The following is a 72,089-nucleotide window of genomic DNA, read 5'->3' on the forward strand; positions in this document are numbered from 1 at the left end:
ATATGCACACGCAGAGTTATGGATTCTTTGGATTTATGCATTCAATCTAACCTAAGGAATAAATTGACATAATTACTGAAATCAACTGCACAGCTAACCAAAATAATTAAATCAAAAGGGTTAATTTTACCAAATAAAATAAAGCAACTGATAATATATGTATGAATGTATTTTGATAATCAAGCTATAAGCAATAGATTAGCAAATTTATATGAAACTGAAGTTGTTTTCTTAAACATGGCATTTTTAATTGCAATTCAGACTAGAAATTTAGAAACAATGGTATGTGAGAAAATGAATTTTATTGTTAAACAAAGAATTCATTCGTAGATGTTGAGATTTATAAAGTTCACAGAAGACTCAACCAAAAGTTTTGGGGAATTAATTTTTTATTTATTTATTATTTATTATTATTATTTTTTCCCTAGAGAAAGAGAGTAAATAACGAGAAGAAAAGACAGAAATAGAGATAGAGTTATATTGTAGCTGAAGAAGGATATGATTTTATTGAATATATAGTTACAAATATATCAATGCCCATATAATGATAAGGTACAATTGTGAAAGGAGATGCAGAGAAACAAGACAAGACAGTTAGGATGAAAGGAATTAAATTTTTTAACGGGTTAATGACCTAACTGTATCGGCCTTTACTTTTTAAAAGATGGTCAAAAATTTGAATTTCAGTAAAAACATATGTGTGTGAGTACTAACCAAGAAAAAAAAAATGAACCAAGTTTGAGTGAGATGCATGTTTGGAGCAATAGGGTTTGGAGTAGATCAATGATGCTGTAGGATACAACTGGAACTTTATTCTTTTACTTTGAATTGGACTTATGAGGGATATGCTTGGCAATATAAAAAGTTTATTGAAACCCTAAAACAGCTTCCTGCATTATTTCCTACAGAAGCTGGTCCTCCCGGTTTCTTCTAAAAGCTCTTCTGGGTCCGAAGCTCTTCTTCCAAAATCATTAAAACACTAAAAAGAAAAATTGAATTCTTTGGCTCTAAAAGCCAAAAGCGGCCTTTCAAAAGTTAATTCAAACACGGTCTTTTTATTTTTATTTCAGTCACTGATATATTATTTTAACAAAGTAATTATATTAATTTATCATATAACGTTTAAGGTATATTAGTTATGTCTCATGAGATATAAAACTATTAACTTTCTTATTAATTGAGGGATTAAGTGCAAAAAAAACCCTCAAGATGTGCAAGAACTATTTCTGAGTTTTCATTGACAAGATTTGATCTTAAAGAAAGGAGGGAGTAACCCTTAAATGAGATTGCCTAAAATGGAAAATGAAGCTACTGAAAATGAGATTGAAGGGACAAATTAGTCATTGTTTAATTATATTTGTTTTGCAGATTTTTATTTATTATTATTATTATTATTGAACTATTAAAATAAATGGGTTGAGAGTTTTGAGCAATGGGATGTCATGCATTTTTTTTTTTTTTTTTTTAGGTTTGTTTGATACACATGCCATATCAATTGGATTTTGTGAATTCAGACTTTTAAGCCATAAACTTGATCATTCAACTATTTAATTGTTTTCTGCGTATGAAATCCAGCGCATCTCTCGGATTTCTTTAAGTCTTGGGCCACTGGAGGATATCCAAATATGGGATGTTGAAGCTTCAAGACGGTTCAGTGTTAACTGTTAAGTCAGCATACAAATTGGCCGTGTCTCTATATCCTAATCCGAATTTGCGGACCTGGAGAAGGGAGGATGGTCCAAGGGTGTCTGTCAGTTATGGGGTAAGCTGTGGAGTTTTTCTATATATACCTTCCAAAGTCAAAGCACTTGCTTTGGAAGTGCTGTTATGGTGTGATCCCAACAAGGTCTGTGTTGGTTCGACGATGATACTTAGAGGATCCAGTGTGCCAGCGGTGTGGGTTGGAGGTCGAGGATATTAATCATCTTTTTTTCCGCTGTTCTCACTCCATTCATGTATCGAAGTTAACCCCTCTTCGCTCGGACTTTTTTTCTCAATCCTCCTTTATCTTTTGTTGAATGGTGGGATAGACTTTCGAGTGTAGCAGTCCGTTCTAAGGAAAATGAGTGTTTAATGGTGGGTTTGACTGCCTTTTGTGTGTGGACGATTTGGAAGGCTAGAAATAAAATGGTTTTTGAGAAGGTTTTGTGGAATCCTTCCATGGTGGCTACTCTAGCTATAACCCATTTCTGGGAATTTACGAATGTGCAGAAAAAATGTCAACAACTTGGCTCTCCTTTGCACCAGATTGTTTCCTCTTCCCGTTGGATTCTTCCGTTGCATGATTTTGTTAAATGTAATGTGGACGCTAGTTTTTCAAGGCATTATCTATTGGGGGGTGGAGGTGCGGTGTTTCGGTAATCAGATGAATCTGTTATTCAAGTAGTGATTTTTAAGGCATTTTTCGCCTCATCGGTGCTTGAGGCTGAGACTTTTGCTTTTCGTCATGCTGTTTATTGGGTCAAAGTTTTTAATTTTCAGGTTGTCTGTTTTGAGTCGGATGCTAAAGTGGTGGTGGAAGCTATAGCGGGATTTTGATATGGAGATGGTGTTTATAATTCTATGTTGTCTGATTATCCGAAGGGAGCTTCAAGCTTTTTCTCAGTTTTCAATTTCGCATGTTAGGCAGGATGGTAATCGGGTGGCGCATGCTCCTATTGCGTGATGATTTGGAAGAAGATTTGGTGCTTTAATTGCTGCCCTCACCGATTGTTCATCTTTTAGATGCAGATGTTGCTATTTCTGTGTGATGGTTTGGCTCCTTTTTTGTGTTGTTGTCGCTAGGAAAAAAATAAATAAATAAAAACTTTTCTCCTAGATTTTATTTAATTTGTATGACCTGCCAAGAATTAATCTAAAATTGGCACACATTTCAAAAACATGTTTAATAATTTAATTTTATTATATTATTACTTCAAAATGAGTGGAGTGTTTAAATTGAACGTTAGAGTAAGTATGATATTATTTTATTTTAAAAATAAGATAAAATGTTAAATAATATGAATATTTAGCAATATTATTCTGTCTTTTTGTTTAAAAATTGTTGTTCAAAATATATGGTCTAAATATACCATATACTATAGTATTTTTTATTTAAATATAATGCAAAAATATAATGTGTGTATATATATAATTTCTTATAAAATATAGCTATATATAAGAAATAAAATAAAACTATAAAAATAAAAGAACCTGATTATAAGTCGAGATTAGAATTTGATTCTGTCCTTAAGATAGATTCGCCCTATTATGGTGCTAACGGGCTCAGTGGCGTCTATCTTCCATGATACAACGACTTTTCTTCCTTCGGTAGTAGGACTGCAAATCGAAGAAATGGGCGAATCGGCTCGGTTTAGTACTCTCTCTCTAAAGTAGACTCGAACTCACAAACTAAAACTCGAACCCACAGACTAAAGTCTATGTATGCAAGAAGAGAGAAGGAAAAAGAGAATTCAGAAATGGAGAAGAAGATTTCTGAATGGCATGTTTTGCAAATGAACCCAAGGGGGGTTTATATGGGCAACAAGGTGCCTTTTCGAGTGGGTGCAACCATGGGTCATGATGGTTCAGAACCAGGTGCAACCCTTTGGAAAAAACAAAAAAAAGTGGTTTTTTAATTTATATTCAAATACTAGAAATTGGTTTTTAATTTAAATTCAATTGCACTGGTTCAGATTCAGGTGCACTGGTTCGGACAACCCATTTATGAAACCCATAAGCCCAGCAAAAAAAAAAAAAAAAATTAAATTAAGTCCAACAACACAAGCCCAATTTTGTTTAATTAAAAATTAACCAGACTTTACAATCAAGCCCAAGCCTGGATAAGGTCGGGTTGGGCGCGCACGTGTGTGGTAGTTGGTTTGGACCCAAGCTTGCCTAGGTTCTCCCCTCTTAAAAACTTGGTGCCCTTGCCAAAACCCAAATCCTAAACTTGGGCTTATTTAAACTTCAAATGGTTTTACATTTTTTCCATGTGGAACAAGTACTTCCCAAATTTTGCATACCCATGTAGGATTATCAAACACCTCACTTTGGAGCTAATTTCTCATTCACCGGAAACAGATTTGAGAAAGTAGATATACCACGTTCATCTCCTTGCGGAGAGGAACGTGTTCGTCTATACATCCGCAAAAAATTCTTAGCCAAATCTGCTCCAAATTTCATCCAAAGTTTCTATTTTATATGCCCTATTTCCAACAATCCTCCATGATGAGCGCTGAATATTGCATATTCGAGCCCCTAAATATGCATATGTTAAGACCTAAAATGATACTTCTATCTATTGTTAGATTGATTTTTGTGTATTTCGTGTTTTTAGGTACTTTTCCAAGGAAAAGGTTAAAACCGGGCTTTTATGATGAAAAGAATGATAAAAAAGTTTATCGAGTCGTTGCTGGTCATTCAAAGCAAGCTGAGAGTCAAAATGGTGAATTTTGGAGAGTTTCAAGTTTAGAAGCTCGAGCCTTAGTTCTATGGCTCAAGCTTAGCAGAAAAAGACAAGAAATCCAAAGGCAAGAAAGCTCGAGCCAAACCACAGGGTGCTCGAGCCTTTGCCTAACAGCTCGAGCACATGATGTGTCAAAATTGAAAAGTTGATCTAAGCTCCCAGGACCTCGTGCCAAGCTTCAAGGCTCGAGCACTAACACCTAGAGCTCGAGCCCACAACCCTAGAGCTCGAGCCCAACACCTTGGGATCGAGCACTATGAAGGAAGGATCGAGTACCATCAATAAAAAGACTTTTTGGACAAATTTTGATCACAGAGCTCGAGCCCAAGCTTCAAAGCTCGAGCCCAACTCAGAAAGCTCGAGCACAACCACTTAGGGCTCGAGCATTGCTAAAAACTCTGGACCTACTTCTGTATTTTGGGCATAACTTTTGACTCGAAACTCCAAATTGAGCTAACTTAGCGACTCTAGAAAGAAAACTCGAAGCCCAATGTTTTTTTCTCTAATACCCATCTCGAGATTCATACTTTAAATATTTCTTTAAATATGAATTAAACTAATGTTATTGAGTTTAATTCCATTTGATACATAATTATTGAAATCCCAAGGTTGAACAGTTAACCATAGTATGAGGTTCGTGGTAAAGTTAATCCCTAAATATTTCTTCTCTTGATCTCAATCCTTTTATTCCGTTTATTTTCTTTTATATTATTGAATTGCTTCACAACACAACACAACAAATCAAATAAAATCTTCATTCTAAATTAAAATAGTATTAATTAAAAACTCGATAAACCACCACAATACTGGAGGTTCGACACCCTCAACATAACCCTATTCTACAAGGATTCGTTCTATTGCGTGTGGTATTTTATTATTGATAAATAAAAACACACATCACCTCACATGAATGAAAATTTGTGTCAAATGCAAATGATGAAAATGTTGGAGAGTACTATTGGAAAGTTACTACATTAAGTTAGATAATTTTTGGCTTTGAACCTTCCCTAGTGTATTACTATCAGATTTACTAGTTAACCAGTGAACATGATGTCTTGAACTATTCAACTGTTGATGTAAACCAAGACAATAGCAAATACATATTTCCCTTCCACACAAAGTCGGTTCTCACGGTTGTGTTTATATGGCCCCGAATAACTCCTGGTATTTCATGAATGCTCTAGAAAACTTAGCCTTCAAAGTTCTCATAGAAACGACCCCACTTTACACTTATATAGGTGACCTCTTATTAAGAGTATCTTACCATACCCCACTTGAATTTTTAAGATATAAGAGTCATTAAAAGTATAACTTATCCTAATCATTGCTATAGGCAGCACTGTCTCATCATAAAAACGGGTAGAAGATTAGATCTTCCCAGTGCTTCTAACGGGTCATTCAGAATTTATATTGTCCCTTTGAACCTAGATCTTGGGATCTCCAGTCAACTAGGTTGGATTTTTATTAAGATGACTCGTTAGCTTTCGGATTTAATCCCATTCCCCTCGACGAACTATACACTTACTCTCTTGTCAAACCTTTTGTAAATGGATCCGCTAAATTATCTTTTGAACTGATATAATCTATTGAGATTATCACTCTTGAGAGCAATTGTCTAACGGTATTTTGTCTTCGACGTATATGTCAAAACTTACCGTTATACATATTACTTTATGCCCTTCCAATTGCTGATTGACCATCACAATGCATACATATAGCGGGCACATGTTTAGGCCAATTTGGAATATCTTCTAAGAAATTAAGAAGCCACTCAGCTTCTTCTCCAGCTTTATCTAAAGCAATAAATTTAGATTCCATAGTGGATCTAGCAATACAAGTTTGTTTTGAAGATTTCCAAGATATGACACCCTCTCCAATAGTAAAGACATAGCCACTTGTGGATTTAGAATCCTTCGTATGATATCCAATTAGCATCACTATATCCTTTAAGTATCACTGGATATCTTGAATAATGCAATCCATATCTTATGGTATATCTTACATATCTTAGAACCCTATTTATTGCAATCCAATGGTTCTTTCCTGGATTGCTTGTATATCTACTCAATTTATTAAATAAGTATGCTATTTGCAGTCATGTTCAATTCATCAAATACATTAAGCTTTCTATAATGCGAGAATACTCAAGTTGTGATATGCGAGGATCAGTGTTTTTCGATAAATGAAGATTTACATCAACAGGAGTCTTTATAAGACTACTATCTTCTTTATTAAACTTTTCTAATATTTTCTCAATATAGTGAGATTGAGATAATACTAGACCATTTGATGTTTTAGAAATCTCGCTTCGTAGTATGACATCAGCTATGCCTAAATCTTTAATATCAAAATTTTTGGTCAACATCTTTTTAGTAGTTTTGATTATAACATTATCAGTACCCATTATTAGCATATCATCTACATATAGGCACACAATGACATATCCATTTTGAGTGTTGTTCTCATAAACACATTTATCATACTCACTGATTTTAAAACTATTTGACAACATCACTTTGTCAAATTTTTCATGCCATTGTTTAGGTGCTTGTTTTAATCCATATAAGGATTTTACAAGCTTGCACACCTTCTTTTCTTTCACTGGAACTATAAAACCTTCAAGTTGTTTCATATAAATTTCCTTCTCTAATTCACCATTCAAGAATGTAGTCTTAACATCCATTTGATGTATTTCTAAATTTTGCAACGCTGCAATAGTGAGTAATAATATAACGGATGTTATTCTTGTTACTGGTAAATATGAATCAAATAATCTAAGCCTTCCTTTTGCTTGTATCCCTTAGCAACAAGCCTGACTTTGTATTTATCAATTGAACCATCAGGCTTCATCTTCCTCTTGAAAATTTATTTATACCCTAAAAGTTTAGTACCAAGCTGAAGATCCACCAGCTCCCAAGTATGATTTTGAATGATGGATTCAATTTCACTATTAATAGTTTCTTTCCATTAAGGAGCTTCAGGAGAAGACTTAACTTCCTTATAGCTTTGTGGTTCATTCTCTAATATATATGTTAAAAAATCAGGACCAAATGACTTAGACATTCTAGCTCTTTTACTACGTCTAAGTTCATCCTTATTTCAATCATTTATAGACCCTTGGGTAGAAGCCCATTTTTATATAGAGCCCATTTATACATAGTAGTGTTATTGCAAGATGTGCATAGGCTTTGCTTTGGTCCTTTGCTCTTTATGTCTTATTTCAATATCATGTTATGAATTAACCGTGGTGGTTTTAGGTTTTGGACTCCCAAGTCCCGTGTCAAGGTTTCAAGACTATTTCGATAAATGAAAAAAGTTTTACGAACAAGTTTACCATTAGCAAACCATAACTACTTCATTTGATGATCTACATTGATGATCTACCAAATTAATTTCATTAAAAACAGATTTCCGTTGCTCGGACAAAGACAGAGCTTGTGTTTAACTGTTATGTATTAAACTTTTCCACATAATTAAAGTAGTTAAAATACTACCATAACACGGATTTACCTAATCTCTTTGATCATTTTTGTTGCACAGCTTGATGCATTCAAGCTTCTGGATAAGACTCTTTTAGTGTTATTTATATATACTTAATATTGTTCCCCGAGACTTTGGCATCAACGCCTTGGTCATCTATTAAATAAGACCTTTCGTTTGCTTTCTCATTTAACTACAAATACCAAATTTTGTAATATTTCTGATTGTTTAATTTGCCCATTAGCTAAACAAACTCGTTCTCCATTTACATTAAATTCTATTCGCACTAAAACACCTTTTGAATTAATTTATATTGATATATGGGGAAGGTACCATGTTCCTTCTATTACTGGGGCATGATATTTTCTCACCATCGTTGATGATTATACTCGTTGCACATGGGTTTATTTGATGCATTATAAATCAGATACTACTACATATCTCACTACATTCATTAATTTTGTTGAAACACAATTTTCCTTGAAGGTAAAAATTCGTCGAAGTGATAATGGACCTGAATTTATAATGAAATTTTTTTATTTAGATAAAGGTATCATTCATTAAACAAGTTGTGTCTCCACTCCAAAACAAAATGGAGTAGCAAAGAGAAAACACCGTCACCTCCTCAACGTAGACCGAGCCTTATTATTCCAAGCTAACCTTGCCAAGAAATTTTGGGAAGACGCCATATTGACTGCTACCTACCTTATCAACCGAACTCCCACACCTCTCCTGCAAGGGAAAACACCTTTCGAAATGCTTTTTCACAAGTAACCTGCATATGATCACTTGTAAGTGTTTTGCCTATGCTTTGCCTCAACACATCACCATCGTCCCACCAAATTTGATGCCAGGGCCACCCGATGTCTTTTCTTGGGTTATCCATATGCTAAAAAAGGATACAGGGTTTATGATCTCTCACATGGTATAATTTTCAATTCACGTGATGTCATTTTTCGTGAAGATATTTTTCCTTTGCCATCTTCCTGTAACGACCCGAACTCGTGGGTCCAAATCGCTAACTGGGTCCTTACCCGAACCCGAAAATACCCAAGGGTAAAATGGTCGACTAAGGTGTGAAAATAAATAATATAACTCTAAATGAGTCTAAATAGGTCAACATAAGTCATAAGGGTCATTTGAACTGATGACGCAAGGTCCTAAACATAAGAATGAGAATTTCACATAATTGCCCCCTTCGTTTTCAAAGAATTCCGAAGCAGTCAACACTAAAAATGTTATAAATCTCTCTATGATTGGAATTTTTGAGTGAAATTAATTTCATTGGAAATTTAACTCAAAATCCTTGAAATTAGACTCAAGAATGACCCCATTTGGATGTAAAACAAGGGAGATATGACAATTTGAAGTTTGGGATAAGAAAAGGCTCAAATCAGCAAGGGAACCGGCTCCCATTCTGATGGAGCCACCTCCTTTTGCTGAGGGAGTCGGCTCCCATTCTGATGTAGTCGGCTCCATGCTGAATTTTTGGGCGAAAAAGGCCACTGGACAAAAAAGAGCCGGCTCCCAAAGAGGAAAAGCCGGCTCCTAACCTAGGAGGTCTGAAAATGGCTAATACAAGTGCATAGGACCTTGGAGACCTTATTGGCATCTACGGCGCTCCTTCTAGGTCAAGCTAGCCTCGGACTCGTGAAATCCGGTTCATTTAAAAAAAAAAAAAAAAAATCCCTTCTTTAAAAAGAAATTTTACTTTCTAAAAATAACTTTCTTTTCAAATTTCCTCCTGTCCCTCCCTTATGCCATGATATGCAATGTGATGACTTTTATCTACGAAAATCTCCATTTCATCATTATGTCAAAAACAACATCATCATGGTATTATGATAGTCAACTAAGATCATGGCATACTTTGGAAATTCAACACACAAAGATATTGGTATCTCAAGTAAGATACATATACACAAAAGTTTCCACAAGTATACTCAACTTAGAATTATATACACAATGTCATGCTATCAATTTCACCTTAATATAACTTCTCATATAAACAAAACCAAGCAAGCCTTTGACATATAATTGAAACAATTCATGCTACAACACTTAAAACATCTCTAAATCCACAATTTCATGCCAAAGTTTACAACTCTAAACATATAACACAAGGAAATAGGAATTACTCAATAAAAGTCAAAACTTAGAGCATTAGGGAGACCCCTACCTCTTTTGTGTGGAACCAAACAAGTCTTTAAGCCTAGTCAAATTCGAAATTCTCTAAACCCTTGCACCATTGGTCTCAAATGAAAGCCTTTGTCGAGTAGAACAACTTCTCTTTCTCGTCTCTCTTACGAATCTCATTCTAAACCTCCTAAATATGGCTTCCAAGCATTGAGTATATAAATGTATATAGATATAGAGAGAGAAACGAAAACTTTAGAGAGAGAAAGGGATTCTACCGAAAATGGAAGAGAAGGAAGGTGATGGTATGGTTAATATTTGACCTTGTGGTCATTGGCTTGCCATTTGTCACATTTTGGGTGGATGACATTTTTTGGTTAGTTACTCTTTTGGCCATTGCCTTCTATTGCAATACCATCCAAGTCCCTAAAATATCTCCCACCAAAATAGATACACATAAATATATATGCTGGTGAAAAGTCTATAATGCCCTCACCTAAAATAGCAAAACGGGGAGAGGTTCCCGAGCTCTGAAAACGTCCCGACTTCCGAAAATTCTAAAATCCAACCCATCACTTATAAATGACTAAAAAAAATTAAAATTACATTTCTAAAATTCTCGATTTAGGAAAATTGTAACGACCTAAATCCACTGGATCCGGATCATTAAACGGGCCCTTACGCGACCCAAAATCATCCGAGGGTATAATGGACCTTTCACGTTAAATTAATATATTAAAATCCAACAAGGACAAGATAGTCATTCGTCACAATACTATTATTTTGAGACTCCAGGTGTATAATAGTCTTTTACTTAGATAAAGTCTGGGCAATTTAGTTCTTTTCGTGATTAAAATATAATTATAGAGTCTTATTGGGTCATAAAATAAATACTTGTAACTTTTAATAGGTGACAAGAGGGATAATTTAGGAAACTAAACAAAAAAATGTATGGAACAGGAAAACCGGTCGACGTATAGATATCCATACGTCGACTGGTTTGGGTCACGCATATAGGCTGACTCACTGCCAAGATACCAGTCGACGTGTGGGATGTACACGTCGACTGGTTTGAGAAGTGTACAGTGACAAACTCTCTGCTAGGATACCGGTCGATTGGTTCACACTATACGTCGACTGGTTCACGCTACACGTCCACTGATTTTGGGTTATATACACTCAGTTGCTTACTGTCCAAGGGAGACCAATATACATCTACACTCAATAACCAACCACTAACGCCACTACTCTCACATACAAATTTATATACATTTCAAAACCTAATGCAACACCAACCACCACGTTGTTAACGTAATTTGCCGCACGTTACTTAAAATACACACAAACTGATTTTGAGTGAGTAAAACATAATTTCATTTTCCAAGGGCCATATACAAAATGAATCCAATCATTTAACATGTTGCAAAAATAATACATATTGATAACAAAATTTTTGTAGGATACATAACACGTTCCAATACATCATTCAAAGACCGAATTACATAAGTCTCATTTTATACAAAATTCAAAGGAATTAAATACAGGAGTAAGGCGTCTATGACCAAAATTTACATAGCTTTGGTATAAATAAAAGTGAAGTCCTATCTACATTGATATCCATGGATGTATATTATTCACCGGCTCATCTTCAATCTCTAAAAAATGATAATAAGTAGAGGAGTGAGCACAAGGCTCAGTAGAGAATACCTAAGTGGTATCTCCTCAAACACGGTAAATAATTACATGCCTTACAAGCAATGAATAGGAAAAAGAGACGGGGATCATGCGAGGGATTCACATACGACACCTCAATTTTTTTAATAATTCACACACCATCATATTCAATGCTATGCACAAGATGCCAATGCAACCACACATCACACTCTACCCTCGCATAATCACACATTCCGTCTATACCATCGTATGTCCACGCATCACTTCCACACTCCTACACATCCACACATTTCATTCACCCCTCCACACATCCACACATCCACACATCACATTCACACCCTCACCTCTCTTATACCCATCAATACCCTCATGACATGCATATGAAATATTTTGATTTCAACCATTCAAATTCTCATCATGCTTTCATTATCCAATAAGCAATTTCACAACCATAACAAGATAATCCAACACTTAAACATGCTTCTACATACATCAAAATGACTATACAAAGAGTAATAGAGATAATCCACCATATAGTAACTTCATAAAATGTCAATTGAAATTCATACACAAAATAAACAATTAATTTCCATCAAACACATTAATTAGACAAAGCTTATGCATCAACCAAAACCCTAAAATCTTCATTATTTAATTAACATCAAATTGGCATGTCAAAGGAGGGAAAGTCATCTAATTAACTACCAATTCCAAGGAAATCGACAATTAGATAAACTCTACCTCAAATAGAAGAAAAACCCCAATTTTTTTCGAAATCCTCCAAGCCCTTTCACCTTTGGTCTCTAATGAAAGCTCATGCCAAGCTCTCCAACATCCCTTCTTGATCACCTCCAAAACCTCACTCTAAACACCTCAAATCAAGCTTGCAACAATGGATAAATATGAGTATATAGATGTATAGATATATAGAGAGAAGAAAAGGAAAAACTAAGGAGAGAGAGAGGTGGTCTCGGCTGAATGAAGAGAAGGAGGAAATTAGGTTAATTTTTCACTTTGCTTCCGAGGCCAATAATGTGCCACTTGTCCAATTCTTGTGGATTACTAATTTTGAGCAAAGTTACCTCCTAGTCCATGGTCTTCCATTGTAATAACATGCCTACCCCCAAAATATCCTCTCAAAGAATACATATAAATACACACACACACATGTGAAATGCCAATAACGCCCCTCACTTATGATGAGAAAACCAAGGAAAGTTCCCGAGTCCGGAAATCGTCCCGACTTTTGAAAAAATTTAAAAATGAAACCATTACTTTTAATTGACTTAAAATGATTGAAAATACACTTCTAAAACCCTCGGCTCAACAATTGACCAAAACGCCCCTCTAGGCCAGCGTGGCACGCAAAACGAGGCAAGGATTAAAATAATCCAGAAAAGTCAAATAAATTCCTAAAAAAAATTGGAAAATAGGAAAAATCGGTAATGTTACAAAAATGACTAAAACGGACCTTGGGACCCGTGTGGCATGCAAAACGAGATACAAAAAATTCAAAAAAAAAAATCAAAAAAAAAATCTGGAACATTACACTTCGGCTGTAAACTCACCTCCAATGCTTCTTCATTCATCAATATATGATGATGACAACTCCATTCCATACTTTCCTTCCAACAGTGATGTAACGACTCAAACCGAGGGTCCATATCGCTAACCGGGTCCTTATCTAGACCCGAGGACACATTAGGGGTAAAATAGTTATTTTACGTTATGAGAGGTTAATCCATCCTTAAACTAGTCAAATGAGGTTTAAAACAACTATTCTAGTCATTCCATGAAGCTCAGTGAGGTTCTACGATCACCGGATATGAATTCCCAAAAACGCCCTTATCGGTTCAAGGCAAATTCTGACACTGTTCCACTAAAATAACCATAACTCTAAAGATGAGGGGAATTTAGAGATGATTTTGATCTCTTTGGAAAGCTAACTCAAAATCCTTGAGAATGGGCTCAAGAATGACCCTATTTGGGTTCAGAACGAAGAAGTTATGACCATTCGAAGTCGAGTGTTCAAAACTGATAAGCTAACAAAGCAAGTTGTGCTCAGTGGAGGACTTGAACTGGTTCAAGGACCCTGAACCAGTTCAAGATGGGAAGTAAGCCCACACGAGAACCATGACACCCCCTTGAACGGGTTCAATTAGGGCTGAACCGGTTCAAAACACCTAGAACCTTGAAAATGCCCTAGAAAGCTTAAAATCTTGGATTTTTACATATTTGCACTACTTTGGTCCTTATGTAACCTTATTCAAAGCTCAAACCTGCCCCAAATCTTTCATTTGACAGTATAAAAACATAATTAAACTCTCGTTCATTCAAGTAAACCGAATACAAGCCCAATACATCATTTAAAGACCAAATTACATAAGTATCATTTTATATAATTTCCAAAGAATTAAATACAAGAATGAGGCCTCCATGGGCAAAATTTACATAGTTTTAATATATATAAAATGAAATGAATTCTAGTTACACCAATGTCCATGGATGCACATCATTTACTGGCTCGTCTCCGCATTCCTGAAAAATGTTAATAATGATAGGGTGAGCTCAAGAGCTCAGTAGAGTAAGCCTAAAGTACATTCCTAAAAATCCCGTGAGTCGCAACCAAAGAAAGAGAATTAATAGGGATCATGGGATTATGAGGCATATCAACCATATATGAATTTCACCAATTCACAAACCATACCAGCAAACATGAAATGCAATTGCTCCTCTCTTCCTTTCCAACCTAACCTCACTAAAACTTTCCTAACCATCACCTTCGCTTACCACACTAACCACCATCTCATCTTCTAACCTTCTTTTCCATATCAACCTTCATCCTCTCAACTCACCCCCATGCTAAGAATATGCATGCCTTACAACCATTCATCAATACACAAGTCATAATTTACATCATAGTTATCATATCAAACATCCAAACATAAAAATTGATCACATAAATCACATTTTCACATTTTCTCATAGAAAAATAGCATGCTTGGCTCAAATACAAGAAAAACCATCATTTTCTAAACTCAAGTAATTAGATTAAAATTATCTCATGTTTAACATCATAACCAAAATTTCACAACTAAGCATGCTTCATAATATCAAGATATGCATGTAAGAAAATTCATAGAACTTACTAAAATCATAGGAATTTATACTTTAAACTTCCCCTACCTCAATGAAGCAAGCCAAACAAGGCCTTAGCAAGTTCTAGCTCCAAGCCCCAAACTCAAATCCCACCAAAAGCTTGCAATACCGGTACCAAAACGTAGCCCTTGCAATGATCTTCAATTTGCTAACTCTAGATTAAACAAAATATTCTTCTAACATGAAGAAATTTTAGAGAGAAGGGAGAACAATATAGAGAGAGAAAGAAAATAGAGAAAGAGAGCTTGTGGTGGGTGGTCTGAAAATGAGGGAAAAAGAAAAGGAATGGGCCAAATGGAGACACTCTTTTGGTCTCTAGAATTTTCTAGGCTACTCCATGAAGCTAAAATGACGAAAATGACACTTGAACTTCTTTATAACTTCAACCTTGTCATAAAATACCACCCTCCATATAATACCACTAACACAACATACATACATACACATAAATATACACACACATGTGAAATGTCAATAACGCCCCTCACTTAAGATAAGAAAACTGGAAGAAGTTCCCGAGTCCGAAAATCGTCCCGACTTCCAGAAATTCTAAAAATGATACCGTCGCTTCTAATTGACTTAAAATGACTAAAAATACACTTCTAAAACACTCGGCTAAAAAAAAAATGACCAAAACGCCCCTCGGGGCCCGTATGCCCGTAAAACGAGGCAAGGATTAAAATAATCGATAACATTACAAGTGAAATGTCTCCACCTGACCATCTCCCTCAAGAAGAACTTCCTCCCCATTCCAATAACGACACTTCTTCCCAAGCCATTCCTTCACTTGTAGCTTCTTCATCCATTGATCAACCTACTCCAATCTTGTCTGCAGATCCACAAATTCCTCCATCGCAGCCGATATGTACAACAACAACACCTGGTTATCTCTGTGAGTATCATGTTGGTATTTCTCTTCCTTTACAAATTATCAGCATCTAACTCGACCTTGGTTGAAGCTACATGTGTAACGACCCGAACCCATGGGTTCGAATCGCTAACCGGGTCTTTACCCGAACCCGAGAACATCCAAGGGTAAAACAGTCAACTAAGGTGTGGTAATAAATAATATAACTCTAAATGAGTCTAAATAGGTCAACATAAGTCATAAGGGTCATTTAAACCCATGACACATGGTCTTGGACATAAGAATGAGGATTTCACACAATTGCCCCCTTCGTTTTCAAAGAATTCTGGAGCAGTCTACACTAAAAAGGTCATAACTCTCTCTACGATTAGAATTTTTGAGTGAAATTAATTTCATTGGAAAGTTGACTTAAAATCCTTGAAGGTAGACTCAAATTTGACCCAATTTGGAGTTAAAATGAGTGAGATATGATCATTTGAAGTTAGGGTTTAAATGCTGTCTCAGTTTCATTTCGGCAGACATGTGTGCACTATACCGGTCGACCGAAATGACCCATCGGTCGACCGAAATGACTCACTGGTCAACCGGTTGTGACTTTGAAGTTTCCTAAGCTACTGGTTTTGATCCCAAATGATACCGGTCAACCAAAATGGCTTACCGGTCGATCGAAATGGCCTAGAAATGCAAGTTTCTCACTGTTTAAGCACCTAAGCAACTTGATAACATATGGTTAACACTTGAAATCTTTAATACGATCAAAACCTGCCCCGTAACATCCATAAACATGTATATAATGATTAAACAACATTTATACATCTTAGTACGATCAAATTACATCCTTACATAATGAGATAAATTCATTTATATTGAAATTGAATACATGAGACAATAAAGATAAACTTCCTAACTACGTCTAAATATGTGAAGGTGTTTCATCCACTTTGCCGCTTCAAAACCCTAAAAAATAATAAGGCAGGGGTGAACACTAGGCTCAGTAGAAGTCGCCTATGGCGTTAAGTTTAGACTCCATTGAGCCACATACACATAATGAGGATAAAAGTGAAGTCGGGGTCATGCTTTAGGGAATTCAAGTCATACTATAGTATAAACAAACATTTGCATCAACCATATACTACATTTCAACAACTACGTGCATGATGTTAAGTGTAATGCACCCTGTCCCCTGCTTGGTCTGTATCGACCTAACTTTTACTTTTCGAAAACCCGCTAACTGACTTTACCAATACGAGATTGATAACTATCCCCGGTTCCAATTATGGCAAGGCCTGGCAACTGTTAAAGGGCCTAGTATCAACTTTTTCATGCCTTACACCGAGCCACGCTCCCTTTAGGTCAAGTTAGCACCGGACTAGCGAAATCTGGTTCATTTTATAAAACCTCTCATTCACAGAAAAACATTTCCTTTCAGAAAACTTTCTTTTTCAAATCCCTTTCAAATTCCCTCTTTCTTGTCATGCCATGCCATGCAATGTACCATTTTCATTCATGAAACAAGATTAATATTTAAACATGGCATACTTCATAATTCTAATACAACATAGCATTTCCAACCCAATGAATATAAACAAAGCCTTCTATGGAAATTTAATACAATCATAACATTTTTCTCTATGCAATTTCAAACAAGGCATTTTCACATGAATCAACCATGAGTACACTTAATGTAAAATCATATACAATCCAACACCATGCTTTTAACACATATACAAGCAAATCATGCTTTTAAACACTTAGTCATAATATCAACATTCATATAATAGCAATTTTATTTCATGGCTTTCAAATCACAAAATTTTAAGGAAGAAAAAGTAGATTTACTCAACAAAAGCTAAAGTTTGAAGCATTAGGGAACCCCTACCTTATTGAAGCTAGCCAAACAAGCCCTAAGGCCTCCCAATAAGGTAGGGCTAGCCAAATTCTTCCAAACCTTAGCAACCATGGTCTCAAAATTTGGCCCTTGACATGCTCTCCAACTTTCCCTTCTTGATCATCACCAAAATCATAGCTTAAACCTTCCAAAAATGGCTTAGAAGCATTATGCAATATAGATACATATAGATATAGAAAGAGAAAATAAAAACTAGAGAGAGAAAGAAGAAGCTTCTGTTGAATAAAGAGGAAGAGAGTTGGGTTGATTTTTATGAAATTGATTCCATGGCTCTAAGAGTGTCACTTGTCAAGTTTTGAGTGAAACCAACTTTTGGTCAATTTACCACCTTGTCCCTCACTTAAACAATTCCTTCCACTTAAATCCCATAAATATCTCAATGAATGATTACATCTATATATATATATATGTGTGTGTGTGTGTGTGTGTGTGCGTGTGAAATTTCCATAATGCCCTTCACTTAAATGAGAAAATCAGGGAAGCTCCCGAACCCACAAATCGTTCCGACTTTCCGAAAATTTTTAAAATCAATCCCTTGGCTTCTAAGTGACTTAAAATGATTAAAAATAAATTTCTAAAACCCTTGGCTGGAAAAATGACCGAAACGGCCCTCAGGGCCGGCGTGGCATGCAAAACGAGGCACAAAAAAATTTTAAAAAAAATTAAAAAAAAAAATTTAGAAAAATCCGGAACATTACAACAAGTATCACCTACCCCTTATCTAATGTTCTTTCACATGATAGATTATCACCCAAACACCGTGCCTTCACCATTTCTCTTTCAGTCCAAAAAGAACCATCCTCCTTTGCACAAGCAGTTTGTGATCCTAAATGGCGTCTCTCTATGCAACAAGAACTTGATGCCCTCAAAGCTCATGACACATGGTCTCTACAACCATTACCTCCTGGGAAGAAGCCGGTTAGGTGCAAATGGGTATACAAGATCAAAATCCACTCCAATGGCACTATGGAATGCTATAAAGCCAGATTGGTAGTAAAAGGTTACAATCAAATCGAAGGCCTAGACTACCGAGAGACTTTTGCTCCCGTTGCAAAGCTTATGACAGTTTGTTTTCTCCTTGCCGTAAGTTCAACTCAACACTGGCATCTTCACCAACTCAATGTCTATAATGCATTCTTACATGGAGATCTTAATGAAGATGTTTATATGTCTTTACCTCCTGGTATCGGACGAAAGGGGGAGACACGAGTTTTCAAACTTCGCCAATCATTGTACGGCCTTAAACAAGCTTCGCATCAATGGTTCATTAAACTCTCTACTGTTCTCAAGCAAGTCAACTACAAGCAATCAAAGCCTGATTTTTCCTAGTTCGTCTGATCCCAGAACGGTAAATTCACTGCTCTCCTTATTTATGTAGATGATGTTATCCTAGCAGGAAACAATCTACAAGATATTGAAGACACCTATTCATTCTTAAAGGATCAATTCAAATTGAAGGATCTTGGACAATTGAAGTATTTTCTAGGTATAGAGGTTGCAGCGTCTAACAAAGGCATTGCTCTTTCACAACGAAAATATGCTCTCAAGATTCTTGAAGATGTTGGATATCTTGGTGTGAAATCAACTTCTTTTCCCCTAGAACAAAACTTATCTCTCAGTAAGTTTGAAGGTGACTATTTAGGGGGAAAAAAAAAAGGTTTGAAGGTGACTATATTAGTGATCCATCTCCATACCGAAGGCTCGTTGGGCGGTTAATTTATTTAACTATCACACGACCCGACTTGGCATATGCAGTCCATGCATGTTTTAAGTCAATTTATGGACAAGCCACGAGTACCACATTTAGAAGCAACCCACCGTGTCTTACGATATGTGAAACGAACAACAGGACAAGGAATATTTCTTTCTACAGAAAGTTCAATTAATCCAACTGAATGCCTTCCGTGATGCAGATTGGGCGAAGTGTCGTGACACTCGACGGTTAGTTACTGGGTATTGCATACTTCTTGGCAGTTCATTAATTTCCTGGAAAACCAAGAAGCAAACGACAGTATCACGGTCCAGCGCAGAAGCCGGATACCGATCTATGGCTGCAACCTGTTGTGAAATTACCTGGTTAAGAACAATTCTACAAAATTTGGGCATCAAAAATTCACATCAAGTTAATCTGTATTGTGATAACCAGGCAGCGCTCCATATTGCTTTAAACCCAATCTACCATGAACGAACAAAGCATATAGAAATTGATTGTCACCTTATACGAGAAAAAAGTTTGAGATGGAATGATCAAGATGACTCATTAACCCTCATCAAACCAGCCAGCTGACATTTTTACAAAACCATTGAGTTCTTCACAATTCTCGACTCTACTCAGCAAGTTAGGAATTATCAACATACATTCCAAACTTAAGAGGGAGTGATAAGGAATATAAAGTCAACTAAATCTGGGATTGCACAAGAACTGGGATTGCTTCCTTATTCCTTACGTAAAGGAATGTAAAGTCAACTAAATCTGGGATTGCACAAGAACTGAGATTGCTTCCTGATTCGTTTCCATTTTCGTAAATAGGCATTTATAGTGTACATGCACGGATCTAAAATACTTATTGTATTGTATATATATTCCCATATTATTCATGAACAGAAATAGAGAAATTCATTCCTTTTACATCAACCAAAATGTGGTAATGAGTCGGCAACCAAAATGTAGAAGAGCCCCATAACTCCTGTATGCCTTTTAGCACTGCTATAATTTGATACCAGAACTAGAGTCTCCCCATGAGATATCTTGACAGAGCCGGGTTGAGGATAACAAGTGGACATTCCAACAATATAACCAGCCTCGTTTCCTGCTTTCTTTCCTTTTCCATAAGTCGGTGTTGAATGGCATATTATCCGTCCATCCTAATTCAATATTAGTCGATTGTCAATAATCACATCAAGGTAAAGATATCACAGAAGGACAATTAGTTGCATGCTTTAGCAAAGAAATTTACTAAAGGAATTTGTAATCTGTATCTCAGAAAGAAATGCAGTTCCATGAGGGGATAGCCACTTTTTCATTCTTACAATAATACTCTTTTGTGGTAAATTTTTATGGATAAATGATCGCCAAAGAAATGCAGTTCCATGAGGGGATAGCCACTTTTTCATTCTTACAATAATACTCTTTTGTGGTAAATTTTTATGGATAAATGATCGCCATTTTGTCATGATTTTATCCAAGATAATTAAGCATTCATGTTGTTGCTCACCATGTAAAGATAGAAAAGAAAAAGAAAAAAAGAAGAAGAAGCTAACAGCATGTTCCATCTTCTACAATTTATATTGAGAAATTAAAGAAATCATCAAATCCTCACGTGGGAATGGAAGATTACTCTAGCATCAAGCCTCAGAAGTTTCATCGTTACAGGCAAAAAAAAAAAAAATCTAATTCGTGGTGAGACCTATCATTTGATGATACATCTCGGTAGAAAAAAAACAACTAATATCATCAATGAGGGCAGTTAAGGATGCTAAGTCTGATAACATACCATGAAAAAACAATATCAGACCAATCTAGTTGATGAGAGTAAAAGAAGACATGGGACACAAATAGGAAATAAGGAGTTAGAAAATCACCTCTCCATAAAGAGTCGAACCAATTCCCCCTCTATGCTGGTGTGCAACACCGTAGATGACATTACCGCCAGTTGGCATAGGGATGCTTACCCTTTTGGTGTCAATGCAAGCATCATGAGCCCCATCAGTGGCAGTGCAAGCAGTAACTTCATACTCCACCTAATATAAAAAAGACAAAGAAACAAACAAGTTAACATTAATTTCCCCCCTTTCTTTTTTTTTTTTTTTTCTTTTTTTTTTTTTTTTTTTTTTTTTTTTTTTGTTGCTTGCAAATAATGATAAATGGAGTAATCTCCCAATTCATTCTCTTACAAGCTAATTTAACAAGTATCGTCACAGCTCTACAATCAACATAATCTCTATGTATGCAATCAAGACCTTACATTGTAAAATCTACCTTTATACACTTATGCGGAACATCTGCTCTGATAAAGATGCTAATTGTACTTGCACTTAAAGAAAAAAGGAATTCAGGGCTTGTAAATCTGTTCTGATACAAGACGATCTTTTAGTGTCATATTTTCAAAAACTGATGTCAGCATAATTTTAGAAGCCTTTCTATTGATATATAGATGCATAATTTAGACCAAAGTTAATGACTTCAAGCCATAGAAGAAAAGTTCACTCACCTGGCAATGATGTTCTATAACTCCGTCATCTAACTTCTTCCACATGTCGGTTACATCAAATATATATATTTTAATGGGCAAAATGAGCTTATTCCAGTCAACCCACTTCACTGTATATCTCATGTATAGACCACTCTTGGCACCCCCAAAGCCTTGTCTCACCCTGCATTGTGTATGATCATAGCAACAACTCAAGCCTCCCATATAACCTGGCGTCAAAGGTTTACCATTTTCATCCTTTGTAACATTATAAAGATCACACCTGCATTCGGTGCATCCCACCCTATCCTCCACACCCCGCGTATCAATTGCATGGACATTCATCAACCATTTCTCCTCATATCCATTAGGAATTTTTGCTGGATTACCAACTTCTATTCCATAGGGATCTGGCACATGTGTGGCTGTTCTTCGTGTTTCAGATCCAAGGCCAAAATACTGCCCAAGAGTAGTACCACATACACCAGCATTGCTCACGAAAATAAAATCAGATTCATTGTTTGGAACTTCTACACTTTTAGGCTGATAGTATCTCACAAGAAGCCAGTGATGGAGATAAGTTTCGTAAAGGGGAATGGGATTTCCTGCCTCATCAACTACTTCAGCATTGAAACTCTTGATGGCAATATGACCTCTTGGAAAGTCAATGTCATAGTAGTACTTGTTTACCACTGATCCTGGTTCCAGTACAAACTTAGGAGATAGGAAGACCGACGATTTTACGCCATTTTTAGTACTTATTCGAGCTTGTGAAATTTGAACACTTAAACCCAATAGGAGAATTAGTAAGGAAAGCAACCAATCTCCAGAACAATGTGCCATATTTTCTGCGAATGTCAATAATCTCTGGTTAGACAATAAAATTGCTTAAACACAAGTATAGCTCTAAAGGTGAGGAGGACTGAAATAAATACATATTTAGAAATTTTCTTCCATAATGTCAATATAAATACGTAGAAATGGCAAAATTTTGGCCGGGAAGAGTGAGAATGCTATGAGGGCAGTCACTTCGTACGAAAACTGCCAAAGGTAATAAACACCCTTAGAGGGTCCACAGTGGATATATAGCGAAAGATGGCCCAAAAACAAAAAAAAAAAAAAAAAAAAGCCCATTTCCTCATAAACCAAGCAAATCTATAGGGGAGGAAGACCGAAATAAATAAATATATAGAATTTTTAAAGGAAAAAAATGTTGCACAATTTTATGTATGTCCATAATGTTTCCAACATTGTCGTGTCATTTGTTTATTTATATAAGATGGAAGAGTGTAGGACGTGTTAGAAGAGTGTCTGGAATGTGTTGACTAAGTATTTGAGATATATCAACCAAGGATCTGAAATAATAAAAATTCTTTTTACAAAATGGACACGGCCATGAAATGTTAGACACATATCGGAGTGTCCACGACATCTTCATAGAAGCATCATGCTTCTTAGAAGATGGCAAAATCTGAAGGGACTACGGAATGAGATCCCCTCCCCAAACCGTCCCATTGCCGTCCCTAATGATATTCTTTAACCTATTGCCATCCCTAATGATATTGTTTAACCTGAAGGAGATTTCTAACTAACAAGATCATCAACAGAAAGCTACTAAAAGTTAGACATAAAGATAACTCACCCTTTTCCAAGAACCTTATAATTGGTTCTGTAATTTTGCTATAACTAAAATTTTTAGAAAGCAAATAGATTATTTGCAAAACCCACGAAGCTAAAACAAATTATATCCATTTCTAGTTCTCTAATTCAAGCAATTCAATTGTAAAGCAAGGACAGTTATTATGGGGCTTTAGGGAATATTGTCAAAAGAAAACACAGACAAAATGACATAATTATTTCATCACACATTGATAGCTTGAACTGGCTAGAATAATCTGTCTTTTATTTTTCTTTGAATTTAATGATTAAAACAGGAATTAGAAAAAAAAAAAAAAAAAAAAACAAGAGCATACCATGAAATAGATGAAACCCGCTAGATGATGATTCAGAGTAGCTTGGAAGAACCCAAGTGACTGTGTTATGATATAAATACCAACAGATGGTATATAAAGTGCCGGAAATCTAAGACTCAGTCGAGGTGAGGTAATTTTTAATGGGAAAAATGAAATCACCAATGACGATATATGAATTGAATGGAATTTAAAAAGAAGACTATAGATACAAGGAAATTTCTGAGAAGGCCTTGGTAGCCTTAGTGGTGGGCATCTCCCCATTGGTGCTTGGGAGTCAAGTTAGAGCCTTCTCATTTACTCCCTCCCTCCTCCATCCCAAGATGAAAAAATAATAATAATAATAATAATAATAATAATAATAATAATGATAATGATAATAGTCTGTCGATTAGATGAGGTAAGCCATGAGGTAAAGTCTCGGATTTTACGAGGACGCTGAGCAGTGCAGACAATATATCACATCCCCTTTTGTATCTTTGACTTGTTAATGTTATCTTTGTGGACAAGTATTGTGAATTAAAATTACGGTAAACTAAAAAATAAATAAAAAATAAAAAAATTTGAACTGTTGGATGGAGGGGAGGTATTTGCAAAAAATCTAACCTCCGGGTACGTTGCATCCATCCCTTGTTTCCAACACTTTTAATTGATAAGAGTAAGGGTTGAATTTTTTTTCTTTTTCTCTTATTGATGAAAAATATATAATAATAATAAATAAAAAAGAGGATTTAAGGTTTGTAAATACTGTAAATTTCAATTGGTGCAGTTTTGTTTTGTGTTACTTATGAGTTTCAGATGGAGGATGGGTATAAAGATTTGTGGGAGAGAGGGAGGGGAGAAGGGAGAGGAGAGTCCGGTTAAAAAGAGGGATTCTAAAAAGTTTAAATAAGAAGAGAAAAAATAGGCAATAAGAAATTAAATAATAATCATTATTACAAAATTTAAAAGTTTAGATATGTGTCTAAATTTTATTGGGTCACATGATGAGAAGATCCAAATATTGCCCATAAGAAAATTTTAAAACATAATTATGATACTCCCGCTAGCCCAAAATAAAAAGATGGAGAAAAAAATTCAAAAATTCAAAAATTATAGCCATGACGTATTGTCTCTTGGGCAAGTGAACTATTTTATTTGTTGGAAAAATTACACATAGGTAAAGTTGGGAATCTTAAATAACCAAATAGTCTATTTTAAAATTTTACTTTTCAATTTGATTGAATTTTAAAAAATAATTACAAATGTATCAAGAATTATTTTTAAGGTCCAAAATACTCTCATTCCAAAATACCGAAGTATCCTTCATGATATCACATAATTCCAAAACTCCAAAAAAAAAATAAGAACCCTACTTTGTTCTGCCAATCTCACCAAAATATCCTTCATAGTATCACATAATTCCAAAACACCAAAAAAACTGCTTTGTTTTGCCAATCTCAGTATTGGTGTTTTTTTTTAAGGATTGTTGTTTCATTGATTGCTTGGTAGGACTTCTTATATCAGGATAATAGAGACTGGATGAAGGTATACCCAAAACGTTTTTGGGATTTGCCCAATCTCATGCTAAGCTTTTTAGTGGGAAAAAATTACCCAAATAAAAAATCAATAAATTCGAGGATCTTTGCTTTATTCCCTAACTTTGCCAGGGGGAAAGGTAGCACAATAGTCGGTGGTTTTTGCAAAAAAGCGTTGTGCATGAGAGAAAAAAATCTATATATATATAATTTTTTTAAAAAAAAAATGTCGATTCCATAGCAACAATTATTTTTGATCAATTCATAATGACCAAACAAGTGATTAAGGTGTCTCTTATAAAATTAGATTGTTAAGATCAAATGAGTATTCGGTTAAGAAATTGTTAAAAAAAATATCCATTACTCTTTTCTTTCCTAATAACTGGAATATTTTTCTCCAACACTGAGAAGAGCTGTAAGGGAATGATTTCAGCGTTACCTTCCTCATGTGTTCTTAGCAAAATAGTTTAAGTTTCTTTTGGCAAGTTTATATATATATATATATATATATATATATATATATTGTTGACAATTAAACAATTTTATTGCAGAAGGAAATAGCAACTAAAGAGGCATTATTTTCAAATTACATTATCTTAAGAAATAAGAAAGATATTTAGGTAATTTGAAATAAGAGCTTGAGGGTATTTTGGTCCTTAATAATAATTCTTGATGTTTTTGTAATTATTTTATTTAACTCAATCAAATTGAAGTATGAACTTTAAAAATAGACTATTTTGTTATGTAAGTTTCCTAAGTCTATTGTAGTTTTTCCTTTTTTGTTCAGATAGTTTTGGTCTAAATTTTTTATTTTTTTCACTTAGATAATTTTTGCTTTTGTTTTTATGTAGAAGAAAATGAGAAATGAAAGCTCAGTTATCTATAGTTTTTTAAAAAACTATATTTTGGAAGGACTTTTAATAATAAAAGAAATTTTTTATCTGGACAAAACATTTTTGTGGAAACTGTTCTACCATTAAAATAACTTGTTCTTCTCAAATTGATCGAAATAACCATAGTCCAGTAGCTGCCTGTTATATATTATAGTGGGTCCACAATTATAATATTATATAATCAAATTGTAGGCTTTGTAATAACAATGATGACACCAAGGCTGTATCCACAAAGAAATCAAGTCTTAATTAGTTTGGTGAAGCAAGTAATGGATTACCATTGTCTTGTTGATGTGCAGCTATTCAAACTGATATAAATAATGGGTGTCTAAATTTAAAGGAGGTGAAACAATCGGTTAAGAATTATATATACATATACTTGTATAGTTTGTACATGATTTTATATAGAAAATCAATAGCATTCTTTCTCTATCACTGTTCTCATCTTTCATTTATAATACTGCCAATCTTTTCTTACTTGTCCTGATTTTTCTGTTCCTCTGTCGGCTTTCTTTTCTTACCTTCTCCCAATCAATTTTCAATTCCTCATCCTTGACAGGGAGATCAAGCCCACAATCCAAACCAAAATTAGAGGATAATAAGGGCAAAAACATCCAATAACAGCACTATTTAACATATCAAGTAGCACACTTCATTTTCATATATATATATATATATATACACACACACATACATACATACATATATGCACACGCACAGTTATGGATTCTTTGGATTTATGCATTCAATCTAAGCAAAGAAATAAATTGACATAATTACAGTAATCAACTGCACAGCTAACCAAAATAATTAAATAAAAATGGTTAATTTTACCAAATAAAATAAAGCAACGGATAATATATGTATGTATTTGATAATCAGCTATAAGCCATAGATTAGCAATTTATATGAAACTGAACTTGTTTTCTTAAACAGGGCATTTTAAATTGCAATTCAGATTGCAAATTGAGAAACAATGGTCTCTGATAAAATGAATTTTATTATTAAACAAAGAATCCATTATAGATGTTGAGATTTGTAAATTTCACAGAAGACCCAACCAAAAGCTTTTGAGAATTAATTTTTTTTTTTTTAAAAAAAAAAAAAACAAAGCAGCTTCCCACATTTTTCTTACTAAAGCTGGTCTTCCCTAGCTTAATCTAAACACTCTTTTGGAGCCGTAAACTTTAATAACTCGTTTCAAGCATTAATCACAAATAAATATGAATTCCAAAGATCTTAGAACTTAAATATTCTCACATTCCTATAATGCATAAATAAAGTAGTTAAATATAAATATTCCGATTTCTGATTGCAATATTGTAGAGATCAAGTGCAACGTCGAGATCCTTTAACAACTTGCAACTCCAAACAATAGACAAAGCTTGGAACTGATTTCTCTCTCTTGACCTTTTGCACATATAAAACTTTATACATGTTGTTTCATTAGCGTGCATAATTGATGGGAATATGCACTTTATATAGCAGAGATGCCGATTTTCTTTTTAGTAACCTCAATTCCACTTTCCATCAAAATAAGGAATAATTAGAAAAACACTTCTCCAATAATTCATTACCAAATAGATAATTTATAAGTTGACCAAATAATATAATATTAATCTGATATCACTAATTAATGAAATATATCACATGTCCAAATCATATGGGCCACACAATTAATAAATAATCTTATATTCTCCCACTTGACTCATATGATAACTTCCATAGTGGTTAAGTAAAATAGTCATTAGTGTGCACCATAAATCAGATTGAGTCCTTAAGTTGGTCATCATAAATATCATGGTAAATAAATTACCAATGCGAGTCATGGCGGTTGTATATCACTAAATGACATAGTCCCTTCCATGTACCATAACACTAATAACCTATTCAATATAGTCTATGTGACGACCCTAGATTTTTCAACCCAGTGTGTCCTGTGATGATCCGAAACGGATCCAAGATAAGTAAGAAACAAGATAACGGTCTCCCAAGGCACAACACACTTTTAAGACCCCAAGATAACCTTCCATGAGGTCACGGAACCCAAGGGAATAAAGTGCAGAAGCAAAATAAAGACAAGTCCTTAGATATGTGCATTATCCCTAGACAAGAATGGACTTTCAAAGAGTTTCGAGGCTCAATGAAAGTAAAACGAAGATAAGGGTATCAAAACCCTACCAAAAGAAGGACCAATGGTAAAATGGTCATTTTATCCTAAGAGGAAGGAATTTGACTTCCAACAAGTCAAATAAGATCAAAAACATCAAAAAAATCATTTAGTAACTTCACATGAAGTCCCTAGGCCAAAGGAAGTGAAATCCTAGAAGAACCCTATCCCGGTTCGAGCCAAATTCGACACCTTCTCACTAAAATAAGGATATCTTGAGTTAGGAGAAGAATCTAAAACTTAAATTGGTACCATTGGAAATCTTATTTCGACGCGGTCAATTTAGACTCAAGAACGGACCAATTCAGAGTTAAAACGAAGAAGTTACATCAGTTTGAAGTCTGAAGTCAAAAACTGAAATCTCTGAAGGACTTGAACCAGTTCAACATTCTTGAACCAGTTCAACATGGATAGAATGTCCATGCTGGACCAATTTTTGCACCTTGAACCGGTTCAACATTGATGAACCAGTTCAACCTTGACAGAAACAGTAGCAAGCAGCAAAAACAGTAGAAATGCAGAAAATTGAGTTTGGAACGTGGTTTTCGAGATCTCGTGAAGAAACTCCCCTAAAAATCACATTTTCTATGTGACAGAGTCAAGAACGGAATTTATTTCCCAAAGGAAATCCCCAAAATGCCCTTAAGCAAGATTATGCAAGAAAATTTTGAAATGAGTCCGTAGGAAGCTCATTTCACCAACGAATGAGTTTTCCATAAAAACAATCATGCACGCAGACGTAAATAGTGATTTTGAGCACCCGAGAATAGTCCGTGGCTCCCAGGAATGGTTGAGTCAAAATTCGACCCCCCGACGGCCAAAAAGGCAAAAATGAATTTGAAATAGAAATTTTGAAAACCAAAATTATAAAAAGGAGCCAAACAACCGTTTGGCCCTTGGCCACACTTCATACATGATTAATGAAACCCTATGAAGGAATGACAATGGAATTCCCACACCCGATGCAAACATGGTGAAGCAATAACTTATGATTTTTCAATGTTTTCATAATATTCATGAAGTCAAAATTTACATTTGATACAAAATACATGTCATTGGCCTCCGGCCTCATATCATGCATGTCAAATACAATACAAAAGGTGTACTTATGTACACATTACATATATGGAATCAAAGATACAAGTTTGACATAAAAAGCTACAAAAAGGCATCTCATGCTAACATTTGCATGAAATGGAAACTTTAAAGCTATTAATCATCCACGGAATGATGAGAATCACGAACCAAGTCTTCGTACCTGAACAAATCCCTCAATAACTTCGAGGTGAGTAAACTAGTTTACTCGTAAAGAATGAGTATGCATAGACTCGATTTCTTTATAGATTTTTACATTAATTTGAAACAGTACAAAAGGGTCACGCCACCTAACGTCTATGTCAAGGTGAGACTCAGGGAGCATCCTAAGCTACCTTAGAGTATAAATCAACAAGAATCATGATATGAAACAAATCAAGGTTGGGATAATCCAAAGAGCATGATAAGAAGGATACTTTAATATAGATCAACGTGAATTGCATTATCAATACAATTAAGCAAGGTTTGGAATAATCCATACAACACGATCAGAAGAATACTCGGATGTAAACTAACAAGAATTACATTATCAATGCAATTAGCATGATTGGGACATTCCAATTAACATGACAATAGGTATATATGAAATCAAGAACAAGGCATAATATCTATGCAATTAAACAAGGACGGAATATTCCATAAAACACGAAAAGGCAAGTATACGAGACACGAGTATACTAAATGGAATCTAGATACAAGAAGTAAGTGCATAGTTTCAAGTATGATGAACGAGGTCTGAATACATGAAGTAAGCATAATGTCTATGCAATAAATAAGGTAGGAAATACTCTATATAACACGACAAGGTTCTTAGACTTTCAAGAGATAACACTTGAAATCTAAGGATTTAGAGATTTTGCATGTTAATATAAATCATTACATGTAGTCCATGCCACCTAGAATTTAAGTCAAGTTACATGTATAGGATCATTCCTAAGTCACGATAGGATAAAGTAACATGAAACGAGATAACTAAGAAAATTAACAGGATTGAAACAATTCAATTAACACGACAAGGACAAGGCATGAAATCAAGGATAATGCATAATATCTATGTAATTAAGCAAGAACGGAACATTCCACACAACACGACAAGTTTAGTACATGGAATCAAGAACAAGACACAATATCTGTGCAAGTAAACAAGATTAGAACATTCTAATTAACACGATAGGAGTTATACATGAATTCAAGAACAAGGCATAATATCTATGCAAGTAAACAAGGATGAAATCTTCTAAATAATACGAAAAAAGTCTTAAATCTTTAAGGAATACAACACCTGAAATTTAAGGAGTGAAATCACGGATGAAGCATAAAATCTATGCAATGAAACAAGATTGGCGCATTTCACATAACACGAAAAGTTTTAAATCTTCAAGGAATAGCAACTTGAAATTTAAAGAGTGAAATCAACCAATGTGGAAACTTGAATATCGCCCGAATTAAAATCGTACTCTTGGGATCACTTTAGGGCTACTAATCCATAGGTACCTTCCCCTAGTGCGCACTATAGTATAAGGAGCTCTTTCTCTCCCGTACTAGACCGAAGTCCTAGCCATGTCAATTCTTGATTGATATCCCAAGTTCCAAAATCAATAAGTTGTGCAAGTCAAGATAGTATCAAGATACAAGAAATGCATTAACCACGTTTCATGCACAACCAAGATTTTGGAACACACAAGTCATGCCCTAAGTTTCAACTATAATGGCATGTAAAATGTCAAGAATTCATAGTGTGCATCTATATAGTCTACAACCAAGATATATAACACATGAAATCCATTGATGTAAATATACCACAAGTATAAGATTAACGATCTAATTGTTTACTAAACAACGCATGAGTAATCAAACCATTCCAAGGTAAGGGTGTAAGTTCATTAACCACATTAATGAAGCTAAGTTGCAACAAGTCATGATACATGCTAAAAAGGTAAAAGCCCCATGAAATATAAGTCCAATCCATTAGAACACTAAGTAGAAATTAATTAACCTAATTAATTAATTTCTCTAGAAATCAGAGTTGTCCAAAAATTCTCAAAATAATATATGTGAATGTCCATTCCATGGTGATTACAAATATCACATCAATTTTACAAAGTGAGTAAGATAACATCATGCGGAATTTAATTAATTTAAATTAATTAAATCTCTAGATTTCTAAAGTTATTCAAATGATCCCAAATAAATATATAATAAGGATTAAGTCATGGCCATGCCATATATCAAGTCAAAAATGGAATACAAGCAAAACACAATTAACTAGATTTTAAATCAAATTAAATTCATTAAATCTCTAGATTTGAAAACTCATTCAAATGGCTCCAAATAATTATATAACAAAGATCAAGTCAAGGCCATACCATATATCAAGTCAAAAGTGAGTTATATGTAAGTTATAATTAAACATTAATTTCTCAAATTGATATAAAACATGCATATAACTAATATTTCATACAAAAGTAAGTAAAACCATTTGGAAAAATAAATTATAACACCCCTTACCTCACAAGAGGATTGTTCCTCTTGAATCCAAGGCTAGCATGCACAAAATGGTAAACCCTTCTAGGGTTATAAAGAGGAGAGTGAGAGGGACAAAAAGTATTCCCAAGGTTAAGCTTGGAAATCAATGGAAGGCTCTCAAAAATCAAGGTCAAAGCTTAAGGCTTTAAGCTTCTTCCATAGAGGCTAGGGTTCTAATGTGAAGGATAATGAAAAATGTGAGCAAGATCAAATGTGAGTGGAGGATTTAGAAGTCTTCCACTCACTAGGTGAACTAACACCATGGTCAACACACACACACACATGCAAGACCACATTTGGAGCCTACATTTGTCACAAATCAATGGCTCCTTCCTAGGCTTAATGTTAAGCCTACACTTGTCAACCATCAAAGCCAACAAGTGCACCAATCCTAGGCCAACAAGTGGGTAAATTTCCACCCTCCACATGTTATCATACAAGGCATGTAAGTGTTTCCACACAAATGTCAATAAGTGGACCAATAAGAGTGTGACACTTGTCATACTTTCCAGAAATTGCAAAGAGGTTCTTTTTGAAAATATCTTCCAAATTAAATCACAAAATGGTCCCCAAGATGAAAAATAATTACTTTAAGTAATTACATAAGTAACCCCAAAAACAAGAAGGTTTCCAAAGAAAGTGTGCATCCACACCCCTAAGAAAGAAAGTGAACAAATGGCATGCAGTTCTAGGAAAGTAAAAGCACACGTTTCTAATAATTCGTAAATAATGAGTGCATGCAAAAGTGGACATGAATCCGAACACGGAAAGTGAGGTTATGCCAACAAAGTGACAACCGAGAAAAAGATGAAAAGTGAATAGTGTCGAAAAAGTAAAAATGCGGAAATGACTCAGTCCTCAAAGGAAGTTGTCAATTCGAACAAAAAAGTCTCAGAAACCATTTCCAAGCACTTGAGATGACATCAAGTGACGAGAAACAGAACTCGGAAAAGAAAATTAAACGAAAAAAATTTACTCGTAAAATTTAAGAAAAAGGAAAGGGAGGAAAATGACCAGGTCATTACAACCTACCCTCCTTAAAGGAATTTTGTCCCCGAAATTAGGAACATACCGGAAAAGAACAGAATAAGGACCGAACAAAAGGTCAAATAAAATGACAGCTCATAAAGCACAGAAGGACAACTCCAGAAGTCTCAAGATCAACTGAAGGAACGCGAAACCATAAACCAACCCACACTTACTCGTCAGTAAGGTAGCATGACAGTATAGGGTACTAGTTCATAACATGCCCCAACTAGGTCAACCCAAAAAAACATATCGATACAGATGACATCAATGTCGAAAATGATCATTACCAAAAGTACTACGGGAACCAAGCATCTGCGAGAGTTGGGGTAGCTAATCCCAAAACTCTGACAATAATGTCATAGGCACCGCTACGCTTAAGGCCTTAAATCCTCAATACTGGAAAAACTGATAACTCCAAGTTTTAAAATATCCAACCAACAAAACAGACAAGAAGGTTCCCGATATGGGTCCTTATATAATGAATTTCTCCTATCCAAGGAAGAAACTCGTGAAACAAGAACGTATCCATGGGATACGACAGACCCAGAGAGACAATGTCTAAACCAGACATGAAAGTAAACAGCTAGTATACAACATAGCACGGACTATCTACTCACATATGTAGTAAAAATCACGTAAGACATGTTAGTGTATGCAGGAAAAGAATGCAAAGCATGATGATATGCCGCATATAATCATGTCAAGATGAATAAGCGTAAACAATGTACTTAGGCATATAAACATATACCATATGCTAAAATAATAAGTATACACCATGTGCTAAGGTAAACAAGCATATATCATATGCTAAGACAGTCAAGGTAAGCTTCTAAACAAGTTGCCACATAAGCAAACAGATATGTTATCAACTCAAAACATGTTATCAAGAAGCATTTAAATACGTAGAGCATAGCAACACAAACATGATATGCACCAAAAACCCATCGTCCAAAGGTATTCGAACCCGAACGCTCTGATACCACCTGTGACGACCCTGTATTTTTTAACCTAGTGTGTCCTGTGATGACCCAAAATGGATCCAAGATACGGAAGCAAGAAACAAGACAACGGTCTCCTAAGGCACAACACACCTCTAAGACCCTAAGATGACCTTCCATGAGGTCACGGAACCCAAGGGAATAAAGTGCGGAAGCAAAACAAAGAAAAGTCCTTAGAGATGTGCATTATCCCTAGGACACAAGAATGGACTTTCAAAGAGTTTCTAGGCTCAATGGAAGCAAAACGAAGATAAGGGTATCAAAACCCTATCGAAAGAAGGACCAAGGGTAAAATGGTCATTTTACCCTAAGAGGAAGGAATTTGACTTCCAACAAGTCAAATAAGATCAAAAAAATCCAAAAACATCATTTGGTAACTTCACATGAAGTCCCTAGGCCAAAGGAAGTGAAGTCCCATAAGAACCCTATCCCGGTTCGAGCCAAATCCGACACCCTCTCAATAAAACAAGGATATCTTAAGCTAGGAGAAGAATCTGAAACTAAAATTGGTACCATTAGAAATCTTATTTCGACGCGGTCAATTTAGACTCAAGAACGGACCAATTTGGAGTTAAAACGAAGAAGTTACATCAGTTTGAAGTTGGAAGTCCAAAACTAAAATCTCTGGAGGACTTGAACCGGTTCAACATTCTTGAACCGGTTCAACATGGATAGAATGTCCATGCTGGACCAATTTTTGCATACTGAACTGGTTTAACATTCTTGAACCGGTTCAACCTTGGCAGAAACAGTAAAAAGCAGCAGAAACAGTAGAAATATAGAAAATTGAGTTTGGAACGCGGTTTTTGAGATCAAGATGACATTTTTCGGACAAATGTTGTGAAGAAACTCTCCCTAAAATCACATTTTCTATGTGACAAGTCAAGAACGGAATTTATTTCCCAAAGAAAATCCCCAAAATGCCCTTAAGTAAGATTATGCAAGAAAAATGTGAAATGAGTCTGTAAGAGGCTCATTTCACCAACGAATGAGTTTTCCATAAAAACGATCATGCACGCAGATGTAAATAGTGATTTTGAGAGTGCGAGAATGGTTCGTAGCTCCCAGAAATGGTTGAGTCAAAATCCGACCCTCCGACGGCCAAAAAGGCAAAAATAAACTTGAAATGGAAATTTTGAAAAACAAAATTATAAAATGGAGTCAAATGACCATTTGGCCCTTGGCCACACTTCATACATGATTAATGAGACCCTATGAAGGAATGAAAATGGAATTCCCACACCCGATGCAAACATAGTGAATCAATAACTTATGATTTTTCAATGTTTCATAATATTTCATGAAGTCAAAATTTAAATTTGATACAAAATACATGTCATTGGCCTCCGGCCTCATCTCATACATGTCAAATGGTGGTTCTCGGGGGCCGCACCCCAAAATCTAAAGTTTGTGCACCAAAAGATAATGGTGTAGAGCTATGATGAATGTAGCCAAGTTTTACATTTAGAATTGTCACTACTACCTTTCACTAAAAACATAGTTAAGGCAAGTAGGGATCGTCCCAAGGGATTGGTAGGTTGTATTAGGTTGTGGAATCGAGATTAGGGTTAGTAGGTCGAGTAATCAAAAGATTGGTTGGTGGTTGAATTATACAAAGATGCAATTTAAATTAAAGTAGGCAATTAAATGTAATGGAGAGAAAATAAGAGAGAGATCTTGGGATTTAGAGGTCACCACTAAGCATAGCTTTTCTACACCCTTAATGGATGATTAATGAGGGAGAAAACATGTATTGCAACATAGTGTGTGTGTGTGTGTGTAATTATTTCAACAAGCATGGATGACAAATTAAGCATCTATTGTCTAAGCAACATGATGGATATCACAATATATCAAACTAAGCAATTAATCCTTTCTTTAAACTCACAATCCAAACACATCACAAGGTTAGAGATATATGCTACTTGCTTTCATAAGTATGGAATATCAAACAACAAGCATGGATTGTCCTCCCATTTAACATTTAAACTATAACTACACTACAATTAAGCTAATGACATGAAATTAAACTAATTAAACTAAGGGAGAGACACAATCCATCAAGAAATGAGTATGAACCATCAAATAAACCACAAGCGCATTCCATTAAGCACTATGTCTTGACAATCTCTAGATCTATAACATTAATACACATAGACATGCATCAATAACACAAGAAATAAAGATAAACACATGAACATCTATTCTAGCATACATAGACATATGGATAGAATAAAATGATCAATTAGAAGTATTAAACCGCACAAATCATTAAATAAATAAGATCTATATATATAAAAGTGTCAAAACATGTATCACAATACAAATCCCCTAAAAAATACATTAATCAAGATGTAAAAAGCATGCTAGGGCTAACTCTAACCTCAAGAGGATGTCTAGCCACTCATGGATGGTGTCCTCCAACCCTCAATGGCTAACTCCATGGTAGAGATTACTCCTCTTCTTGGTTGATGGAAGAACTTCAAGCATGTGTCTCTAGCCTTCTCCTTTCTTTTCTTCCTCTCTAAGAATAAGGAAATTGTGCCTCTATCTACTCTCAAGTATATCTCTCAAAAAGTGGCTCATATTCCTTAGATAGGTAGGTTAAATATCACCCCAAATGAGCTGGGCTCGTATACCCATATTCCTTCCAATGATTGGATATGAGACAACTTTTAGTGAGCTGGAAATTGGATTTTCTAGGGATTTGGGAAGTTTGATCGATCGAACTTGTGGTGAGATCGATCGAACATGGCTGAGATCTATCGAAGTTAAGCTGGATCGATCTTCTATGGCGGCGCCTTTTTGGATAAAAACAAATCTGAGATATTTTGAAGATATTTTTGGGAAAGAGACAAATGTGGTAGGTAGGGTGGTACAAGTGGATAAGATGGTATTTTTTCGATCGATCAGAATAAAGTTGGATCGATCAAACTTTGTGAAATCTTTGGATAAGGACAAAAGAGCTTGGATCCATCTTAGAATGCTGAGATCAATGAACTTTCGATCGATCGAATATTTTGTGAGATCAGTCGAACATTCTGAATTTCCACCACTTGTTTCCTTTTGCTCCCACTTTGCTCATTTCTTAGATTCATCTCAAGATTGCTTCAATTATGCTCTTATTTAGCTGAGTTAGCTTATTTTGGGGATAAGTACCTGAAAATGGAACTAATACAAAATCAATCTAAAACGGGAAAATAAGATAGCTAAAGGTCCTAGAATACCTAAGCTTAAGGGGTTTAAATGCGCACTTTTCAGTGCTCATCACACCCCCAAACTTAAATATTATTAGTCTCTAGCAATGAACTAGAAAGTAAAGGAATGAAATGAACAACTATACAACTATGAACCAGAAAGCAATAAATGGATAACGCCACTTTCATAGGGAACACGATTACATTTAGCATATGTAACAAGCCTTTTGAACACCTAGGTTACCCCTAGTGGACGAGTGAAGTCTCGTGAGGGTTTCCAGAAATGATACCCACAAATATTAAGCTTATTCTTTCAAAAGAGGCACCATTGCAAACAAGCATTGGGAGAAAACTATCTTAAGTATGCAATTTTTCAAACATTTCTAAGCAATCTCCCAAAATTTCAACATCAAGCAAGCAAGTATCGTCCTCCACACATCAAACAACTCTAGAATCCTTTTTGAGTGAACCAGCATCAAGTATGTTGCTATCTTAACCAACTAAAGAAATGATCACATCCTTACCCTCAAACTAGCATACAAATCTAGTACCGATCATCAAGACAAAAAGTGAACCTTTTATTAAAGCTTTATTGATCTAGGTGCACTTTTTTTTTTTTCTTTTTTTTTTTTTTTTTTTTTCTTATTGTTATTATTGGATCAAAGATGGAAGCATGGTGTAATGTGTTGATCTATTAAGCTTTCTAGCGATCCATGAGGTCGAGCGTTAGGTTAATGACTCCCAAACTAGATGGCTTTAGGGCACTAGGTGTTCAAACACCCCTAAGGACTTACAAGCTCAAATTAACTAGACTACAAATCAAAACAACCTTCGTCTAATCATTTCCCACTTCTCACCTTTTGGGAGAAGTTTTCACTTTTTTTTATTGCTTTTGCAACTTTTTTTTTTTATTATTATTTTTTTTTCAAGTTCATTTATTAACCTAGAGTTTGGGCCCTCCACCTTTCGGCGCGAGAAGTTCAGTACTTGATGAGGCTAGAATCTCGACTACTTAGTGAAAAGGGATTGTTATCCACCTTTATCAAAATGAAAGCTTTCAATGCACTATTAGCTCAATTGGGATATAACCAATTCAATAATTAACAAAGCATGTACCCCACAAATGAATGCTAGTGTGTGCCTGTGCTAGTATAGAATCCTAAAGTGAATCTCAAAACAATCACAAAATCAAGATGATTTTGACCACAAGTGCAAGCAAGATATCAATCTTTCGAAAAATTTACTCCTAAATGGCATCCACAAGGCATACAAGGAGTATTGGACTCTCAAGTCAAGCAATTTTTAAATTTTAAGCAATATAGTCCTCAAAAGATCAAAATTATAGCTAGTTATGGACCAATCATAGAAAATTCCTCAAATACACAAGTCATGCTAAAATTTTTGAATTGAAAGCAAATGCTGCAATTAACACCATTACCCCCTAAACTTAAATGGTACAGTGTCCTCAATGTGCAAAAAGAACAAAGGAATGAGTATACCAGTGCAGCTATAGCAAAGAATAGCCGGGATAGAAGTATCCAAAGTAGGTGGCATAGCCCCCCCAAACTTGGGATTAACTGTGAACCTAAAAATTTGGCACTTGGGTAAAAGTTCATTAGACAACAAAAGGGATAATAACAGTGCACAGTGGACATGCAAGTGTAAATGGGATAGCAACTAAAAATAGAGAGAGGTATAAGGGTGGTCCTGAAAATTTTGGCAGCACTCTCTCCCACTGAAGTCACTGGGATGCACTTGATGGAGTCAGTCATAGACAAATATATCAATAGAAGAATATGACATCCAAAAGATCATGGATAAAAGAGAAAAATAGAATAAAGTATAGTACATCCAGTGAGATATTAAGGCCAACAGACTGGCCACAAAAATAATATAACAGTATAAAAAATATGCAGATATCACAGATATATAAGAGGAATAAGAAGAATGGAAAAATTAAGTGGAGGAAGAAGGACGGGTAGGGCATGATCCGCGTATGTCTCTGGATAAGTCTCGCAACGCAGCCATGACATCTGTACGAAGTGAAGTAATGTCAGCTCGGATAGAGACAGTGTCTGCTCGGATAGAGACTACGGCATCCTCCAAAGCCTAGATGCGCTCTCTAAAGCCCGGTGTTTGTGCTGGAGCCTCAGGTACCGCTAGAGCAGAAGAATGATGATCCTGAGCCTGCTCCTCATTATGAATGGATAACCCAGCAGGAGAGTGATGCTCTGGGTCCTCTGCAGGATGCTCTAAGTCAATATCCATGTGCATGGCAGGTGGATCTACTGGTATATCGTCCGCCACCTGCTCTGCTGCTGCTACCGCTGCCTGCTCCATCTCCTCTCTTTCCAGCTCTTCAATTGCCTCTACAGCATCATCCTGTAGGCTCTTGATAAGAGCCTAGTAGCTTTTATCCCAATCCTTCTTCTTAAATGAATAAGCCCCAGACTCAGTACGCTCCCGTGGCTGGAAGGGATAGCGCTGGTCTCTCAGAATCTGTGTGATGAGATGGCCGAATGGGAGATACTTAGCCCGTTTAGGCTTAGCCTTGCTTATATGGTCAACATACAGCTTCATCATAACACTTCAGGTGAGTGCAGGAATGGATATCCAGTGCCTTATATAGAAGGCGTATAAAGCTATCAGAAAGTCGCCGCGCCTCTGTATCTTGTGGCTGGCCATGAAAATAATTCGATATAGCACCGAATCGAAGAACCACAGGTCGTCTGGCAGATAAGTCCAGGTGACGAAAATCTCGCCACCGGCATAGTGACCTGTGAGTGCAATGGCCATGTCTGCATATGTGGGCCTCCATAGAGTAGGATAGGTATCCTGGAGATCGGGAGGGCAGACGTGTGGACAACGGTAGGATCTGGAAAGAGTGTCCACTGTGATACTGATAGGTTGGCCATCAATGGTAGTCCGCAGCTCCGCCAGGTTACTCGGGGCAGGTCGGAGGTTCTAGAAGAACATCCGGACCAACCTTGGGTACATTGGGTATGTGATAGGGGCTAGTATGGCTGAGATGCCCTTCCGGTCTATATCGTCATATGCTGCTCTGGTAAGAACAGTTCGGGAAAAGTAGTCTATGTCAAAGACCGACTCGTGCGCCACTTGAAGGCATGAGTATCTTAGTAATGGCCGGTCTAAATACTAGGCTGGTTGAGCTGGTGGTGGTGATGGAGATGGTATTTGCTCAGCCTCAACGTCAGCCTGTGAAGAAGATGCCTCGGCTGAAGACTGTAGTCGACTGTCGAATAGTGACTGAGGTGGAGTGGGCTCTGCTGGTTCCTCCTGAATAGGGTTCTGGGCGTGAGATGGACCTGCCTCGTCGTCCAAACTCCGCCTGGCCCTGCGGTGATAATGTCCGCGAGTAACAGTCTTTACCTTAGCCATGCTTGCAAAAGAAAAGGAAAACTTGCAAAAAGGAAGTCAGTGTCGGTATAAAGAATTAAAGCACAATTGATAGAATCATGTATGTCAAATAAGATAGACAAAACAGATAAGGAACATAAATCTACGTAAGTGAGAAAGAATAAGTGAGATGATGTGAAACATGCTAGACAGCATAAGTATGGAATGCATCCAATGTGGAAAACATAGGCATTGGGCATGTATGAGATAGTATGAAACACAAGAGATGGTGTGTGAAATGTGTGAGGCAAATCTGTGAAGTTCGATCGATCACAAAAATGTGAGATCGATGCAAGTTCGATCGATCGGGAATAAGTGAGATCGATCTGTTACAGATCGATCTGAGAAAAAGTTCGATCGATTGAACTGTGAGGTGAAACTCAAAAAGTCACAGATATGACTTGGATGGCACGGCACAAACAAGCTTGTGGGCCCCTCTACACAATAAATCAATATAATTGGTCACTTTCTATGGCTCGTGACCCCCAAAATCAAAATTAAAAAAAATAATACAAAACCTTTATATACATATATATACACATATACATAGCTTCAAGCTTCATCAATAGCAAGATTCATCATCAAGACACCTTAGATCTAACATTTAAAGCATAGATTCATGAAAATAGAGCTTGAAATCAAATAAATGGGTTCGGATCTTACCTCAAACCGAGAGATGAGATGAGATAAAGATGAGATTTGAGATCCTAGTTGAGGTGGAGAGATTCAAGGTGAGATGGAGTCGCTGGACGGTTCGTCGGAAATTGAGAAGTAAGTTGCAGCAATAAGGGATGAAGGAGAGGGTGTTAGATCGATCTGTGGTATCGATCTAACAACCCTATATTTGATTTTTAAAAACATTTCCTTACCAGTTCGATCAATTGAACTGAAATCTCAGATCGATCGAACTGTGATCGATCTCTCCTCACTAAAAGACAAATTGTTTTTTAAGCTTTTGAATTTTTTTTTTTTTTGAATAAACAAAATAAAATATTTATTATTTTAAATTTAAAATTCAAAACAAAAATAATCAAACTTAAAATAAAATAGTAATTCAAAGAACAGAGATCGATCTCTCCAAGATCGATCGAAGAATGACTCCGATCGATTGAACATGCAAAAACCTACAGACATGTTCGCTCGATGGGATAGAGAACTGAAATATACAGGATGGATGCAGGTTCAAAAATTTTCTAAGAGTTGAGACTGCAAATCGATCTAAGATGAAGTTGGATTGATCGAAGAACTAAAGATCGATCTAGGAACAAGTTCGATCGATGGGATAGAGAGCTGAAATATGCAAGTTTTCTTTGAACGATTGGACAGAGAGGTGATTGGATGCAGGTGGATGCAGGTATGGAGTTCGATCGATCGAATATCCTTAGAGATCGATCGAACTTATGCAAAATGCTCATTTTCAACATGAAAATGCATGCAATCCTAATCATAGTTCCTAGTAATGTATATGAACCTAAAGCAAATATCTAGACTTCGCAAGAAATGAAATTTAAAACAGAAATGAGGGAGGAATAGGGTTGTGACACCCTACGAAATGTACTAGTCTTTAATGTCTCTAGCAAGACGTTGGGCTCTTTTAGTCTGCGCCAAACATCTTGTAGTGCATCCCCTCCTTAATGGGGTGATAAGTGTTTTGAACTCCACCCAACAAATGGTTCCCTAGAGAACTTATTGGATTAAGCTCAAAAGAAATTTTTGGTCCTTGGTCACAATGATCTTTGGGCTTCTATGCCCTTTCAAAACAAGATTTTGAAACAACTTTCTTGGAATTCAGGGTTAAAGATGGACTTTATGAAATTTTGGTTTCACACAAAGACTCTATTCCTTCACATTCAAGGTTATGATATTTCTCTACAACATTCACTTCTTCATGTTTGTCAAATGAAGGGTCGGATTGAAGATATTTGTGATACCCCTCGGATCCGAGACCCGGGTTGATCAGGCCCAGGCCTAAACCCGAGGGAATATCAAACAATTAAAGTATTTTAAAGCGAACATAGATGACAAAAAGAAACAACAAAGATAGAATAAAGCTGAAAGAAATAATAATAACCAAAACCCTCCATGTGTAACTGAAAATTGGAACTCCAATCCTCCAAAACTTCAAAGTTACAACTTAGGAATCCATTGATGGACCCCTAACCAAATGTTCATCTGAAACTGAAAATTGAAAATAGATAATGCTAAAAACATCGAAAGAAGTCCTACGTAATCAGATGAGGGTGAGACTATCCTCGACAAGCACGATCAAGCTCTAAGGCTGGAACCGTCATGTACCTGAAAAGAATAATGAAGGAGTGGGTCAGACCCACGAGCAAGTTCTAATCTAACTGCAATCCATACAGTGACCCGATACGCAGATACACCATAGACACCTCACAATATCTATCTAGTCCATACGTATAAATATATCCATACTAAGGGACATTCACTAGTCTATAATAGGTGTCTCAACCTGAATAGAAAGCAACATGCGAATACGCACCCAAAGGTGGGCATAAGTACCTAGACCTAACAGGGTACACCTCAACCTATTATAACCAGCTACGCATCCACTGCATATACGCACCCTAACCAGCGAGTCTGAGACTCAAGCTCAACTCGTGGTACCATAAACTTATATATAAAGTCCGTCCAAATCCAGGGTATGCAATTCAACTATTTATTAAACTGACATACAATAAACCAACTAGTTAGTCACTCAACTTATTCAGTTAATATGACTTAACTACCATCCGTTAATCCAGGAAGTCATCCAACTTGGTTACAGCTGATCTGACTTAGTCACAATTAGGATTCGATATCTTTCAATCCATTCCATTAATCCAATAGGTTAGGTTTATGCGTTTTGAGCTAAACCATCCCTAGTATGTCACCGTCCCATACCGGTGCATACAATCCTCCATATCCATGTAAATTACAACATATATAACAGTTCAATAATTTACAGACCAAACACCACCATCCAAATAATTGCAGAAAAGTATTTAAGATTTCAGCAATTTAAATCCCAGAATTAAACCATGTAGTTGCAGGAAACAGTTTAATAGTTTACACAACTAGCATCCAAAGCATGCATAGACCCAATCCAATATATCAATGACTCTATCATGCATTTAGAACAAATTCTATAATCTTATTATAGTCCAACAAATTGCTAAATTAACCTAAACAATTTATTTCGTCCCATCCGATAACAGTGTATTAAGTCATACGCTTTTATACTGTTTTATCTTTTATCTTAGAGACTTAAACCATGCATCAACTAGTTTAATCACACTTAAAATTAAGTAATTAAATCCTCTGTAAAGTCCCCACAATCCATTAGAAACATCCAAAAGCTCAAACAGTGCCCAGAATACCAAACAGTACCTTAAAAACTAAAAATAAATAAAATAAAATCGTATATTGGAGAATTAGCCTGCTCCAAATTTTGGGAGCAGGCTCTTTCAGCCTAGAGCCAGCTCTAGGAGTCCTTAGAGCCAGCTCTACATGTTGTGGGAGACAGCTCCCACATCCATGGAGCCGGCTCTCACCTCCTTTGAGAGCCTCTGTCCCCGTTGCTTCGTTTCAGTCCGTCTGCTCCCTCTCTAATCAGTTCCTACCACTCTGTTAGTTTCTAAAACTAATCTTAGGAGTCTTAATTTAGTCTAGAAGCATCTCCCAAGGTTGTTTACAATAATTTTGAAAACAATTACAGAATTTAATCAAGCCACTTAAACTAGCATGCTTGGAAAACAATACTAGAACAGGTTTCAGAAACTTTCAGGTCTCTACTGAACCCTCTGTTCCTCTTCACCACTGAACCTATGGATCTTATATCAATCCCAATAACATCCCCATGGTTCATTTACAGAGTCAAAAAATATAATCCAAAGACTAGAGTTACAACAGAGCAACATGCTTAAAGAACAGAAAACTAAAATGAGCCATGCATGAACTGTAACAAAACGGTTTTCAACATAAACAGATCGTTCATATGACATATATTAAACATATATCTTCCAGTTATTGATTGATTAAACCCTAGAGATTATCTAGGTGCACAGAACACGAGCCAAAGAGAAGGAGAAAGAAAAGAACTTGCCTTTGAGTTTCAGACTTGAAACTCTAAATTCCCAATTTCTGTATTGCCCATTCAATTCCCCACTGCTGTTCCACAAACCCACGTTCCTTCTACCTTGCTCCCACCTATCCTTCCTCTCCTATCTCTCTCTATTCTCCCTCTGTATCCCACGGTCTCTGTTTTTTTTTTTTTTTTTTTACAGAAACCACCGTGACACACATACTTATAGGCTTAGTGATTAAACCCTAATCCATGTATAACTCGGCCCATAAAAACCTAGGTTATACTCACTGTCGGCTCATAAAGCTATCTAGGTTATAAGATACTCAGCTACATACGCGTAACCTCTTAGGGAACCCTACTGTTTAAAATTAGACCAGTTATTAATTTATTTTACTACAGTAACTGATACTAATTTAGTCTATAATTTAATCTAATTAAAACATTTAAATAAAACAATTAAACATTAGAAAGACCAACTAACCCAATTACAGAAAATACACATATAACTAAATACATAACCCAATTAAAGAAAATAAGAAATAATTAACGAAAATAAAATTCATAATTAAACAATTAAAACACTTAAACAATAAATGCCAACTAAATACATGTCACATAAAATTAATAAATAAAAATAATTAAACCAAACAATCACGCAAAAATACAATAAAAATAATAAATAAATGCCGAGACTATCCTTTTAAAATTAGGGTTATTACAATATTCAACTTCACCTTCATGTGGCCAAATGAGATCTTCATTATCCCCATCCTACAATTAATGTTGGCATTCGTGGTTACCAAGAAAGGACGGCCAAGGATAACGGGAATTTGGCTCTTAGGATTCAGGACCAGTTCCGTGTCAATGACAATGAAATCAACGGGGAAGAAGAATTTATCAATCTTAATCAATACGTCTTTAATGATACCCCTAGGATTTTTGATGGATCGGTCGGCAAGTTGCAAAACCACCGACGTCGGTTTTAGGTCTCCTAAGCTTAATTTGACATATACCGAGTATGGAAGAAGATTAATACTTGCTCTTAAGTCAAGAAGAGCCCGATTAATGATATGATCTCCAATAATGCATGAAGTGGTAGGTGAACCGGGGTCCTTAAACTTTGGAAGAGTGTTATGCTGCAAAATTGAGCTTACTTGCTCGGTTAAGACAACTTTCCTAGGTGTTTGGCTTTTGTTCTTCCTCTTTTGGGTGCATAAGTCTTTTAAGAACTTAGCATAAGCCGGAATTTGTTTAATTGCATCTAAAAGTGGAAGATTGACTTTCACTTGCCTAAACACATCCATAATTTCATTTGTTTTGGCCTTTTGCTTGTCAATTGAAATGGATCCTTTTAAGGCATCTGAAAATGGAGCTCTTTGTTCAAAAACCTTTTCAGAAATTTTCTTTGAAGTCTCTTCAGCACAAGAAGTTTTGAAATCATTTTGCAAATTTTTCTTTTCAAAATCACTTTTCAAGATATTCTCATTTGAAAGATCATGCATATGCAATGAAGGAGGAATAGGATGTGAAACGGGACGGGTGTCAACTTGTGGTTGCACCGGTTCACTCTCTTCATTGGACATACCTACTTGGTTGTCCACAATCTTCCCACTTCTCAAGGTAGTTACGGCATTGACATGCTCTATTATGTGACCTTCCGATGAAGAATGAGTTTCCGCAACACATTGTTGCTTTTGTGGGGCATTCAAAGGCATTTTTCCTTTCTCTCTAGCATATAAAGTACTAGCTATTTGCCCTACTTGGGTTTCTGGCTTAGCAATAGATTGAGAATGAGAATGAAACAATTGAGTGTTCGCCTCTAGAGTGCCTAGAGCGGTCAAAACTTTCTCTTCAAAAGCGGGACTCCTAGCATTTCCTTGAGAATATGATGGTTGATTAGGAAAATGAGAATTAGAAAATTGATTTCCTTGTGATTGAAATGGTCTATATCATTAGGAACCTTGGCTTTGCATTGGAGGTGGAACATACTTCCCTTGGAAACCACCTTGGTGAAGGTTTGAGCCTTCCCCTTGGTTTCTCCAAGAGAAATTCGGGTGATTCCTCCAACTAGGATTATAATAATTGCCATAAGGATTGTTTCCTTGATTAACAAAAGCTATATTGACTTGTTCATGATGCTCACTTTGCACATGTCCATGGGGATAGTTGGAAATAGAATGTAAAACACTTGAATAAGTCATATATGTCTCATTGGATGCATGATGGGAATGGTTAGGGATGAAAGATGCTTGATTTGTCGAGTTTTGGTTGATCAAGAATTGATCAAACCTTTGAGATAATGATTTCATCTCGGCAGCTATTTCATTGGAATGGTCAACTTGATGTAAGCCAACACTTTTCCTTCCACTTGAATTCCTACCATTCTTGGAAGATAAAGTTCGATGCAAAGAAGTTTCACTCATACTCTCATAAAGACGCCACACATCATCCTCATGCCTATCAATGTAAGAGCCACCCATGGAAGCATTAACCATGCCCTTATAATTGTCCGATAAGCTCTCAAAGAAATATTAAACTAATTGCCATTTGGGCATGTCATGATATGAACACTTCCTAAGCAATTCATTTAATCTTTCCCATGCCTCATGGAACATTTCCCCATCCCCATGTGAAAACTCTCGAATTGAGGTTCTCATGGCATTGGTCTTAGAAACCGGATAGTACTTCTTCAAGAACTCTTATTGCATTTCTGCCTAATAAGTTATTAAAAAAGGCCTAAGATTGTTAAATCAATATTTTGCCTTGTCTTTAAGGGTGAATGGAAAAAGTTTAAGTCTTAAGACCTCTTCCAGCATGTTCGTGTATCTCACGGTGGAACATACTTTAAGAAACTCATCCATATGCTTGTAAGGTTCTTCATTTGGAAGTCCATGATAGTTAAGAAGCATTTGAATGGTTTGTGATTTGATCTCATAGTGGTGTGCTCTAAATGGTGGTAATTGAATGCACGTGGGTACATTGTATTCATTAGGCAGATAGTGATCTCTTAAAGCAAAGGGAGGATTAGCAATTGGAGGTGCAACATGGGCACCTTGATTGCCTTGAATGATGGGAGGTGGTGGAGCATAGATTGGCCTTGGCATTCCCAATGGAACTTGGCCTTGTTGTTATGGTGGGTGAACGAATGGCCTCGGCATGCCTAATGGTACTAGCATGTTATCATGATGCACATTTGGGTGGAGGATGCCTTGTTGGTCTATATGACCAAGGTCCTCCACATGGTCCTCATTATATCCTTCCATTGATAAAATGGATTGACTAAAACTTTCTCTTCCCCTAGGGTTTTGAACAACGGATTCAAGTTGAAAATTTAGAGGGACAAGAATAGGTTTCAATGGTCTACGACTATGCATGCACAACAAAACACAACAAGCAACAAGCAATGAACAAACACTTCACCTTCGCAACAAATCAATTATCAATAAAATTCCTCCACATTCAATGATCCCATACTCGTATGCTATCAATAATATGCAAAGAAAAGTAAATTGCCTCCACGTGGGCTCACGATTTATCTAAGAATTGAAATACAAGCCTCCACCCGGGCCGTCGATTTAACTAGAGGTTGAGTTAAGAAAGAGCTCACAAAGGGTCCTTAAGCACTTCAATTTAATTTTCAATTCTAGCTTTGCAAAATTTTTATATTTTAGCTTTTTCCTTGTTTTGCTTAGCTCCTTACTTGGAATGCTCTTTTGCTCACCTTCTAACTCAATGCCCCTAGTCAAACAAGAATCAACACAATAAGTAACCAAAATGAAAACGAAAATAAAGTAAAGATATGATCAAAAGAGTACTAATTCCTAATTGATTCCACAAATACGACGTTGCCTTCAATCAATCCCCGGCAACAGCGCCAAAAACTTGGTGGTTCTCGGGGCCGCACCCCAAAATCCAAAGTTTGTGCACCAAAAGATAATGGTGTAGAGCTATGATGAATGTAGCCAAGTTTTACATTTAGAAATTGCCACTACTACCTTTCACTAAAAACATAGTTAGGGCGAGTAGGAATCGTCCCAAGGGATTGGTGGGTCGTATTAGGTTGTGGAATCGATATTAGGGCTAGGAGGTCGAGTGATCAAAAGATTGGTTGGTGGTTGAATTATACTAAGATGTAATTTAAACTAAAGTAGACAATTAAATGTAATGGAGAAAATAAGAGAGAGATCTTGGGATTTAAAGGTCACCACTAAGCATAGCTTTTCTACACCCTTAATGAATGATTAATGAGGGGGAAAACATGTATTGCAACATAGTGTGTGTGTGTGGTTGTTTCAACAAGTATGGATGACAAATTAAGCATATATTGTCTAAGCAACATGGTAGATAGCACAACATATCAAACTAAGCCATTAATCCTTTCTTTAAACTTACAATCCAAACGTATCACAAGGTTAGAGATATATGCTACTTGCTTTCATAAGTATGGAACATCAAACAACAAGCATGGATTGTCCTTCCATTTAACATCTAAACTATAACTACACTACAATTAAGCTAATGACATGAAATTAAACTAATTAAACTAAGGGAGAGGCACAATCCATCAAGAAATGAGTATGAACCATCAAATAAACCACAAGCGCATTCCATTAAGCATTATGTCTTGACAATCTCTAGATCTATAGCATTGATACACATAGACATGCATTAATAACGTAAGAAATAGAGATAAATACATGAACATCTATTTTAGCATACATAGACATATGGATAGAGTGAAATGATCAATTGGAAGTATTAAACCACACAAATCATTGAATAAACAGGATCTATATATATAAAAGTGTCAAAACATGTATCATAATACAAATTCCCTAAAAAATACATAAATCAAGATGTAGAAAGCATGCTTAGGGTTAACTCTAGCCCCAAGAGGATGTCTAGCCACTCATGGATGGTGTCCTCTAACCCTCAAGGGCTAACTCCATAGTAGAGATTGCTTCTCTTCTTGATTGATGGAAGAACTCCAAGCTTGTGTGTCTAGTCTCCTCCTTTTTTTTCTTCCTCTCTAAGAATATAGAAATTGTGCCTCTATCTACTCTCAAGTATATCTCTCAAAAAGTGGCTCATATTCCTTATATAGGTAGGTTAAATATCACCCAAATGAGCTGGGCTCGTACACCCATATTCCTTCCAATGATTGGATATGAGACAACTTTTAGTGAGTTGGAAATTAGATTTTCTCGGGATTTAGGAAGTTTGATCGATTGAACTTGTGGTGAGATCGATCGAACATGACTGAGATCTATCGAATTTAAGCTAGATCGATCCTTTGTGGCTGGATAAAAACAAATCTGAGATATTTTGAAGATATTTTTGGGAAAAGACAAATGTGGTAGGTAGGGTGGTACAAGTGGATAAGATTGAATCTTTTTGATCGATCGGAAGAAAGTTGGATCGATCAAACTTTGTGAGATCCTTGGATAAGGACAAAAGAGCTTGGATCCATCTTAGAATGCTGAGATCGATGAACTTTCGATCGATCGAATATTTTGTGAGATCGATCGAACATGCTGAATTTCCACCACTTGCTTCCTTTTGCTCCCACTTTGCTCCTTTCTTTGATTCATCTCAAGATTGCTTCAAGTATGCTCTTATTTAGCTGAGTTTGCTTATTTTGGGGATAAGTACCTGAAAATGGAAATAATACAAAATCAATCTAAAGCGGGAAAATAAGATAGATAAAGGTCCTAGAATACTTAAGCTTAAGGGGTTTAAATGCATACTTTTCAGCGCTCATCATTAAATATAATACAAAAGGTGTACTTATATACACATTACATATATGGAATCAAAGGTATAAGTTTGACATAAAAAGCTACAAAAAAGGAATCTCATGCTAACATTTGCATATGGAAACTTAAAAGCTATTAGTCATCCACGGAATGATGAGCATTATGAACGAAGTCTTCGTACCTGAACAAATCCCCAAGTAACTTCGGGGTGAGTAAACAAATTTACTCATAGAGAATGAACATGCATAGACTCGATTTCTTTATAGATTTTTACATTAACTTGATACAATACAAAATGGTCATGCCACCTAACGTTTATGTCAAGGTGAGACTCAAGTAGCATCCTAAGCTACCTTAGAGTATAAATCAATAAGATTCATGATATATAGACATATATGAAACGAATCAAGGTTGGGATAATCCAAAGAGCATGGTAAGAATGATACTTGAATATAGAGTAACGTGAATTGCATTATCAATACAGTTAAGCAAGGTTTGGAATAATCCATACAACACGATGAGAAGAATACTCAGATGTAAATTAACAAAAATTACATTATCAATGCAATTAACATGATTGGGACAATCCAACTAATATGACAAGAGTTATACCTGAAATCAAGAACAAGGCATAATATCTATGCAATTAAACAAGGATGGAATATTCTATGAAACACAAAAAGGCAAGTATACGAGACACGAGTATACTAAATGGAATCTAGATACAAGAAGCAAGTGCATAGTTTCAAGTATGCTGAATAAGGTCTAAATACACGAAGTAAGCATAATGTCTATGCAATTAAATAAGGTAGAAATACTTTATATAACACGACAAGGTTCTTAGATCTTCAAGAGATTACACTTGAAATCTAAGGGTTTAGAGATTTTGCATGTTGATATAAATCATTACATGTAGTCCATGCCACCTAGAATCTAAGTCAAGTTACATGTATAAGATCATTCCTAAGTCACGAGAACATAAAGTAACATGAAACGAGATAACTAAGAAAATTAACAAGATTGAAACAATTCAATTAACACGACAAGGACAAGGCGTGAAATCAAGGATAATGCATAATATCTATGCAATTAAGCAAGAATGGAATATTCCACACAACACGACAAGTTTAGTACATGGAATCAAGAACAAGGCACAATATCTATGCAAGTAAACAAGATTAGAACATTCTAATTAGCACGATAAGAGTTATACATGAATTCAAGAATAAGGCATAATATCTATACAAGTAAACAATGATGGAATCTTCTATACAACACGAAAAGAGTCTTAAATTTTCAAGGAATACAACACTTGAAATTTAAGGATTGAAATCACGGATGAAGCATAAAATCTATGCAATGAAACAAGATTGACGCATTTCACATAACACAAAAAGTTTTAAATCTTCAAGGAATAGCAACATGAAATTTAAAGAGTGAAATTAATCAATGTGGAAACTCGGATATCGCTCGGATTAAAACTGCACTCTTGGGATCACTTTAGGGCTACTAACCCATAGGTACCTTTCCCTAGTGCGCACTATAGTATAGGGAGCTCTTTATCTCCCGCACTAGAACCAAGTCCTAGCCATGTCAATTCTTGATTGATATCCCAAATTCCAAAATCAACAAGTTGTACAAGTCAAGATAGTATCAAAATATAAGAAATGCATTAACCACGTTTCATGCACAACAGAGATTTTGGAACACACAAATTATGCCCTAAGTTTCAACTATAATGGCATGTGAAATGTCAAGAAGTCATAGTGTGCATCTATATAATCTACAACCAAGATATATAGCACATGAAATCCATAGATGTAAATATACCACAAGTATAAGATTAACGATCTAATTGTTTACTAAATAACGCATGAGTAATCAAACTTTTCCAAGGTAAGGGTGTAAGTTCATTAACCATATTAATGAAGCTAAGTTGCAACAAGTCATGATACGTGATAAAAAGGTAAAAGCCCCATGAAATACAAGTCCAATCCATTAGAACACTAAGTAGAAATTAATTAACCTAATTAATTAATTTCTCTAGAAATCAAAGTTGTCCAAAAATTCTCAAAATAATATATGTGAATGTCCATTCCATGGTGATTACAAATATCACACCAATTTCACAAAGTGAGCAAGATAACATCATGTGGAATTTAATTAATTTAAATTAATTAAATCTCTAGAATTCAAAAGTTATTCAAATGATCCCAAATAAATATATAACAAGGATTAAGTTATGGCTATGCCATACGTAAAGTCAAAAATAGAGTACAAGCAAAACACAATTAACTAGAATTTAATTCAAATTAAATTCATTAAATCTCTAGATTTGAAAACTCATTCAAATGGTTTCAAATAATTATATAACAAAGATCAAGTCAAGGCCATGCCATATATCATGTCAAAAGTGAGTTATATGCAAGCTATAATTAATCATTAATTTCTCAAATTGATATAAAACATGTCTACAACTTGTATTTCATATAAAAGCAATAAAACCACTTGGAAAAATAAATTATAACACCCCCTACCTCACAAGAGGATTGTTTCTCTTGAATCCAAGGCTAGTTGCACAAAATGATAAACCCTTCTAGGGTTATGAAGAGGAGAGTGAGAGGAACAAAAAGTATTTCAAAGGTTAAGCTTGGAAATCAATGGAAGGCTCTCAAAAATCAAGGTCAAAGCTTAAAGCTTTAAGCTTCTTCCATAGAGGCTAAGGTTCTAATGTGATGTATAATGAAAAATGTGAGGGAGATGAAATGTGAGTGGAGGATTTAGAAGTCTTCCACTCACTGGGTGAACTAACATCATGTTCAACACACACACGCACATGCAAGACCACATTTGGAGCTTACATTTGTCACAAATCAATGGCTCATTCCTAGGTTTAATCTTAAGCTTACACTTGTCAACCATCCAAGCCAATAAGTGTACTAATCCTAGGCCAACAAGTGGGTGAATCTCCACCCTCCACATGTCATCATTTCAGACATCTAAGTGTTTCCACACAAATGTCAACAAGTGGACCAATGAGAATGTGACACTTGTCACACTTTTCGGAAATTGCAAAGAGGTCCTTTTTGAAAATATCTTCCAAATTAAATTGTAAAATGGTCTCCAAGACGAAAAATAATTATTTTAAGTAATTACTAAGTAATCCCAAAAACAAGAAGGTTTTCAAAGAAAGTGTGCATCCACACCCCCAAGAAAGAAAGTGAACAAATGGCATGCATTTTTAGGAAAGTAAAAACACACTTTTCTAAGAAATCGTAAATCATGAGTGCATGCAAAAGTGGACATGAATTCGAACATGGAAAGTGAGGTTATGCCAACAAATTGACAACCGGGAAAAAGACGAAAAGTGAATAATGTCGAAAAAGTAAAAATGTGGAAATGACTCAGTCCTCAAAGGAAGTTGTCAATCTAAACAAAAGAGTCTCAGAAACCATTTTCAAGCATTCTAGACGACACCAAGTGATGAGAAACAGAACTCGGAAAAAAATTTAAACGAAAAAAATTTACCTGTAAAAGTTAAGGAAAATGAAAAGGAGAAAAATGACCGGGTCATTACAGTCTATAAATGAGAAGTATCAATAATGATCCAATAATAATGTCTTTTCTAAGACTATTCCTATTACCACTTATTAAAGCAATACGTACATGTATATTAATTAATAGGAAATATAAAAAACAAACAACAGTTCTGAGGATGATCATCACGGATTTTTCAGTCTTGCCCATGGAAAATTTTTGAAGCTGAAGCTGCCCGAGGTCCGTGGCTGTAGGTGTTGTGGTTCCTCCTGGGGGTGGTTAATAATGGCAAATGATATTGGAGACAACTTCCTTTTGAACCCATTTTCGAGGCTTAAGATCCAGCTTCCATCCCAGACTACAATTTCTCATTCTCGTTATCCTATACCTCACTCCCATGATTTGGGGCGTTGGTTTCAGGGTCCATCATACATCCACAAGGCCATGTTATTAAACGCCCCCTGCTATTAGCTCTATTGCTTCCACTACGAGTGGTAATGGTGTAAATTATGTGGCTCTCAATTGTATTGTTGTGGCTATTTATGAAATAAAGAACTTAGGCTTTTGTAGACCAGGGGATCAGGGTTGGACTGATTTTGGGACCTGGAATGTAGAAGTTTGTTTTGAAGATATGATATTGTTCAATGATCGGTTGTATGTGGTTACTGCTGACTATGATCTTGTGCTTATTGAGTTGGATCCGCATCCAAAGGGTGCAAAAGTGGACATGCCTTGTCCTGAAGGCCATGATCGCATTTTAAAGGTACAGTCGGATGTTGAGTTAATTTATTTGGTGGAATCTTGTGGGGAGCTCTTGATGGTAGCGAGACACTGCAATTTTCCTAGAAGAAATGATAATGTCAGGTTACGGACTTTTAATTCTCATATCACTACGACGTTTAAGGTGTTCAAGTTATGTTCAAGAGGTTGGTGGCGTTGGATTGAAGTTGACAGCTTAGGTGATCAGATGCTATTTGTAGGCACCAATGGTGGCATCTCCCTCTCTACTAGCCTCTTCTCAGGATTTAGGGGAAACTGCATTTATTTCACTGATGACAATTATTCGTATCTGCTATTAACATGTGATGGTCCAGGAGCTGCTTGTGATTTGGGTATGTTCAGCTTAGATGATGGGAGTATCAAGTCTTTTTTATCAACCTACTCTCATTCATCTGTGTCTCCTCCTGTGTGGTACATGCCGAGTCTATTGTGGTGTTTGACACAAGGAACCAGTTTTGTATTTTTGTGTTTATTAAACAATAACTTTTCCAGTTATAAAGATTGAAATTATTGTTTATATAGGTCAACATAAAATTTCTTGTTTTATCTTCTGTTTTACCTTCTGTCCTAATTTCAGCAGAGCGCTCTACTTTTTATTGTAAAAAAGATATTTACGTAATAAATTATTAAATAATCAAGTAGTAGTAATTAAGTTTTTAATTCGGTCACTATTCATCTTAACTTTATGGTTACATGTGAGCAATTTTGTTTAGATTTGGTCACTAAAATTTAATTTTCTATGTTTTTATTTACTCAAAATGATTCCGAATGAATGAAAAATTAGATTAAAATTAGCACATATGAATATGGTTTAAAAATGATGAAAGTGGAGAATTTTTAAAGAGTTTTTGGTTAATAACTGTTGAATTGGATTTGACCTTGGATATTTTTCTACAAGACTAAAAGTACATATATATATATTTTTTTTCACTGAAGTACGTATAAATACCATTTATCATAATGCAAGTGTAAAAGGAAGGATTTATATATTTAAGTTACACAAAAATTAATAAAAAAATTAAAAATACACATGATGGACCAGAAGAAGACCACACATGGGAAGTTGAAAGCTGCTCCACTTCCTCCTCTGCAATTTTGGCAACGATTTCATTAAAGAATGATCAGAGTCATCAGAACTTAAACATGCCTTATTTGATACCACTCCTGTCCATGACACATATCTAACTACTTCCAAGGTTGTTAAAATCGGGATTCTATGCAGAATCGTTTTGGTCTCTGTAGAATCGGAATCGTAGAAATGGATCGTGAATCGTAAGATTCTACCAAATTGTAAAAAAATAATTGAAACAAACTTTTTAAACAATAAAATCTGTTAAATATGACAAAAATAATACCAAAACACACAATCAAATATATCTAACCTCAACATAGCTTATCAAAAAATAAAATTTGACATTTAAGAGATATTTTTTGTATTAAATTAACTCCTATATTATATTAGTAATTATATTTAGATTTATAATATTTTGAAAACTAAATTAATTAATTATATATATATATATATATATATATATATATATATATATTATTGTATCTTATATGTACTTGTATCTTACGAAATATTTATTTAATATTTATCTTATTATCGTACTCATATCATATTTTATTATATTCATATTTAGAATGTATTTATAAATTACTTAAATTAAATAACATGAAGATGACGTGGGTCAAAGTCTATGAAGGAAGGACAGATCACGGTCGTCTCTTTCGCACGTGAAATATATATTGGTAAGGTTTATATTCATATTTAGAATGTATTTATAAATTACTTAAATTATATTTTTTGCATTAAATTAATCCTGACGGCCCACGTAAGCCAGCAACCTTATCTCTGGCCGTCAGTATTTATCTTTGCTTTCAAACTTCAAAGTCTGTGAAGGAAGAGGAGTGATAAAGAAGAGGGGAGCAGCGACGAAGAAAAGGGGATCAGCGACACGAGCGGTGACTAGAGGGGAGCGATCAGCGACCTGCAAGCAATGACCGATGAAGCAGCGACTGGCGAGCAATGACTAGTTCTTCCAGCGAGCAAGGATGAAGGTACCAAGTTTTGCCTATTTATGTGATTTTAATCTGATTTCTGTGTCTGTCCAGTGAATTCCCCTCTTCTCTTCACCTATAGTATAGTGATGAAACCTTTAGGATTCATGATTGAATAACAATCTTTGATAGTGTATTGAAATTTGTAGAATCGATTGAATCGTCCCCGATCCTACCGATTCTACCCCTGATTCCATCAATTGAACGATTTTGTTATGATTTGGATCGATTTTGGATTTTGAATCGTAGAATCCTGCGATTCTACGACTCAGAATCGTGATTTTGATAACCATGACTACTTCAAGAAATGGAAATTGGATCACTACCGACTCTGAATGTAAGATTTTATCTCTTTCACCCACCATCTCTTGCAAGAAAGAATCCCCCACCTATCTCTCTAACTGATCGTATTTTTTGGTTTGGACAGTTGTGGTGCTAGAGCTATGAAGGTTAGAGCTTAAAGGAGACTAGACTTTAATTTCAGGGTTGAATCAACAACTGCTTAATTTGGCTTAGCCATTAATCTATACTGGTTATTGGTAGATGGGTTACTTTCGATCTATAAATTTTGAAAGATGAGAGGAATTAAATGTAACATTAATTCAAGGATGTGAAATGTATCTATTCGTGATGAATATGGCTTACATGGCTAAATTGTAATCTAACCATTCTTTCAGTCTCATAAATGAGGAATGTCTGTTGCTCCTCTTAATTTATAGACTGACCGATCGAACATAGTTGTTTGACTAAATTTTCTCTAATTTCAAATCAAGGTGCTTCCAAATGCCCTGAGACTCAAGCTCATATCATGGCACCATAATCATATTTATATAAAGTCCGTATACGCATAAGACAAAAATGTAATCCATCTGACACAATGAGTTGACATAAATAAGTAGGACTTAACTCTTTGGTTAATCCATTCCCTTATACATCCAAGTAGGTAGGGCTTAACTTTTAATAACTAATTCATCCCTAAGATGCCACCATCCCATACTGGTGCATCACATCCATACAATTCAATAATTGATGAAATAATTAAAATAAAGCATCAATTAATTCCAAAAACAAGCATAATAAAAATTAGATATGTACATAATCTTAATATGCATCCAATACAAGATTTAAAAATCATATCACAGTCATTTAAATTGCTAAAATAATATTAAGCAATTAAATTCCTCTATATCCCTTAACAACATATAAACTTGTGTAAAATATCACACTGTTCTAATCATTAGTATACCGATATAAATTATGCATTATGGGATTTTAAGATGTCTTGAAAAATTATGTAGGATCCCCACAATCAACCTAAATCCATTCTAGAACCCCAAAATACCCAAACAGTGCCAAAAAACACATTCAGTAGGCATCATAGCAAGAGAGCATGCTCTCAATTTTTTAGAGCAGGCTCTACCACAAAGGGAGTTGGCTCCCCTCACCATAAAGCTGGCTCACACATGAGGGAGCCGGCTCCCCATTCCATAGAGCCGGCTCTCTCCTTCTCTGAGAACCCTAAGTCAATTTTTAAAGGGAGCCAACTTTGTCCCCTTGAGAGCCAGCTCTCCACCTGTCCTACTCCTTCTTCCTCGTCTCCAGCGAGTCTCAACCTTTTGTTCTCCACTGATAATGGTTCTAAGAGTCTAAACTATGTCCCGAATCATCCCATTAATTTATATAAATGAATTATTCATCATTAACAATAATAAAAATAATTAATCATGCCATATACTTCAAGATCAATCAACTGTAAATTAATTCACATAACCTTGTTTTAGATTAGAATAAGCATGAATAAAAGATTAATTTATAGTCTGATTAATTGCTGGAGATTACCTAGGCATGTACAGAACACAAGTTTAGGAGAAAGAGTAAGAGAATGAACTTACATTAGGTTTCAGTTTGAAACCTTAAACCGTCTTTTCTAATTTTTCGGAGATCTCTAATTGCTGTCAAGCTTCCTATTGCCCTGGTTCTAATCCACAAGCAGACCTTCTTCCTTCCTCTTTGGTCTCGCCTTCAATCAATGGCTAAAACCCTAACTTGCTCTCTCAGTTTGTTTTTTTTTTTTTGAATAGGGTTTTTAACCCTTGCAGACATATAATGATATATATATAAGCAATTAATATAACCTAATTCTAATTACCTAAGGAGAAGGAAAACAAAATAAAAGAGAAATAAAAATAAAAGAATAAATACATATAAGTCTGTACGTGATAAAAACATATATATATACAATTAATGTATAATTATATATATATATATATATATATATATATATATATATATACACAACCAACTATAATTATTAATATTAATCATTTAAAATATTAATAAATATAATATCCATCAATATACATATATAACCATATATGTACCACACCACATGGGTAATTATCCATACCCCAAAATAATCCTATCCAAGTAATCCATGTGACCCATTAGTGTGGTCTATTACTACTATCCACAGCCCAACTCCTTTAAACAAAAATAAAATAGTTAAATCCTAACAATTAAGCTACACATAATATGCACAAACAGATACAAATAATTCAATTAAAACATTGAAATTCAAATAAGCCAACAAATTACATTTAACCACTTAAGTAAATTAAACACATAAACAAATCATCATCAATTAATTAATTAAATAAATTAAAAATGCAAATAAAAGAAATAAATAAATTCCAAGACTATCCTTTTAAAATTAGGGGTATTACATTCTTTTCCCCTAACAAAAGGAATTCTGTCCTCGGAATTCGGTCTTACCTTCTTCCATTATTTCAGGAAACTGCGAGCGAATAACATCCTCCCATTCCCAAGTAGACTCAGCCTCATTATGGTGATTCCATTGGACACGCACCAAAGGTGTAACCTTATTGCGAAAAATCTGATCTCGACGATCTACAATACGACACAATGACTTCATATATGTTGCATCCGGCTGCAACTCAATCTCACCAACATCGATATGCTGATAACGATCCTCATCGTGCAAAAATCTTCGCAATATGGAAACATGAAACACATTGTGCACCCGATCTAAATGGTCCGGAAGTGCTAACTAATAAGCCACAACTCCAACTCAATCCGTAATCATGAATGGACCGACAAACCGTGGTGACAACTTCCTTTTCTTCCCAAAACGCATTACTTCTTTTATAGGAGACATTTTGAGTAAAACCTAATCTCCAACCTGAAACTCCAATGCACGAGTACGACGATCGGCATAACTCTTCTGCTTACTCTGGGCAGTGCGCATGTGATCCCTAATAAGAGCGATCTTCTTAGAGGTATCCTCAATGAACTCAGGATCCAAAAATTTGCTCTCTCCAACCTCTATCCAACAAACAGGAGATCGACATGGTCGGCCGTACAATGCCTCAAACGATTCCATACCAATAGTCTTCTGCAAGCTATTATTATAGGCGAACTCCACAAATGGAAAATAATTCTCCGCCTTTGAAGTCAAGAACACAAGAACGAAGCATATCCTCCATGATCTGATTAACCCTCTCGGTCTGTCCATCAATCTAAGGATGATAAGCAGTGCTAAGATGCAACTCTATACCCAAAACCTGCTAAAAACTCTTCCAAAATCCTGACACAAAGCTCAAATCCCTGTTCGATATAATAGATAATGGAATGCCATGTGACTTTACAACCTCTGTAATGTAAAGTCTCGCCAACTGCTCTGAAGTGAAGTTAGTGTGAATAAGCAAGAAATGAGCTGATTTAGTCAACTTATCTACGATGACCCAAATGGAATTATGATCCTTGAATGAATTGGGCAACCCCTCCACAAAATCCATAGAAATGCTCTCCCACTCCACTTTGGTATAGGTAATGGCTGTAGAGATCCTGGCGGCCTCTGATGATTAATCTTGACCATCTGACAAGTACTATACTGGGAGATAAAAATAGCAATGTTCTTCTTCATACCTGTCCACCAAAACTGCCGTTTTATATTCTAATACATTTGTCTCATCCTAGATGAACAGAAAACTTAGAATGATGAGTCTCAGTCATCACATCCTTCCTCAAATTGTCAGTAAAAGGTATTACTAAACATCCCTTGTACCACAAGCCTCCATTAGTCCCAACATAGTAAAATGGAACCTCCTTAGAAGTTATCTCTGTAACTTTGTCAATGCACTGCTGATCCGTGAGTTGTGCCTTCCAGACTTTGTGAATGATAGAAGTTGTAACTACCATGTAAGCCATAAAAGCATCAGACAACTCGTCAACGGTCTTTAAAGCATTCCACCCAGTGGTGAATAAAGTAGAAAGACTCGTATAAGGTCGACGACTGAGTGCATCTGCCACCACATTTGCTTTCCCTAGATGATACTGTATAGAGAAATGATAGTCTTTCATAAATTCTAACTATCTGCACTGTCTCATATTCAGCTCCTGCTGAGTGAACAAATATTACAGACTCTTGTGATCACTAAATTATCTAAAAGACTCTACCAACAAATAATGCCTCTAAATGCGTAAGGCAAAGACCACTGCTGCCAACTCCAAATCATGTGTTGGATAATTAAGCTTATGAGGCTTAAGCTTATGAGATCCATACGAAATTGGTCGTTCTTCCTATATCAAAACACACCCAAGACCTTGCAAAGAAGCATCTGTGTAGACAAGATACTCTACCCCGCTTTATGGAATAAACAGAATCGCTGCAAAAGTCAACTTACTTTTTAGGTCATTAAAAGCTTTCTGACAGTGTTCATTTCACATGAACCGTACAACCTTCTTAGTCAAATGAGTGAGTGGTCTCGCTATCTTTAAGATTTGCTGAATGAACCTACGATAATATCCTGCCAATCCGAGCAAACTCTGAATCTCGGTAGGTGAAGTAGGCTGTCCCAACTCTACCACTGCTGAAACTTTGGTTGGATCTACCGCTATCCCCCTTTTTGACACTATATGACCTAGAAACTTCACTTCGCACTGCCAAAATTTACACTTCTTGAATTTGGCATATAACTGGTGTTCACGAAGTGTCTGTAACATAATGCGAATATGTCTAGCATGATTGTCCTCCAACTTAGAATAAATTAAAATATCATCAATGAAGACGATGACAAATTGATCTAAGTAAACCCTGAAGACTCTGTTCATTAAATCCATGAAGACTGTGCATTAGTCAATCTGAAAGGCATGACACGAAACTCATAAGAACCATATCTAGTGAGAAACGTTGTCCTAGGAACATCCTGTTCCCTAACCTGAAGTTGGTGATATCCAAAACACAGATCAATCTTAGAGAAGTATGTATCTCCCTTCAATTATTCAAAAAGATCATCAATCCTGGGCAAAGGGTACTTGTTACGAATCGTAACCTTGTTCAACTCCCTATAATCTTTACACAGGCGAAGTGAACCATTCTTCTTTTTCACAAACAAAACTGGTGCTCCCCAAGGTGAAGTACTCCTACGAATAAAACCCCGACTGAGTAATTGCTAAATCTGATTCCTCAGCTCGCGCATCTCTACTGGTGCCATCCTGTATGGTGCTCTAGCAATAGGCATAGTGCCTTGAGCTAAATCAATCACAAAGTCTATCTCTTGACTAGGTGGCAACCTTAGAATCTTTTGAAAAACATCCAAAAATTCCTGTCCAATTGGTATGTTATCCAGTGACACAATAATCTCCTCCTCAGTCTGCTCCTCCACATAGAACAAATAAATGCTAGTAACCCCGTTAGAACGTGGCATAGCTACAACATACATATCCTAACCAGGTATAGTGAAAACAATAGACCTATCATAACAATTAATTTGGGCATGGTAGTGAGATGACCAATCCATCCCAAGTATCACCTCATAAGTGTGCAAGTCCAGGACCAATAGATTGGATAAAAATCTAAGTTTACCAATATCTAGTGTCACAGGCCCATCACTCTCATGTAAAATGGCAATATCGCCTAAAGGTGTAGAAATACCATGAGGTCTATCGCATACTCGCGCCATCATCCCAGATAATGCAACAAATAATTTAGATATGAATGAATGTGCAGCACCTTTATAAAATAAAACACGACTATATGTACCATGAATAGGAAACATACCCTTAACAATCTAAGGTTTCTGAACATTTTGTGGCATGGGGTTATATACTTTACCATAATACAACTGATGCGGTGCCTATCCTTGAGGCTGAGGCGGTGCTGGTAATGCCAGATATGTCTGTCCCTGAATCCGTGGGATCTATGGAGCGGGTAAAGGAAATGGTGCCCTCTGTCCCTATTGTACATGTTGTCCCTGTCCTTGTCTTGCTCGAGGACACTGATTGGAAGTATGTCTAAGCTCTCCATAAGTATAATAAGTACCCCTTAAAGTACCAAACGGCCTCCTCTGTTGGTTAGCCTGTGGTTGACCCTGTCCTACCTGTGGTCCCTCATCTTGCTGCCTCTGAATGGGTGCCCCATTCTTATGAGCATCTAAACCACCTTTGTACTTCTTCCAAGTCTATTGTCCCTGTAATTTGCCCTTATCATTTTATTGGTGCCCATTACCGTTCCCTTTCTCAGCTGGCTGCTTAGTAGAGTCTCTATTGCCCCGCTTCTCACCCCTAGCCTGTCTGAAGTCCACAATTAATTGATACTGCTGTAGTGCGGCTTCTACCACCTGAGCATAAGTGGTATAAGCTGGATTACCTGTCATAGATCACTTAATAGACCACATAAGTCCCTTAACGAAGCTATTATGTTTCTTTTCCTCGATATCCACTTCTTCTGGAGCAAAAAGAGATAAGCGCGTGAACTGTTACTCATACTCTGCCACTGTCATGTTCCCCTGATCTAGATTAAGGAACTCTGTCTTCATAACTATCCTGATTGCATATGAAAAATACTTCTCATCGAAGCGAGCACTAAATTGATCATAGGTCAATGAAGTCCTCTCTTCTGCAGTGGTAACTGACTCCCACCACTGGAGTGCATCTCCGACAAGCTTGAAGGTAGCAAGCATTTGCTTCTGAACCTCTATGCATTTAACCATGCAAAGATGTCACTCGATATCCTTCTTCCACTGATGAGCTGATTTCGCATCGGTGGAGCTTGAGAATTCAGGTAGGCTCCCCTTTGTGAAAGAACTCCTAACCTTTTTGTAAGGATCAATTTGAACCACTGGTGCTGGTATAGGTGCCTGCTATACTTGTGGCTGATTTCGAAGTGCAACTATTACACTTCCTCCTATAGCCCGAGCAATGAGGTCGTTGAGATGAGGAGGATACTCTGGATTTCTTCCTTGAACCCGAGTCTGCTGAACTTCCTCCTGTTTTACATGCAACTGACTATCATCATCCTAAAGCCCAAGCAATTGCTGCTTTTCCTCCATTTGCTGACGCTGTAGAAGATCTTGCTGCCTACGTGCCGCTTCCCTTTGCAGCCTATTTCTCTGATTATTCCATCTGGTTCCAGCATTAACCATTCTGTTAACATAGAAAGACAAACATCAGTACGATTTTCAAATGAATCGTAAAGGAATACAACGAATCCAAAACTCAAGCTTTAAAAAAAAGAATATGCTACGCAGAAGTCTTATAACAAAAGAATCCTAGAAACACTTGAACCTGGAGTGCTCTGATACCAACTATGATACCCCTCGATTCTAGAGCCATGGGTGATCAAGTCCGAGCACAGATCTGAGGGATACCAAACAATTAAGTGTATAAACAAGCATTGAGTACCAAAAAAAATAAAGAACAACGAATAAATAAGCTGAAAGAAATCTAAATAATAATCCTTAAAGTTTAAATAATGCAATATTTCCAAAACCTCCAATATAATTACAACTCAGGAATCCATCTAGTGGATCCCTAATAATATCCCAACTAGAAATAAATAACTGAACTAAAAAGGAAATCCAAAACTAAAACATAAATAATAGTCCTACATTGTCGGAAGAGTGAGTCACTATCTCTGCTCAGTACGAACAAGCTCTAAGACTAGAATTGTCGAATACCTGGAAAAAATAATAGTAGGTCAGGCCTACAAACAAGTTCTACTCTACTATAATCCAAACAGAGGCCCGATACACATATACATCCTAGACAATTCAACAATAGCTAAATAGTCCATATATATATATCTATACACATATACTGTAGGATGGTCACTGGACTATAAGTCTGTCTCAATCTGAATAGAAGGCAACCTGCAAGTCGCACATAAAGTGGGTATGTGTACCTAGACTTACCAAGGCACACAAATGTCTACTATATCCAGTTATCCATCCTAGGCAATATACGTACCCTAACCATGATCATGAGACTCAAGCTCATATCATGGCACCATAATCATATATACATATAAAGTCCGTATACGCATAAGATAAAAATGCCATCCATCTGACATAGTGACCTGACATAAATAAGTAGGACTTAACTCTATGGTTAATCCATTCCCTTATATATCCAAGTAGGTAAGACTTAACTTTTAATAACTAATCTATCCCTAAGATGCCACCATCCCATACTGGTGCATCACATCCATACAGTTTAATAATTAATGAAATAATTAAAATAAAGCATCAATTAATTCCAGAAACAAGCATAATAAAAGTCAGATATGTGCATGATCTTAATATGCATCCAATATAAGATTTAAAAATCATATCACAGTCATTTAAATTGCTTAAATAATATTAAGCAATTAAATTCCTTTATATCCATTAACAACATGCAAACTTGTGTTAAATTTCATATTGTTCTATTCATTAGCATACAAATATAAATTATGCACTATGGGATTTTAAGATGTCTTGAAAAATTATTTAGGATCCCCATAATCAACCTAAATCCATTCTGGAATCCCAAAATACCCAAACAGTGCCTAAAAACACATTCTGTATGCATCGTAGCAAGAGAGCATGCTTTTAATTTTTGAGAGTAGGCTCTACCACAAAGGGAGTTAGCTCCCCTCACCATGTAGTCGGCTCTACACATGAGGGAGCCGGCTCCCCATTCCATGAAGCCGGCTCTCTCCCTCTCTGAGAGCCCTAAACCAATTTTTAAAGGAAGCCAACTCTGTCCCCTTGAGAGCCGGCTCTCCACCTGTCCTACTCCTTCTTCCTCGTCTCCGGTGAGTCTCAACCCTTCTGTTCTCCACTGATAATGGTCCTAAGAGTCTGAACTATGTTTGGAATCATCCCATTAATTTATATAAATCAATTATTCATCATTAACAATAATAAAAACAATTAATCATGACATATACTTCAAGATCAATTAACTGTAAATTAATTCACATAACTTTGTTTTAGATTAGAATACGCATGAGTAAAAGATTAATTTAAAGTCTGATTAATTCCTGGAGATTACCTAGGCATGTACTAAAAAATAAATCTAGGGGAAAGAGTAAGAGAATGAACTTGCCTTAGGTTTCAGTTTAAAACCTTAAACCATCTTCTCTAATTTTCCGGCGATCTTTGATTACCATCAAGCTTCCTACTGCTCTGGTTCTAATCCACAAGCAGACCTTCTTCTTTCCTCTTTGGTCTCGCCTTCAACCTATGGCTAAAACCTTAACTTGTTGTCATAGTTTTTTTTTTTTTCCTCAAACCTCCTTGTATCTCTCAGTCTCTATGTGTACGTGAATAGGGTATTAAACCTTTGTAGACATATAATGTATATATATATATAGGCAATTAATATAACTTAATTTTAATTACCTAAGGAGAAGGAAAACAAAATAAAAGAGAAATTAAATTAAAAGAATAAATACATATAAGTCTGTACGTGATAAAAACACACACACACACACACACAAACACACACACACACAATTAATGTATAATTATATATATATACAACCAACTATAATTATTAATATTAATCATTTAAAATATTAATAAATATAATATCCATTAATATACATATATACCCATATATATATGTACCACACCACATGGGTAATTATCCATGCCCAAAAATAATCCTATCCAAGTAGTCCATGTGATCCATTAGTGTGGTCCATTACTACTATCCATAGCCCAACTCCTTTAAACAAAAATAAAACAGTTAAATCCTAACAATTAAGTTACACATAATACACACAAACAGATACAAATAATTCAATTAAAACATTGAAATTCAAATAAACCAACAAATTACATTTAATGACTTAAGTAAATTAAACACATAAACAAATCATCAATTAATCAATTAAATAAATTAAAAATGCAAATAAAAGAAATAAATAAATTCCAAGACTGTCCTTTTAAAAATTAGGGGTATTACAGTCATTCAATTGTTTTTCATTGTTATACGGTTCAACAACTGAAAGAATAATTATTTCCTTAGAAGTTATGGGTAAATAAATTTATACCTTAACTTTTTGAATGATCACATTTTTATTTTTATCACTCCCACTGATTTTACCATTCTCAGTGAATCTGGCATTTCCGGTTTCAATAATTCTCGTACTATGTGTAGGACAGTAAAACCTGTACCCTTTTGGTTACTAAATATCCACAACTTTATGGGTAACAAGAAATTACTTAACATATTCCTAACCATATCCATAAGAGTACGATCACGCCTTTTAGCAACACGCTTCTGCTGTCGCATACTTAATATAGTGTATTAGGCACAAATGTCATACATTTCAAGGAGTTTAGCTAACGAGTAGAGTATTAACCCGTTTCATCATACTTACCATAATATTCACCACCTCTATATGACCTTATGATTTTCACTTTTCTATCTAGTTATTTTTTAACCTCATTTATGTATACTTCAAAAGTACCCACCACTTGAGATTTTTCATGCAACAAATAGATATATCCATAACGTGAAAAATCAACTATAAAGACGATCAAAGATGGAATATCAGAAGGTCTACAAATGTCTGTATGAATAATTTTAAGAAACTCTGTATTTTTTGTGGCTCATTTCTTTGTGTGTTTGGTTTGTTTACCCTTAATACAATCCACACACACACACCAAAATTAGTAAAGTTTAGATTCAGAAAAATCACATCATTTACTAATTTTTTTAACTTTTCACTAAATATTGTCCGAGTCTTTTATGCCATAAGATAAATGAATTTTCATTAATTGAGCTACGCTTAATTCTAATATTATGATGGAAGGTCAAAAGGGTTTTAATAAAATAAACTATCAAGTTTGAATTTATAGAAATTATCAACAAGAATACCATAAATCACAAATTAGAATTTCTTGAATAAATATCATTATCAAATTTAAATGAAAAACCATTAACATAAAATTTTAAGTTTTGAAATAAAATCAAATTATAAGAAATTGAAGAAACATAAAGAGTTTAAAATAATTTAAATAAAATCCATTGTCTAAAATGAAACAAAATGTCTCAATGGTTTTAGCAAAACATTTTTCTTAATTCACATAAATAAGAAATTCTCATTTGAATTTGTGGTTTAGGCCATAAGAAATCCTTGCATCTATTAGAAACATAAACATTAGTACTTAAGTCAACCTATCATGTATTAGAAGGAATATCAATAAGTGATTTGAAATATACAAAAGTCAAAAGACTTATCTTTCTCTTTGAATCATTCTTTATGTTTCATTTAATATTTCTAAAAGTGTTCAATACATAAATAACACTTTTATATTATTACATTCATTTCTTCTAATAGATTAATCAAAGTCTTTTATTTTTGGGTGTTGCTCATTTAATACCCTTTCAAGCTTCTTCCCAAATTTCTTTATAACTTCTTGAGTCATGAGATGAACATAATGATTATCTTGTTACTTAAGCCTTGTTTCCTCATAAATTAACATAATGGTCAATTCATTCACTTTTCACTTGTCTTAATAGTATTAATTCAAAATGACCCATACTGAGTAGACAAAAAATTAAGAATAAATTGAACGAAGAAATTCTCATCCACAATCATTCCTAAGGTTCTCAATTTTTTTAGCAACATTATTCATTTAAAAAACATGTTCATACATGGACCGAGTACCAAAAAAAAAAAAAGCATAGTAGCGATATCAATCAATAATTTTTCGTTTTAAATATTTATGTATAATACGAAAATATTCTTCTAGTCAAATATTCCTTAGCACTATTACTATGGTGAACAATTATTTGCATAACCATAATGCTTAATTTGTTCGATCTCTCTTAAATTTTATGAAGAATCTTTTCTTTCTCACTGTTTTTATCAGTAATAACAATAGGTTTCTCAATTTAAAATGTTAAATCAAGATTTAGCACATCTAAATTTTGAATTTAACTTATTCATTCCATTATGAGAAGTTAGTCTTATTGAGAATCAAAACAGATGTAGCATGCGAATTAAGGGATATAATAAAACAAATATAATAAGATAAAATCCTTACAACAGTAATGCTTTGAGTTAAGAACACGTATATACAACTTAAAATATAAATACAATGTATAACTATAGTACCCCTTTGGGTACAACTATAAAATATTAATAATGATGCTTATTTGTATTTATATGTATACTTTTACTGGTGATGCGTTATTTAATTAAAGTTACCTTTGGATATCCTATATCTACCTAATGAAAAAATACATATAATCCCTTAATGTTCATTTAATCACTTGAAGGTCAATTCCCTTTGAGAAATTATTTATCATGATTAAATAAACTTAATATTCATAAATATTATAAGAAATCATAAGCATCAATAATTCATGAAATATTGCAATTATCTCTATTACTAAAATTAATATTCATCAACTATTATAGTTAAGCCACTTTGGTAGTTACCAATTCAATTTTCATATAATATGAATATTAAATTAGACAGTGATTAATTCATCATTAAGTTACCCATTTAACATTATACACACATATTTATACTGATCGATTCAAATTTAGGTAGGTTCGATCCAGAAACTTAATAGTCCAAAAATTCAATAAAAATATCATTTTACTTTCTATACATAATAAAATATACATATATATATATATACATATATATATATATATATATATATATATATTAATTTTCGAACTTGAAGATCATAATTGAATCAATTTAAAATTAACTGATTCTCAAATATGTATGTATGTATGGGTACAAAACAATAATTATTTGCATGTTCAATAACATTGAATTAAATTTCTAAACTCACTCATTATTTTAGAAATTTTAATTTCTTTAATAAAATAAATAAATCAATACATATATTTTATATAGTTAATAACTTTAATTTTAATTTTCAAAAAAAATAAAATAACACGGATCTTTGAAATCATTGGACAAGTTATATAATAATAAGTTTTCTTCAAAAAAATAAAAATAAAAATAAAAATAACAAACATGACTTATATACTTTCCAATCTCATGTACTATTCAAATCAGGATCGTAAATCAAGAAACAAACAAATTCATCTTGTTTGTTTAGTTTTGCATTGCTTTCCTACAAGTAGTTGAAAAGTTGTAAAAACTTATTTGTATAGTACAGAATCTAGCTCCAAAAAGTCTAATGATTAGAAGATAGGTATACTTCAACAATTGATGGAATTTAAAGTGCCACAGTGGAGATATGGTTTCAGATCATGAATGTATAGTACGATGATCCATAAAAAAAAAAACCGTGTATGCAATTATTTAATTTTTCTTTAAAAATACATATTATTTATACAACAACATTAGTGAAAAATAATGAGTTTCTAAACTATCAGCTCTGATACCACATGTAAACTTTAATAATTCGTGTCAAGCATTAATCACAAATACACATGAATCCCAAAGATCTTAGAACTTTATTATTCTCACATTCCTATAATGCATAAATAAAGTAATTAAATATAAATACCTCAATCTGTGATTGCAAATATCGTAGAGATCAAATCCAACATCGAGATCCTTTAACAACTTGCAACTCCAAACAATAGACAAAGCGTGAAAACTGATTTATCTCTCTTGGCCTTTTGCACATATAAAACTCTATACGTGTTGTTTCATTAGCATACATAATTGATGGGGATATGCATTCTAAAACCAAAAGCAGCTTTTCAAAAGCGAATCCAAACAGTTCTTTTTATTTTTATTTCAATCATTAATATATTATTTTAACAAAGTAATTATATTAATTTGTCATATAACGTTTAAGGTATATTAGTTATGCTTCATGAGATATAGAACTATTAACTTTCTTATTAATCGAGAAATTAAGTGCAAAAAAAACCCTCAAGATGTGCAAAAACTATTTCTAAGTTTTCATTGAAAAGATTTGATCTTAAAGAAAGAAGGGAGTAACCCTTAAATGAGATTGCCTAAAATGGAAAATGAAGGTATTAAAAATGAAAGTACTAAATGGGTTGAGAGTTTTGAGCAAGGGCATGCCGTGCATTTCCTTTTTTATAGGTTTAATTGATACACATGCCATATCAATTGGATTTTGTGAATTCAGACTTTTAGCCATCAACTTGATCATTCAACTATTCTCTTAGATTTTATTTAATTTGTATGACATGATGAGAATTAAACTAAAGTTCTAAAATAGGGCACACATTTCAAAAACATGTTTAATAATTTAATTTTATTATATTATTGCTTCAAAATGAGTGGAGTGCTTAAATTGAACCCTATAGTACATATGATATTATTTTGTCCTAAAAAAAAAAGAAGATAAAAATGTTAAATAATATGAATATTTAGCAATATTATTGTGTCTTTTTGTTTAAAATTTTGAAACATTCAACACGTAGATTCATACGGTACTCGGCATGTGTACTCGAATCCATATACTAGGCTATTAACATAATTACATACCAAATATGCAGTTTGAGTTTTATCAGAATCTATTATTTTTATTCTTGTAAAATCAAGATCGAGCACTAAACTAGTACTACTTGTATATATATATATTCTCTCTTGATATTTTAGCATCAACAACAGTGACCAACTAATAATGTAAATATAGGTAAAACTTTAAAATTGACTAATCATTTGCCTATAAAAGGGTTATAAAATATGAACAATGTTTCCCTTTGGTCACATAAAAAGGAACTTTCTTCTTATGATGATGTGGCCCAATAAAATATCAATATGTGTTTAAGTTTTAAAAGGGAAAAAAAAAAAATTGATGACTACATGCAATAAAAACTTCAAGAAGGATCCATAAGCTATTTAATCTACTCCTCCAATGATGGGAAAACCATCGGTGTATGAGCTCCGTGGAATCGTTCCAAATTCCAACTCGACATCATGGA

General features: G+C 35.0%; 1 protein-coding gene across 1 annotated transcript; it reads right to left on the minus strand.

The window, feature by feature from the left end:
• Positions 1–20,304: 20,304 nt before the first annotated feature.
• On the minus strand, positions 20,305–22,706 carry LOC132281099 (uncharacterized). The gene is made up of 3 exons (XM_059782835.1): positions 21,885–22,706; positions 21,256–21,414; positions 20,305–20,538 (listed from the first exon to the last, which is right to left on the minus strand). The coding sequence occupies exons 1-3, from the start codon at positions 22,704–22,706 to the stop codon at positions 20,305–20,307; spliced, it is 1,215 nt and encodes a 404-aa protein (XP_059638818.1).
• Between the last annotated feature and the right edge of the window lie 49,383 nt (positions 22,707–72,089).

This window comes from Cornus florida, unplaced genomic scaffold (genome assembly GCF_030987335.1).
Source record: "Cornus florida cultivar Cherokee Brave unplaced genomic scaffold, ASM3098733v1 CherokeeBrave_3.0.0_Hap2_Chr11, whole genome shotgun sequence".
Taxonomy (NCBI): Eukaryota; Viridiplantae; Streptophyta; class Magnoliopsida; order Cornales; family Cornaceae; genus Cornus; species Cornus florida.

What these genes read in the sequence shown, in the direction of transcription:
- LOC132281099 (XM_059782835.1), bottom strand. Translation starts at nt 22,706, where the DNA reads ATGGCACATTGTTCTGGAGATTGGTTGCTTTCCTTACTAATTCTCCTA. An exon ending in TTATAGAACATCATTGCCAG is followed by an intron (nt 21,415 to 21,884) that starts GTGAGTGAACTT and finishes TTTTTATATTAG; the next exon opens with GTGGAGTATGAAGTTACTGC. An exon ending in GTTCGACTCTTTATGGAGAG is followed by an intron (nt 20,539 to 21,255) that starts GTGATTTTCTAA and finishes ATATTGAATTAG; the next exon opens with GATGGACGGATAATATGCCA.